At 34.6% G+C, this 72089-nt stretch overlaps 1 protein-coding gene across 1 annotated transcript; it reads right to left on the reverse strand.

Annotated features, from left to right (window-relative positions):
* Positions 1-6735: 6735 nt before the first annotated feature.
* Positions 6736-55427, reverse strand: LOC142337926 (ephrin type-A receptor 4-like). Its single transcript, XM_075387564.1, has 18 exons — positions 54869-55427; positions 48675-48757; positions 46920-47044; positions 43786-44023; positions 42822-42974; positions 41963-42173; positions 36511-36685; positions 35304-35593; positions 24031-24264; positions 23350-23496; positions 22903-23157; positions 22347-22517; positions 18831-19063; positions 16613-16759; positions 10256-10585; positions 9755-10021; positions 9248-9402; positions 6736-7594 (listed from the first exon to the last, which is right to left on the reverse strand). Exons 1-18 carry the CDS (start codon positions 54978-54980, stop codon positions 7177-7179), a joined length of 3744 nt encoding a protein of 1247 aa, XP_075243679.1. The 5' UTR covers positions 54981-55427; the 3' UTR covers positions 6736-7176.
* Positions 55428-72089: the final 16662 nt, after the last annotated feature.

Genomic DNA, 72089 nt, shown 5'->3' on the forward strand with positions numbered 1-72089 from the left:
CGAAAAAACAGGCAAAAAATCATAAAATTATGTCTAAAAGTCAGCAAAAAATGATCAAAAACCTCCAAATTACGATAAAATTCAAATTAACTGGTTGACACCTTCAATTCCTGGCAAAACAAGCCTGAAACTAAAACAATATCATAATCAGACCTCATAACCATCAAAAATTGCAAAAAAAACTGCTTTTGAAAGGCCGCACGTTAAGAAATTAATTTCGCTCGCTTAGAGAAAATTTTTTCATACATCAATTTCTCGCTCTCTCAAAAACAGCGGTATGAACAAAGCCCACTCAATTTTTGCGCCGCCCTTAACTTTTGTTCAGCCCCAAAATCACTCCAAATTTTTTCACACGTTTCGTTTCCCGCTTCAAAAATCACTACAATAAAATTGATTAAAAAGACATAGCTGGAAGAATTCTGGAAATGACTCGAAGGAGAAAATTGCTCATAATTAAGACTAATCAATTAGATAACAATTGTGAACCGTGACCCTCCACAAATGCCATAAAAGATTTAAGGAAGAACAGAAACGGCATTCAAAAATAGATTGAACAAAAAAACTAGAAAAATTTAAGATTTTTCAGTTGGAGTTTTTTTAATAGTGCAAGGAAACAAAATTCTTTCGTAATTAGAGCACTGATCAGCTCGCAAAACAATGGGCAAGTCATGATAGGCTAAGAAAATTGTCTAAGATTAAAAAAAGAAACCTGCAAAAAAATATGAAAAATGGTTTAAAATTTCTCAAATTTTCTGTCAAGTTATGTTAAAAAATGATTTATAGAAAGAAAGCTTTAGTCAATTGGTATCTGAGTACTCCATAAGCAACAAGCCTCTAATCAAATCCGACTTAAGGCAGTAAAACGAAAAAACAGGCAAAAAATCATGAAATTTTGTCTAAAAATCTGCAAAAACTGATCAAAAACCTCCAAATTAACATCAGACTCAAAATAAATGGTTGACACCTTCAATTCCTATCAAAACAAGCCTAAAACTAATGCAATATCATAATCAGACCTCATAACCATCAAAAGTTGCAAAAAAACTGCTTTTAAAAAGCCGCACGTGAACAAAATTTTCGCTCTTTTAGAGAAAACCTTTTTCAGACATCAATTTCTCGCTCTCTCAGAAACAGCGGTATGAAAAAAACCCTCTATTTTCCTTCACCCATAACTTTTGTTCAGCCCCAAAATCAGTCCAAGTTTTTCCACGCGTTTCATTTCCGGCTTCAAAAATCACTCCAATAAAATTGATTAAAAAAACATAGCCGGAAGAATTCTGGAAACGACTCGAAGGAGGAAATTGCCCATAAATAAGACTAAACAATTAGATCAACGATTGTGAACCCTGACCCTCGACAAATGTCATAAAACATTTAAGGAAGAACAGAAACGGCATTCAAAAACAGATTGAACAAAAAACTAGAAAAACTTAGGATTTTTTTAATTTGAGTTTTTTTTTATAGTGCAAGGAAACAAAATTCCTTCGCAATTAGAGCAATGAAAAGCTCGCAAAACAATGGGCAAGTCATAATAGGCTAAGAAACTTGTCTAAATTTAAAAAAAGAAATCTGCAAAAATTATATGAAAAAAATGGTTTAAAATTTCTCAAATTTTCTGTCAATTTTTCTGAGAAAAAAGTTATTTATACCAAGAAAGCTTTAGTCAATTGGTATCTGAGTACTCCATAAGCAACAAGCCTCTAATCAAATCCGACTTAAGGCAGTAAAACGAAAAAACAGGCAAAAAATCATGAAATTTTGTTTAAAAATCTGCAAAAACTGATCAAAAAACTCCAAATTAACATCAAACTCAAAATAAATGGTTGGCACCTTCAATTCCTATCCAAAGAAGCCTAAAACTAATGCAATATCATAATCAGACCTCATAACCATCAAAAGTTGCAAAAAACAACTGCTTTTAGAAAGCCGCACGTGAACAAAAAAGTTTCGCTAGTTTAGAGAAAATTTTTTCATACATCAATTTCTCGCTCTCTCAAAATCAGCGGTATGATCAAAAACCACTCTCTTTTTGCTCCGCTTTTCACTTTTGTTCAGCACCAAAATCACTTCAAATTTTTTTACGCGTTTCATTTCCCGCTTCATGATTCACTCTAATAAAATTGATTTAAAAAAAGGACTTCTCCAATACTCCTCTTCGAGTCGTAAAAAAAGACAGCGCCTCAATACAATTCAATATCTTTGATATGTAATAAGATTTCAACCGAAACTTACACTTCTATTAGCTTACAGAAAAAGCTAGAATTGATCAACAATGTAATCCTCGGATTAACTTGTAGCTAATTTAGAAAACACGGTTGATACAAGAAGATATATGGCGGACAATTTTAGTCCGCTGGTACTTCTCGGCGAAAACTTAACTGTCATAAGAAAACTTTGGCCTTGGATAGGGAATGAAATCGAACAATGAACCTATTACAATTCCACGATCCAAACCAATCAATTTATAAGCAATCGAAAAGAACACAAAATCGAGAACCAATCAGGTAATAAAGGTAGTCTCGGAATCAATTATTGTCTATTTTGTTCAGCCTTTGATACTACATGAGCTAATCAAGCGTACCTCGTCTATTACGAGCACAAACTCTTGTTTGAATGGCTTCACTATTAATTCGCCCAAACGAGCGCAGTGCCCTTTACTCTGCGAAACAATGCTCGTGCAGATCTCCAGATTACTATCGTTGTTGTCAGAATTGAGGGAGCTTACTGATGGTTTTTCCTAGCCTCTAAGCACTAATTTTACCTCGAGCAATTAATAATAAACAATATTTTACTCGGAAGTCCAATTTGTCTCCAATGAACTTATTACTTCGAGTCCACGCCAACTGCATGGATTAATCGTGAGACCCTACGAGTATTGGAGCCTTTGAAGAATGTCTAATCGCAATGTACGGGAGGTACGAAAATTACGCGAGTGTAACATAAGACTCCGAACATTTGATGGCACTCGTCTTGGGAGTACAAGGACAGATTTTTGCAACCTAGATGTCTAAATAAATTCTCTTAATTCAAGCTAACCAAGAAATTTAGCCATTATGAATATTAAGAATTAAAAAAAAACAAGGTGAATATTTTACGTTGTCCCGTTAAAAATGCTACGTTGAAAACCTGAGTTGGTGGCAAAATAACTAGCTTCTATCAGTTTAAAAACATAACAGGAGGCTCAGTAATGTTACATAAAGTTACGACACCGCTCATTCACAATTTTGGCATAAGTGTCTACCAAATGAGGAACAGATAGAAAACCAAATATTCAAATATTTTTCAAAAAATGGTGTATAAACAAAAAGATTACCTCTAAAGCAAATTTAGAGAAGTAAATTTAACGCACTAGATAAATGAGCATAGATATGGGACCAGTCCATACTAAAGCTCGGTAAAAATTAGACACAAATAACGAAAACAGTAAAGTTAAGAAATTCTCTTTCATTTTTTGAAAACAATTAATTTCAAAGTAATGAAAACCAAAGAAATAAAATGAAAATATCCCACAGACTTAATATTACCTATGCCTCCATGGCAAGGCATTAGGAACTGTCGTTATTCAATTAATGTGGTTACAAAAAGAATAAAAAATAGACAACAAACAAAAATAGCCGTAAGGCCAGATTTTGCCACTCAAATTATGTTCCATTGCGCCTTCTTCGAACACCAATAAGGTGGTGTGTAACCTTTCATTATTGAAACTAGGTAACAAATAGACAAAAAAAAAGAAAAAAAGGAGCAAAATCAGGTAAATCTTTTGTATTTTTCGACAAAAAATTATTTCCAAAGTCTTGAAAGCCATTAATTACACAATGATAAAATTAAAGAAGTTTGTTTATTTGTCTAAAAGAAGCCATTGAGACTTGCAATTGTCCATAAAAAATCTCACGTCTACAACAAAAACGTCAAATATGACAACAATCAAAAATTTGTTTAATTTATTTTTGTGAAAAACCCGTGTCGAAGCCAGTAAAGTTATAACGAATTCTGTGAAAACATACTACATTTTGTGACCTTCCTGTGACACAAAAAATCTCATATACGATATGTAATTAACGAGACTAGGCAACAAATAGACAAAAAAACAAAATTGCGAAGTTAAAGAGTTTTCAAAAACAATTGTTTTCAAAGTCATGAAAGCCATCAGCTATCTAACATTATCAAGAGATAGGCTCATCCTTTTTTCTACAAAAAAGGCAGGGAGAACTCTCTTTTTACTGGAAATTTCATATGACTAAAAACTCAAAGTAAAAAGACGTTTAAAGAAAAAACTTAAAAATTTTAACTAAATTCTTCAAGAAAGTGGTGTTGAAGCCGTTAAAACCATAGTCTATTTCTTTTAAAAATTTTGATGTGTTCAATTGTTCAGAATAAAAAAGATCATTTTTTAAAGACCGACTGATTACAATCCGAAGTCCAAAGTTGGTCCAAAAGAAGCCCTGCTAATGCTTTTTGGCCATTAGGAACACTTAATTTTTTTTTAATGTTTTGAATTGTTTGAATGTATAGATAATGTGTTGGTCAAAAAATCAAAAGCAAATGCTGTGTTTTCGATATTCAACGAGCAAAGTTAGCAAAAAATGGCAAAACTTTAATTAGGAAGCACTCTCAAAGTAAGTTGAAGTCGGAATAGCCTCTTTTTAGCCAAAATTTTAGCCAAGTATTTAGCCAAAATTTTTGCCAAAAAAATAAAGTAGTCATCAATTCTTTTTGTCTTCAAAAATAAAATCAACGAAACTATTTTTAAAAATTTTGTTCAAATTTTAGCAAAATTGACAAAGTTTTAGGCGAAAATTCCGGAAAATGTGAATAAAAATAACGCGAATCGGTATGATATTCACAAAAATTTAAACATCGATAATTCGTGAAAATCTTTTCAATTTCATATTCTACGCTGTACGGGCTTTTTAATGATACCACTCAAAACACTGAACGTTGAAAATATCGATCGGTTAGAATTGACTGAACAAAAAAATCCATTTGAGTATCGAAACAACTCAAGAAGTCGGAACCCCCTCAAGAGGTCGGAACAATAATCTGAAAACACTACCAAGAAACTAGAAATTTTTGACACAAAAAATCTACACTCAATTTACTCAGAATTGTTATCACTATTTTCTACAACCCCCGCCCCCAGTTCGTTGCACAAACACACCAAGCGGGTGAACCAGCTCTTAATTGAGAACAGCCGTAAGGCCAGATTTTGCCACTCAAATTATGTTCCATTGCGCCTTCTTCGAACACCAATAAGGTGGTGTGTAACCTTTCATTATTGAAACTAGGTAACAAATAGACAAAAAAAAAGAAAAAAAGGAGCAAAAATCAGGTAAATCTTTTGTATTTTTCGACAAAAAATTATTTCCAAAATCTTGAAAGCCATTAATTACACAATGAAAAAATTAAAGAAGTTTGTTTATTTGTCTAAAAGAAGCCATTGAGACTTGCAATTGTCCATAAAAAATCTCACGTCTACAACAAAAACGTCAAATATGACAACAATCAAAAATTTGTTTAATTTATTTTTGTGAAAAACCCGTGTCGAAGACAGCAAAGTTATAACGAATTCTGTGAAAACATACTACATTTTGTGACCTTCCTGTGACACCAAAAATCTCATATACGATATGTAATTAACGAGACTAGGCAACAAATAGACAAAAAAACAAAATTGCGAAGTTAAAGAGTTTTCAAAAACAATTGTTTTCAAAGTCATGAAAGCCATCAGCTATCTAACATTATCAAGAGATAGGCTCATCCTTTTTTCTACAAAAAAGGCAGGGAGAACTCTCTTTTTACTGGAAATTTCATATGACTAAAAACTCAAAGTAAAAAGACGTTTAAAAAAAAACTTAAAAATTTTAACTAAATTCAAGAAAGTGGTGTTGAAGCCGTTAAAACCATAGTCTATTTCTTTTAAAAATTTTGATGTGTTCAATTGTTCAGAATAAAAAAGATCATTTTTTAAAGACCGACTGATTACAATCCGAAGTCCAAAGTTGGTCCAAAACTAGCCCTGCTAATGCTTTTTGGCCATTAGGAACACTTAATTTTTTTTAATGTTTTGAATTGTTTGAATGTATAGATAATGTGTTGCTCAAAAAATCAAAAGTAAATGCTGTGTTTTCGATATTCAACGAGTAGAGTTAGCAAGAAATGGCAAAACTTTAATTAGGAAGCACTCTCAAAGTAAGTTGAAGTCGGAATAGCCTCTTTTTAGCCAAGTATTTAGCCAAAATTTTTGCCAAAAAAATAAGGTAGTCATCAATTCTTTTTGTCTTCAAAAATAAAATCAACGAAACTATTGTTAAAAATTTTGTTCAAATATTAGCAAAATTGACAAAGTTTTAGGCGAAAATTCCGGAAAGTGTGAATAAAAATAACGCAAATCGGTATGATATTCACAAAAATTTAAACATCGATAATTCGTGAAAATCTTTTCAATTCCATATTCTACGCTGGACGGGCTTTTTAATGATACTACTCACAACACTGAACGTTGAAAATATCGATCGGTTAAAATTGACTGAACAAAAAAATCCATTTGAGTATCGAAACAACACAAGAAGTCGGAACAATAATCTGAAAACACTACCAAGAAACTAGAAATTTTTGACACAAAAAATCTACACTCGACTTACTCAGAATTGTTATCACTATTTTCTACAACCCCCGCCCCCAGTTCGTTGCACAAACACACCAAGCGGGTGAACCAGCTCTTAATTGAGAACAAGATTTGCATCGATTCAGTTTTATTGTAAACAAAAAGCACATAAGTTAATTCGAGAAAAGCTAACGAATGAAAGAAGAGAGAAATAGTCACTGATTGGTTTGTTGGTCGATGGACTGATTGATATAGAAAGAAACTAAAACAAAACAGTAACAGAACAGAAATCTGCTGGCCAAATGAATCTATACGACAAACAACTGCACAGTAATAGTCATAGTAACAATCGGAATCAAATACGAAATGGTTCTATTCGAAATTAAACATAAATCTATTTTTATGAGGCTGATTAAGTTATCTAACCATACCTGCATTATAACAACCAAAATCAATTGATTTGTATCAGTTTTAGTAGCATTTGGTCGGATGTCACGCTTAAACGTGAACAAACATGAGTTTTATGATTTCAGTTTTTTTATAAGTTTTTTTTTCTAAATCAAGTTTTGCTATCAGATTATAATATGAACTGTACTTTGTTTCTTTTTGTTGGCCGAGTTTGTGGCGTTGACCATCGCGTTCAAACTGCTGACCATTCGCTTTCTGTGTTTCAAAGAAGACACTCCCAGAAGTTCTAAAGAATCGTTTGTGGAACCGAAAAGGTCTTTCACTAAGAACAAATTCCGCGAGTAAAACAGATTTGTATACTGTCCCATTTTGAGATAGACGAGCCAATCTTCTATCGTTGAGTTTGGGTCTTTATGGGCGGATTTTTTCCCTGCTTTCTGAGTCATAAAAGGGGAGCCCGGCTGCTGCTGTTTCAAGGTCATTTGAGGGTCAAACCCAGCGGGGTAGTATCCCTCCAATGGTAAGTACTGGCCATTCGGATGATCTCGAATAACCGAAGCTGAGTTAGTTCCGTAATTGAGTCTGAAACAACAGATTCTAAAGATTAAAACATGAATGTATCTATTTTATCACAAAATCTTATGAGTAACTGAAAATAAATAATTACAATCTATATATTAATAAATAAATTAAAAATAGTAAAAATTTCCATCTGACATATCACACTGTTAAGCATAAATTTATAAGGGAAGCATTTAGCATATAATTCAAGAACATGTATCGCATAAAAATGCAAATCTTTTTCTGAAATCATTATACTAAAACTTTATCGACTTTAATTTTTTTTCAATATGATTATGTGTTTACGAGCAGTTCCATGAACTCTAATCGCAAGCTTGAAGTTCAATGACTTCAAAAACTTCAAAACATATTTTGATAATTTGATATTAATTTTTGATAACTCAATCAAAAAATTAAAACTTGAATTTGTCATTTTTTACTTCCCGTGGCGAAAAACTTTTCATGCTCTCCGATGCAAATAATCGCCTTATTCGCGCAAACCGCGTGAACTAATTGCATGGCTGTTGTTTCCAGCACGTGATAACTTGACAACTTGATCAAAACTTCAGGTCTTTGTGAAAACCATTGTGAAAAAAGTGGTCACGCAACGCATGCATAGCCAAAGTTAGCCTTTGTGAAGACGTTTGAATTGCCAATCAAAACAGTTTTAGACTAGCTTTTAATTAACTAAAATTGGTTAGTTAAAGTTAATCATAAGTTGTTATGTGGCTAGGACGGCTAGTTTGTCTACAAGATTTTGACAATTTCAAGTAGATTTTTGCTTGTAGGAATGTCTTTTTTCAACTTAAAGTCTTTGTATAGTTACAAAAAGGCACAGTAGGTGTTCGATCGCATCTTAGCTTGTTCAAGCGCCAATCGCAGGTAATAATTTGTGACTTAATTGACGTTGTTGTTTTTACTACAAATTCAAATCATAATTTGTCTTGTTCGCGTGTCACTTGTATGTAAAAGACACAAAAGAATGTTGATTAAAAAGAGCATTCTAATTTGTCAAAGTCTTTTCTAATCTATAATTTTCCTCTTTTCATTTGGAATAAATGCATGCTTGCTGTGTGTATGATAATGAAAGCCAAAATATGTTCTCGCTTGACATTTAGTGGTTTAAGACGACAGTTTGGGTCAACAGCCCTTAGATGTCTAAGTGGGCGCAAGAGCCTTCACCGAACACGATCTTGACGCGTTCGATGACATTAAACGTCCAAAAAACTTCTTTTGTTTTGGGAGACAACTCTGGTTCTTTCGAAAGTGGAGGGGGGGGGGGCTCAGCGAAAACTGACGACTGCAGTAATTATCAATCACTAACATGCGAGAAAGAAATCAAACTAACTATCCAACTTGGTTTAAAATTCTAATTTTTTCATTAATATCCTAAATTGGTAATAAACAGGCATGTAAAAATTTTGCTATTTTCCGGACAAAAAAGAGGGAAGGAGATAAGTTTAATATTCGCACCCATTTTACTTGTTTTTAAAAAATTTGATCAGTTTTCTAAATTACTGACTAATCGTCAACGCACAAAGGAGGTCGTTTCAACACATCAAACTTTAGGGGAAAGGTGCGCGACTAGACTTGTCTTTGCCAAGAAACAAAAAAGAAACACCAAAGAGAAATTTGAAATGTCTAAAACTTGAATTTATTGAAATGTGTGCTTACTGTTGATTTGCAATGGAAGCAGTATAGACCCCACTACCACCGCCCCCCGTAGTAGTATTGTTGGTACCTCCACTTGCATTGCTGCTTGTTGTGTTGTTTGTAAGAGAGGCCCCGCTGTTACTGCTCAACAATAACACGTTAGAGTTGCGCACAACCTGAAAAGAGCAAAACATCTCTATTTGTGAAACAGATTTTAAGTTTATCAGTCAGAACAAAAATGGAACCATTAACATCTACCATTATATTAATCTTGAGCGTTAATAGCGTGACTGCTTGTTTTCATAATCAACTAGCTCCATCTTTTTTGGAGAAGTGTTATTTTTTTTAAAAAAAAGCATTTTTCTTCTGCCACACTCGTTAAGTATAAGTTAAGTGCTCAACATTTGTAAATTGACTTATGCAGAGTTACATAACTTTGCTTTAAACCCAAATTTTCAAATTTTAAGACATTTTAACTTTTAAAATCATGAAATTAAAATTTTTCGAATAAAAAATGATCTTCCAAACCTTTTCTAAAGTTTCCCTCAAGTATCCAAAAGACGGTCGACCGGCACTGTCCTGGCACAAACAATGGCTAATCACATCCAGCAGGAATTGAGGAACTACAGCTACTGTCGATGTTGTCCCTGTGGCCGATTGGGACTGAGAGAGGTTGTTTTGAGTGTTGGATGAAATGAGGGAGGGTGAGGGAGGAGGCAAGTCAGCCGGGAGTCCCTGGAGCATCTGGTGCTGTTGGGTTCCCGGACTTGCTTTGCTCAATGGGTTTGTAAGATCCTAATTCAAAACAGCATATTTTACGATATATTTTCTAAAATAATATTGACCAATCTGAAGAACGAAAGCGTGAAAAAGTCACTTGAAAAGTCAAAGAATGTTCTAGAAGAAAAGCGCAAACACGGTCAACTGAAAAATTTGCATAAAAAGACCAACACGTTTACAATAATTCCTACGAACTTCGTTCAAGAGCAATTAAAAATGAATTGGTAGCTAGTTGTGAAAATCACTTACCTCGCTACAAGTCATTTTCCCACCATCCGGATGTCCTCCAATCTGATAATGCTGCTGGACATAACCACCGGTCGTATTAGCCGCACTGTTAGTCGCAGTTGCCAGTGCATGTAACACTTCGTACATCAAAACTCCGAAACTGTAGACATCACTTTGGGTAGAGTAGGAATAGCTGGCAATCACTTCTGGGGCCATCCAGGGGAGGAGGAGAGAAAAGAGACGAGGCTTGGATCCTGTTGCTTCTTCCTGGTCCAGGGCAGTTCGCATGTCGAAGCCAGAGATTTTGGGAACTCCAGTTCCAGTCAGAAGAACGTTGCCAGAGGTCAACACCTGAAAAAATATATCTATCAATAAAATTTGAATAAAATTGTTTAATTGACAATTAATTTGGTTAACATAACGGTGGTTATCAGTAAAACAGATAATCAGATTATGAATCGTTTTTTATTTTTCCACATGTAAAATGTTTGTCTTTATTCTCCCCACTGTGGTCAGGTAAGAATAAAAAAGTAAAAAAAAAGTAGAACTGCACATTAATAAGCCCCCCCCCGTTTTGTGCAAGCGTTTTGGCGGCTCATCATACAAGGACCAATCAGGACTCTTCTTATTCTGAACTCGTAAAAAAATAATAATTAGCTTACTGTTCACAAACATCCGTCAAAAATATCAACTAAAAAAAGTGACCTGGTTTAAATTTCAGATGACTTTAGAGCGCTATGCATGTATTGATTCAATGCTCTTGATGTTTTTCTAAGTTCCCGATGTTCTTTTTTTTGTATTGCCATGCCCTCACAATACACACGTATTCAGAAAAAAATTACAGCAAAAAAATGAGATAAATGAAAAATCAATGAAAACAAACAACCCATTTGCCCCTTCAAGTGGCAAAATTTACTTTCAGTTTTATTTACTCCATTTTCCTCAATTTCTTCATCAGATCATTAAGTTACGTTATTATGATACCTCAATCATAAGTTTCTAAATAACCCTAGAAATATAGTCCCTAGTAATAAATATACTCCTCAATCGTCCCATATCACAGAGGACATTAATACCTTTTAATCATTACGACATCACCGTAATCTAAAAATACATTCAGCTGATATTTATTACATCGATAGAGGGCAGCCGATCAAATAATCAAAAATCATTAAAAACAAATCTGGAAGCCTCGAAATTAATTTCGGTCGACTAACAGTAAAAGGTCAACACTAACTGTTCCTATATAATATTATGTGTAGTTTTCACGCTTCAAATCAAATGCAATTAATTAATTTTGATTTAATTCCTCATATCAGATGAAGAAACCTGCCTCCCCAACTTAGATTAATCCTTTGTAATGATCTAATCAATTCAAATTTAATCCAAGGTCAAAATTATTCTTAAAATAATCTTTTTATATAAGTATTCAGTATAAATTACATAGTAAAATTGCATGAGCTCTATGACTAAGCTAAATTAGACTTTCTGAAATATTTTAAATTTTTTGCGAGAAATTTTGCGTATAAAAATTTCAAGTTGTCATCAATACTGTTACACGAGTCTGACAAGATTTCTCAACTTTTTTGCATGAGAAAAATGCCTGAGCTTGAGTTGAAAAATGTTTTCGCATTTTAAACTGCTGCTGTTTGTTTTTGTTTAGGTTTTGATCATTTATTCTCTAGCTGGGACAATAGCCACACTAATGACACTAATAAACTTCACCCACCCACGCATACGCACACGCATAATAACCCACAGTTTAATGCGATCAATGCCTTTAATCATACAGTCACTGAGATAATCAGACCGGCAAAAATATAACAAAAGGAACCCTAAAGTGGTATTTTTTTCAAAATCATCGATATTTAGATACTAAAACGTCACAACTGACTCAGGTTTTTAACAACCCCTTATACATATATTATATACAATAGGGAACCGCAGCAGTTCACAGCAACAGCTGATTTAAAAAAAAATTCCGATCTTTTCCGTTTGTGCCCCCCTTTTAAATATAGCACGTAAAAATATGGCACGTGCGTCTGGGGGTTGCAAATAGTATGCACCCAATAAACTGGGGGGGGGGGGCACAAACGGAAAAGATCCAAAAATTCAATGCAACTAAATTACCAATATCAAAATATCTTTGTTTCTTCATTTCACTAAAACAAAGTCTCAAATTTCTTATGCCCGTTATATGTTTACATTGTTGATTCGTATCATAGATTTTTTGAAAATCTGTGTTTTAACATACGTAAAGACTGAGTAGGAGGGGGGGGGGGGAGTTAACTGATATAGATACTGCTATTGAGAACCAATACTCGCCACTAAACGGGTAAAATCTTGCTACAGGGTTAAAGTGTACCCCGTCTAATCCTCTTCCTCTCTACTTGGCTATCTTGTCAAATTATGTCACTTGATCCTAATTTCCAATATTGAACTTATCTCTACAGAACGCGCATTAATAAATTATGTCAGCATTTTAAAAAATGACAAAAATGTCTGTTGTCTGCGCACAATTGTCAATACTAGTACAAAAGTTTAATTTCACAAATTGATCACTTAATGAAAAAGAGAAAGACAAGGAAAGAGAGAAAAATGGGGTATTAATATTTTAAGTAATGCCAAGAAATAATAAATTTTTCAACAAAAGAACTCCAAACAAACAACACCTGGGGTGCTGGTAATAGCAAAAACCTTTCACTGAAGCTCCTTCATATAAAATGAAGTTTCTAAATCAGACACTACCCAATATTTTCGAAGAAAAAAATGTCTTTAAATCTGTATCGTTCCATTAAAAATTCACAACCTTCCCAAATTGAAAACGGCGTTGTTCGTAAATTTCAGCAAAATTTTCAACACGAGACGACAATAAAAAAGGCTCTTCATAACCTTTATACTTCTTATTTACCACGACATTTGTTGAAACCTTTTCGTCTCATTAAAGTTTGATTCCTCCGTCTGATCTCCGTCATAAAAAAAGCTTTAAAAATTAAAAATTTTAGAAAAATGCCAAAAAACAGGTACATGTATTAAGTTTACATTCGATATTTTATCACACTTTTACTCCGCCATTTTTAGCATTTAGCAATTTTTCTGCTTTTTTGGATTAAATGCATCACAATATTAGACGCATTTCTGGGCAACTTAAAATAAGGGGATTAGACACGGGTCACAAAGGCCGTCACTTTTATGCCCCTTTTAGAGCCCTTTTGGGTACTATTTACTGCGGAGGGGGGCAGGCATGTGAATTGTTTTTGGGCGGGGCGGAGGGCGAGCACTTGTGACTACAGCCCACGCGAGAGTTGAAGTGTGAAACAAAAATAAAAGCGAATGAAAGGTGAACGGACGCTCTTATATAAAAGGGGGTAGGACCATTTTAATTTAGAACGGGCAATAAGTGTTAAATTCTGTAACCCAATTTGATAAAGTCAAGTACTCTAGATTTCTCAAGAGCCCGTCTATCCTACTTAAGTATTTTAAAAGGCTTCTGTTAAATGCAATTTAGGACGTTTTACGATTTCAAGACTTTAATGCGAGAGGTCGGAGAAATTTTGAGGAGGCGGGTGTTTTTTTAAGTTGGGTTTGAAAAGTGGGCTGAATTTGTGACGTTTTAACAAAATTGATACCGCCGCTCAAAGAAACTGTCACGCTTCATGAAGTGCCACAAACGCGTTTGCAAGGAATGGGACGGTTTTGTTGATGAGTCACGTGACTGCCTTTATTCATAAGAAAGATCTAGGAAAATAAAAAAGGTCACAAGTTAAAAACTGTGTTTTAAATTTATGAAGCTTGGTTAATTCTAGGAAAATTATATGGGTTAATTTCTCGTTGGATCAAACACAATCATTAACAATTCACAGTATAAAATTGAAAACCATTGATATTTTTTGACGAACACTTCATCATGATTAAATGCTACGTTTTTATATGAACATCGAAGCCATGTTAATGATTGAAGAATACATTGACAACTTCATTTTGAAAAAAAACTGAGAAACAAGTTGTCTGTTTGATCACCACTAAATTGAGTAGGTTCCAGATACAGACAATGCTTACCAAAATGAGGCAGCGGATGCGGGGGGGGGGTTACATGTAACTCTAAATTCAATTTTCTTCAAGATTTAATTTTTTTAAATAACTGACAAAAAATTTTCACTAGCATCAAACTGGTTAAGTTATTTTCCATTGCAATAATAACCAACAATTATCCAACACACAGCAAGGAAAATTGTAGCAACCGACTTCAGTAAAAACTGACAAAATGGTGCATGACAACCCTGGTGACTGAGGGGTATTTACATATACACACTGTCTAATTATTAACAATTTTCACAAAAAATTGGCCATTTGTTTAAAATTCTCAATATACCACAAATTCCAAGTTAGTTGCATCTATCGGTGTTTTAACAATTCAAAGAATTTGAATTGTATTGGGGCGCTGTTTTTTTTAAGATGTGTTCACACATTTTTCAATGACTTGATCTTTCAAAACGGGATAAACAGGTAAAGCCCAGCGGGCATTAAATTTCATTAGAGTCCCAAAGTGAGCTTTAGTATTCCTTCAAGTGCTTAGAGTGGTGCAGCTGATGGGATGGCCTTAATTTAAGGTTAAAAGGTCATTTTTAGTTTTTGGGCTCAAAATGGTGCAATTTTTCATGTTTTTTGTGACTTTTTTGAGTTTTCAGTTTAATTAGTCTTTGGTTGAAGTTTCTAAAAGTTGATGAAGGCCTTTTTTGAGACAAAATTAATTGTTATGACGATTTTATGAGCTATATGTTCTGGTACTACAGACGCAAACACGCAAAATGATACTAATTTTTGCAATTTTTTCATGTTTTTTTGAAAATTTTTGTCATTTTTTGAGTTTTTCCATTATCAGAGGCCAGGGAATCTCCTTTAAGTTTTGATAATAGGGCACTGCATGGTTTCTAGTAACAATGGATTGTTTTTCAAAATTTTAGTTTCTCAAATTTAAGCATTTTTTGATAAAATCTGCAATTTTTTTCATGGTTTCCTAAAGTTTTTGTCAATTTGATATTTCTCTGTTCTCAAGTGTCAGAAAACCTTTTCTACGGTCTGATTAAAAGTTACTGAATGGTTGCTAATTTCAATGGATTTATTTTTAACAATTTAACCTTTCGAATTTCAAATATTTTTAAAAATTCGCACTTTTTTTCAAGTTTTTTCAAAACATTTGTCTTTTATTCAGTTTTTCTTGCCTCATTAGCCAGGTAGCCTCATTCAGGGTTTCATAGTATGATATGTTATTAAATAGTTGCTAGGGGGCAAATGAATTTCCTATCGATCTTTGAGCCAATGAATTTTTTAAGGCTTGGAATTGGTTTAGTGGATAGCCTCTAGATACACAGGACACAGAAATGGTTCTGAAGATATTAATTCCACAATATTCGGCAACATTTCATTAAATTTTGCAATTGATTTCGTTTTTTTAAAGTTTTCCGGTCATTTTCGAGTTAATCGATCTTCAAGGGTCAATTAATTTTTTCCAGGTCTTGCAGATTTAACACTGGACCGCTTTCCAAAACAAAAATTCCTTTTGAACATTTTTTTTTGGAATACGTATATTTAAAGGGCTCAAATTTTGCCTTAGGGATGAAAGTTAAGATTTTTAGCAATGAGTATATTTTTGTCTGGTTTGTTTGATTGCTTGTTTCTCTATTTTTTTGAGATGGTTGTGATTTTGTTTTGGCTGGCATTGCTCAATTGATCAGCTGGTCAGGTAAAGTTTTCTATGTTTTTCATTCAATTCTTTGCTTTGTTTTTCAGGACTTGTCCTGCTATGTTTTTTTTTAAGATCTGTTCACACATATTCATGATTTTTGAAGTCAAATTGGAGTAGTGAGATTTTGGTCACGCCGAAACAGGAAGTGGAGCGAAAAAGTGAGTGCTTTTGAGGCGTGAAATTTTTTCGCTCTAAATTCAAAGTAGAGTGAGAAAACGGTGTTTGAACAAAAATTCGCTTTCTCGCTAGTGGTTTTTTTGTTCACATGCGGCAATTTCACTTTGATTTTTACTGTTTTTTCGATTTTTTGGATAGGATTTTTTCTAAATGGTTTTCCCAATCCATTCATCGTCCGTTCAAGGTCTAGTTTTGTTTAGTCAATGAAAATTCTTTGAATTGTACGTCAGGACTTGTCCTGCTATGTTTTTTATTTGTGATTTTAGTTAAATTGGTCGATAATTTAGACATATAGTGTGTATATCAAAATTTCTCAGTAGCCAGGGTATCTCTTAATAGTCTCTTAAACATCTCTTAATAGTAGTGAAAATGGGGTGGTCTACCGCTTGGGTGTCTATGAATTCTTCAAGAAAATTTAGAACATTTTTTAAAAAAATTGTTCATTTATCACTTACCTTGTGAACATAAGCGAGTTCTGACAAGTACTGCATTCCACATGTGATGCCTCTGAGGATGTGAATGAGCTGCATAAGTGTGAACTGGAGTGGGTCATCCCTCATCAACAAGTCCAACTGGCCCTGAGAAGCCCACTCTACGCACACCTGTACAACCAAAATATTCATTGATAACACAAGTTGGGAAAACATTTAATAATTTTAATAATTTTGGTTCATGCGTAATCTCAGCGGAACAGCATTAGGCGACTTCGGCCTGTTCTCAGCTGCCCTTTTTCTTATTATTCCCCACATTTCAGACTGTTCTTCTTTTGAGCAGCATTGCTCTTTTTTGGTGACTATGGTCACTTTTTTGCGTCTGAAACTTATATGTGGTACGATAATTGCAGCCAACATTGGTCAGGGTATGGTCAACCCGCAGCTATGGTTAAGTAAGAGCTCATCCTCACACAGACATGTGGGAAAACGTCTCACTTCGACCGGTATTTTTTTTTAATCTTCAACATTCATAAGAGGTCGCTTTCTAGCCATAGCAGAAAGGAAAGCAAAACGAGCGTGCAACAATCAAAAAATTGTTTAAGATCGCCTGAAACCTTTTCGCGAAAAAAGATGTCTTACAAAACTTTAAGGCTGCTTGAACTGACATGCTATTTTCAGATACAATTAAATTCCTCATATTTTAAACTTTGCGCCAAATATGTCTATCAAAATGGCAGGTTAGGTTTTCTCACATTAAATCCCATTAAACAAAATGAGATTAATCACAAGAAATAGACGATGAAATCGATCTGAAAAAAAATTAAATGCCTCGGTTTGACGTCTCTTTGAACTGTTTTGGATAATCGGCAAGTTTTCATCAGTTCAAAACATAAACCGATTAACTTCGGATGAATTACACTCGAACGACTGTAGGTAAAAATTTAGAAGGGTGCATAAGCTTCAGAAACTTTAATGGCGCAAACAGTTCTGACTACGGAGGGGATCGAACGGGCGACATCTCGGATGAGGGTCAAGAAATTGGCCACTTTGTTACACGGGCTATGTACGCTCATTACTCAAAATCGCTATTATTTGAGCAACAAACTTAATTTCTGAATGCGCGCAACTCAAATCCCTCAAAAAAGCGGAAGCCAAGCGTGAAAAGTCACTCGAGAAGTGAAATAGAAAAAATGTTCTAGAAGAGAACGGTCAAGCAAAAATTTGCGAAATTTTGCATAAAAAAGAGGCACACTGGTTTACAATAAGTGCTTCAAACTGCGTTCGAGAGCAATCGAACATGAAATCAGTTCAAATCATCACTTGAGACACATTGTGGTGAACGTGCAAACCCACACAAATTGGGTTTTCAATGCCAGCTACATCCAAAAAGTTAAAAACATACCCGCCAGATTGCAGGAAAATAGCCGCCGTCGATTCCCATAATCAAGATTGGGATTGAAAGAAAAGAAGAAACTAATGAAAAAAATGATTTTTGTACATTAACAATTTCAAAGTGCAAACTATTTTGATGTCCTTTTGGAGCTGAATATACTCCTGTTTCGTTGTGAGACGACACAGGGGCTATTAATGATACCAACGAGCATTAGAGATGGTAACTAAGAACAAAATTATAGCAGCGGGAATCTAAAATTGGGCTTTATAGGTTTATCCCGTTTCAATTTCTGATTTCGTTTTTTGATACTGGCTCTGCACATTTTGAATTACTTTGCTGAGCAACTGCTGTCGAAAAACACTTTTAGCAGAATGAGAAGCAGAGTTAAACTACCCTGGAGAAGTCACAGATTTTACGCAAAATGTTGAATAAAATGTAAACTAAGGTAATGCGAAAAAAATTTAGTAAGACGAAGTAAAAAAAATTTAAAATAGAAATAAAAAATCGCTATAATAGCCGGCTGAGAAGCAGAGGCGGCTATTCAACAACAGTTAACATAAACCGACGAACACTGGATGAATTGCTTTTAAAAAAATTCCCTCACAGGGGTTCAAACCCGGGACCTAGAGGATGTCAATCTGACATCTTAAACACTACGCTAAAACCGCTTTGATTCTCTATCGCTCACACTAGCGCGCACACAGACACATAAGAAATCAAAGAATGTTCCAGAACAAAAGCGCTAACGTTCAAACAAAAATTTAGCATAAAAAAGACGAATGCATTTACAATAATTGCTCCAGCTCCGTTCGCGAACAATTACTAACTCCAAAGATTTCAACTTACCACGACCTGTGACATTTGCAACATGGTTCCATGCAACATTTGAACATTGGGGTGGTTAAACTGTGCTTGAGTAGCCGCTTCTACTAAAAACAGTCTCATGCACTCCAAATCAGCCACACCGCAATCAGATACTGACTTCACAACCACCCCACAAGACTGGTTTTCAAGGGTATTCAGGGTCGCTTTTTGCAGGAGGATGTTCGGGTTCAGAGCAGAGAAACAACCAGTCAAACCTAAAATAAAAAATTCAATTTTAACTTCACCTCATACCAACATCTTTTTCTGCCTTAAAATTAAAGTGAAAAATGCCAAGAAACTTTCAAAATTTTACTTTGTTCACGAGTGCTCCCACAGTTAATACAGTACAAATCAATAGTTTTGTACTTTTAGAGTAACTTTGCCCAGATAGACAATGGACGTGATCATTAAATCTGACCTCAACATTTTTATTGTAATCACAGGATTGATTTCAACACCACCTTTTAGTATCATTTTTGTTGATTAGAGTCGCTACTGAAAAAGTACACAATGCAGCTTGTATTAATTAATGCTTGTCTCAATACTTTGTAACATTCTGAATTTTGAACTGATGACATGACGATAAAAATAGGCCAGTACAAATGTTCAATTTTGATACGGTTAGATCATGAAAATGCATTAGTTCTGCATTTCGAAAGACAATCAATTAATTTATGTGTGAACGGGTGCCCCCAACTCCGGCAAGGGGAGAGGGACCTATTTGTAAAAAAAGTTCTACTATTAGCGGTTTTCATTTACTAGTTTGCACTTTCCGAAGGACCCCCCCCCCCCCCCCCCCTCCTTCATGAAAGTGGCCACCCGTTCACCATTACTGAATTCATCCCCAGTAAATGAAAAACAATTTTTCAACAAAAACCAAAATTGAAAATACGTCTAAAACCTCATTTTTCTGCAAAAATTTGTTTAACGGGTAAAAAACATGTTCTCGTTTTCTCCGATCATGAAAAATCGCATATATAAACGATCACAAATTACGAATCCTTGCTAATAAAGCAGGCCTCTATGTGATGTTTTTAGAGTCCTTAACACCATAAAAGCTCCTCAATTATTCAATTGAAGCATAACATGAGCTATAAAGTAGCCAAACCTCCTCACTTTTTATTCCCCCTCTGCTAAAATTCAGACCCTTTTCCAGACTTAACTGGTTAGCCGTTGAATAGTAAATTCAACCCATAATTTGTTCCCAGGTTAATAAATTATGCAAATTGCCGGTCAAAACTCTTCTTTAGTTCATTACGTTTCAAAATTAATTTATGGATAAAATTTTCGGGTAAATAAGAAAACAGTTGGATATACACAAATATCCAGAAATCAAACAGTTTAATGACCTGAACCCATCAAATTCTAGATAATTTCCTTTTTTGAAGACAATTTACATTTTTTTCTTCAGCACTACTTGCATGGAAAAAGCTTAGTTCATGTGAACCAAAATGTACACATATACACACGTGAAAAAAAGTTCATTTCCCAAATTTTTCTCTGTCGTTTGTTTTTACTTTTCAGGCGTTGCTATATTTAACTGCCGCTTAACGATTAGACTAACTTGACTTTATAACCATTTGTTTTTTGTTAAAGAGAAAATTTTAATAAAATTGACTTGAAAATGTCTGAGCGTCTGCTTAATTTCCAATTATTAGAGGACTTTTCTTTTTCTAATTCTTGTATATACACATATGTCACACAATTCTTGTATATGCCACACAATTCAATTAGTGTGTATATACATATAGTATGTCACACTATTACTTGTTAATTGACCAAAGCTTAGCTCATTATGGCTTGGTCAACTTTTCTTTTAAAAACAAATGAATAAAAAAGTCTAATTGTGACGCAACCTGAAATTTTCCATGGATTGAAAAAATTCTGACAAAAATTGCTAATTTTGCAGCAAAACATCACAAATTATCCCGAAAAGATCCGTGTAACTCAATTAAGGATAACATCTTTGAAATTATTCTATCTGATAATCTGATTTGAGTTGAATAGGTTGTATGACCTCCACTGTACTATCAAATTACTTGCCTATCGAGGCGGAAAACTTATGTATCGAATTTGTATACTAAATGGAGCTATAATGATCAGCTATGAAAGTACGAGGAAGGGGTTCGGGGGGGGGGGGGGTATTAAAATACATAATTATACACTCAATATTGCAATATTTGGACGGCACAAATTTCATGGGGCTTAAATGTGGTATTATAAGCGAAAGAATTACAACCCAATGATGGTCCTCTTTGCGAATGGAGGCACATTTTAGGCTAACGGCTACCCTGCTTTTTCAACGTAATGTTTTTAAAATCCATTTGAAATACAAAAATTATTTTTAGTCAATTATTTTTTTCGGCTAAGCTTTTTTCAAATAATTACTGATTCAATTTTTTTTTCACAAATCTCTGAACTAAACAGAAAATTTTTGATACCTAAATTTTTAAATAGGAACTGAGCTAGAACTATACGTGGCCTGCATAAATATACAACCCAATTATCATAGTCAAAAGAAAGCCATAAAACTTATCAAAAAATCAGTTTCTATCGCGTTTTTGATCCTTGTTCGTGTTCAGAGTGAATTTCATGTGATATATTGACGTCAGACTTGAAAAAATTCTTGAGATGGGAATTAAATTTGGTTGTCTTCAGTATTTTGATGCGGTTAATTCAATTAAGATAACAAAAAATAACAAGATTGTTTGTTGCGCGGACACTGCTAATAGTGTACGCAAACAACATACATGAGGGAGCAAACTCAATTATAAAATCCGAATCAGTGATCGGAAGAAGACATTATCAGCACTTTATCTCTCTTGGGGGTTAGTACTAGTTAGTTAACTAGCTACCTTTACTGTTACTACTACTGCTGCTATTACTACTATTATTACTGCTAGCAGTAGTTAGTAGTAGTGACTATAGCTGTTTAGCCCCCTGCCCTTGGGACTATTTTTGCCCCGTGTTTTTCTTTGTTGCCCGTGGATTTCGAGTCATTCAGTGACTACTGATTAGCTTTCCTTGTAATACAATATCTGCCCTTTGTCTGGCACATGTTAAAACAAGCCAAGAGTATAAGTTACTGAGCCAACTTCTGGCTAAGAAAGGTCAAATTTTAAGTTGAATATAGCTGAATATTTGAAAAGCTGAGCCTATAGATGATTCATGATTAGATTTCGGAAATGGAATTTTTTCACCCATCAAGTCGCATATCAGTGATAAAAATTTCAACCATTTTAAGAATCAGTTTTGCCCATCAGTGAATTTCATAACATTTCACAATTATAACGAAGATAACTAACTTTTATTAGTATACTCATCATTAAATTGGGTTTCCTTTTCAGGGCCCATAACGTTGACGAAAACTCAGGGCTGGGGAGGGGGAGGGGTGGGCAGTTTCTGTGTGCTATGGGGTATTAAATTGAAAAAAAATGGAATGCTTTTATTCGGGTTCCATATTCAATTTAGAAAAAAAATACGTCTGTTTTCTCCTACCTGAATTCAGATCCAGAGCCCCGTCACATTTCCCAGCACCCTGTGTCTGGTCGGTGTGGAACTGGATCTGCTCGGGGAATATCTCTCTGGAGAACTCAAACAACAACTTCTCTGGCTCATCACACACTCCTGGCTCCATGAAAGTCTGGCCTCCGTAGGCTAACCGACCCACTAAAACATATCTTTACATGAACATTTCGATTTTCAAATTAGAAAAGAAAATTAAAGAAGTGAAAAAATCAGGGAGGGGGGGGGTAAAAATATCAGAGGTGAAAAAATTGAAAAGGTGAAAAAATTTACTCATTTATCGAAAAAGTCATGACATTTAGGTGAACCTAAAATTTTCTTGTGTTAGCGGCGCAAGATCAAAAATTTTGAAAGAAAGCTCAATTTCAAAGAATGAACAATTGTTTACCTCTGTACTTATCTAATTATGAGCCTAATCAGATTAAGACTTAAAACATAACAATAATGCAATTTTTCGTCAGTGCAAGAATTTGGTTTGTATTGCCAGATGATAGGTTAAAATTGAAGAGAGCAAGCTGTCCACACTCACATTCATTGACACTTGTCATCAACTTCCAGTCATGTCCACCAATATTAGCCCCGTGTCCAAAAGTGTTCATAAGTTGACCTCCAAAACCATATGTACCCTGGCAATAACTACCCCCTACACCTCCCGTAGCCTGAGCGTGTCTTCTGTAGAACCATATGGACATCAGCATCACCATCAAAATCAGAAGAATGGCTCCCATGAGTAAAGCACCGCCCAGTACAATGCTGCGGGGTTCTGCTAGAGAATTGTACGTTTCTGAAACAAAAAAATCACGCTAAAAAGGTGCCCTTTCTGAAGCAACTTTCAAAATATTTCGACATTTTTTTTTCATTTAGATATTCTGTTTCCTGCATTATTACAACGCATATTTTCCCTCAGAACACTGATAAAAATTCAGACCTGACGGTATCCAGTTCAAATCAGTTACAAAATTGTCAAATAACGAACCTTCGATAGTCAGGGGGTACTGTTCACTGCAAATGACATCACCATTATCTACTCCATTTTCATCAAGATTATCATTGTGATCCCCACTATTTCTATTGCCACTGTTGTCCAGACACACCTTCAGCTGATAGGACCCACTTTGCATCACTGAAAAAGATCACAAACTGCCCTGTCAGATCAATTCTTTCTGAAACTTCGGTGTTTAATTTGTAACTGATGGCTACAGATTTTTAGTTTTCAATCAAAGTAAAAATATTTTGCAAAACATGTGCTTTTTGTTTAAACCTACAAGAAGTTGTCACAATTTCGTTTAATCGTCAAAGACAAAGTTCTTTTAACAACAGAGGCTATGTTATATACACAAGATCGCAATCTTTACAACTTTGTCATAAGATTCATAACGAATAATTAGGATAAAATTCAAACACCAGAAAAAATCTTCAACTTATATTAGGGCCTTAATTTGTAAGCTCAGATTTGTTTCAAATTTCCAAAAAGCCAAAAATTTACTTTTTTTAAGTTGTCACTTCACAAAAAGATACAAAGCAACTTTTCCGTTAGTGCCATATCTTTACTTAATGATTTACTATGTAATGATACCTGCTCTGTAACTTGGGGGGGGGGGGGGGCATAACGTACTGGGGGCACAATCGGGAAAGATCTGAGACAAATATAACTCACGTGAAAGTTCATAATAGGTTGTAATACAGGTATAAATCAAGAGCAGGTCTCCATTTCGGTGAACGTGGATGTTGAATCTAACAGCTCCTTCTTCAGATCCAGAACGAACTGAGGGTCCATTGTGAGAACGGAAAGAGGAAGCCGGCTCTCCATTGATCGGGGGATCCAGCACCCAACTTAGGGCTATCTTCTGACTGTGGGGTAGTTGGTGAACTTGAAGTTGGTTAATTGATGCTAAAACAAAATATATCAATAATCTTTAAAAAAAAATTAGAAATGCGAACTTATTTAACTGTTTCATGGTTTTCATCAATAAATTTTAGATTTTGACGAATTTGAAATTGTTGGAGAAGAAATATTGCCCAAAATTTATCTCAACTTGTTTAATTGTCCATCTTTCTTAATCGGAACGATGATCACGGTTAGTTTATTATCTCCGATCATTCATTGCTAAACTTAGCCAGCCAATTCATTTCGACAATTAAAAATTTACTCAATTAAAATAACTTGTCCAATCACGTGACATACCGAAGACGCGGGGATAGAATCTCGAAAAAAAATTCAAAACTTTGCGAATTAGAATATACTTTTCAACACACTTGAAAAATTCATGCCCTGTTGTGAAAAAATAATGCACGCTTTACATAGACTAGGCAAGTACGTACGAGACCAAAAAATGTCAGTCATTCTGCATTTAAGCGTAAATAAATTGACGTGACCTCGAGGTATAGATTTTTTGAAATCAATAGCACATCTATGATAAGATATTGTTCAACTTCATCAAAGGTTTTTGCCGTTCTCAAAGATTTTTGTTTGCCTTTTGAGGAGGTAGCTAAATAGCTTAAAGCGACTAACTTCAACACAAGACAGAATTAGAAAGCATGAAACAGTTATAAGTTTTGATGTAACTAGCCGTTTGTTTAAATGAACACGAATTGATTAAAAACAAGAACCGATCAATTCTCTCCAAGTCATAATTGAGCTATTGATCATGCTTTATTAAACAGTTTCAATTGCTTTTCTTTAATCTCTCAGATAATCACAAAATTATTGTACCATCATCTCTTTCAATTTCACTCACTAAGATCGCTTAAGGGCTCAATTTTACGCATTGCTAAGTCTTTTTTGTAGATTCTTGACTTTTGAAAAGGCAACACACTTAAACGTATCACGTTTTTGTCAGCCAGAATATTTGGTTTGTTTTGGCCGCGACAATTATTCTGAGCAAATTATAAATTGATACTTTGTTAATAAGTTAATAAGAGGGCTGAAAAAATCAGTCTAGCGCTGATAAGTTCCAAAAAAGACAGATTTGAGCTTAAAAACCACAGATTGAAACTCAGCACTAACTTGTAATCACTAAATAAATGGGATTGGCTACAAATCTACCTAAATGACTTAGAATATATACGTCAGACAAAATAGCCCCGGGCAGTAATCTGAAAAATATTGGTGACAACCGTGAAACACTTAACATGATTTAGTTGACGTTTGAGAGAAAATAACCATTGCAAAAAAATATTTGTTATCGCTTGAAAAATAGTAATAAAGAAACTGAAAAACCGAAGGTCGCCAAAGAGCAGTAATTTTAGTAACATTGAACACTGAAACATTTCTGCTGTGAACTGATAATTTGGCAATCCGATAACTGACAAATCGTGAAAAGGATTTTAAAAAATAAAATTAAAAGCAAATATCATTCTATCTGGATTTTATTCAAAAAGCTAATTGAAATCAGTTGCTTTGAAACACAAAGATTGATTTTTGTCAACCCTAGGTAAAAAAATATCAAGCATTCACCAAAAAGTTTGACAAGTTGTCAAGCTGGCCTGAAAAAAGTATAAACTGAACCGAATATTGCCACCTAGTATTGGAATGCATAGTCAAATTTACAAGCCGAAGCACAATTTAGCTCTTAAGATCTTCCGCGAATTTTGCAAAAGAAAGCCTACAAGTCTTGCCTATACACGCTTACTTAGCGTAAAAATCCTAAAATCAACACAAAATCTTTAAGAATTTTCTCACACAAAAGTGCTTAGTCTGGAAAAATCTTTTAAGATGAAACGCGCAAGTTCACGTTGGACAATAAAAAAACTTTCCATATACCGTAGGAAAGAAAATTTTTTCATCGAAAAATGTGTGTCATGGCTTAATTTTTACGCACGTTTCCCAAAAAAATTATTTCCCGAATTCACTACAATCTAAACTCGATCAAACGAAATTAAAGCGCATAATCGATTCAATTTCAGAACACAATCTTTCCTTTCCTAATTAAACAAAACCATTCAGCGATCAAAATCTAATCGTTGATTTTAATTCAAATCTTACGAAGTATAGGCTGTATTAACTTTGCTAATGAATACCAGAAAAGTAGACAACCTGTATTAACAAAAAAAACCTCACCCATTTTGGAAAAATTTTGCATATCAGCGCATATCATTTACATTGTAAGATTATCATATCACCTCTTATCTCGTAAGATCTTGCAAGGTTCCTCTAATGTAATACTTACCAGTATGGCCCTTTTTCAAGATTTTTAAAGATAGGCGGGTTAAGTCACACTAAGAATGCTGAATTATAGAAAATTTAAAATGGAAGTTCAACAACTCAATACAGCACTCAAGATACACGCGGATCAGAAGTCAAAACAACAACGAAGACAACTTATTGCCAAAGGCAAAAGACATGTGGTCTTGGTGCGCTTCGTGACTATAATCTTGAATATTATTTGCTCACCTGGTCTTGAAGCATTCCATTAGCTGATAATTTTATTGCGTGAAATGAAAAGTGCACAAAAATTGAAAGAAAAACGTAGAAGCAACTCACATAGAAGCCTTTAATTAACGGGAGAACCATTTGCTTTAAAAAGTAAGAAACAACGTTTACCGAACAGCTCAAACTTCGATTTTATCCCATTTTACAATACCACTTTTAACAGTACTTCAGTGAAAAATTAAAGCGATTATCACATCGCATGGAATCAACCGATTAATTGTACTGTTAATATTAAGATAATAATGAGACTCTGGTAATGTAAAATTGGATAAAATCGAAAGTTAAAATGTTCAGTATAATTTTTTCTAACTTAGCATTTATTGCAATTTGTTCACCATTAATTAAAGACTTCTGCAAGGGCTACTTCTAGATTCTTTCTTCTAGATTTCGTGTCGCAAGAAATGCAATTAAATTATCAGCTAAGGAGATGGTTCATGATCAGCTGAGGAAATAACGTTCAAGATCATAGTCACCTATCGCACCAACAGCACATGTAGCTTAACCTCAACGAAAAAGTTGTTTTATTGCAACTAAGAAAAAATTTTAATTTGCAAGGGCTGATTCTAGATTTTGCCTATAATTTCTTAGAGTTTCCCCATTTTGCAATATTTCTGTGTATTCGCTTTTATTCACACCTCTTCTCAAAGTTTTATTTAAAAAATTTCTCTAAAAGAGTAGTTGACCCAAAAACTTTTCAGCATAGTCAAATATTGTAAAAATCTTTCATTAACACCTCAATCTTTTCAGTTTAAGGTGAACAAACAATGTTAACCATAATATCACATGTTGTTCTTGTTTACAATTGACAGCGACTCAATATCCTCTCTAAATCGCTCTACTAGCACACACAAGCAACTAGTTTATAATTAATTTAATTAATTCAAATCATTTTCATTTACGACCACTGCTTTTTAAACCACAGGTTATGTATTCAGGCGTCATGTACCATCAAATCAGCCGCTTAGAATCTAAATGTGAATTACACGTGTCCTGAACGCTTCTTTAATCTTTGTTACTCAGAGGCGATCACTCGTAGACAATTGCCGTAATAAAATGCTAAAGGCGCCCTCCACACTATAACATGGCCGGCCTCTAAGCAATAAAGGTGCTTACTACATTCAATTTTGATACATTAGTTTACAACTTTTGAGAAAATAGCCACTTTTGGTTATGGTTCTCAAAGTTGTAAAAACTGTTCTAAAGAGTTGCGTTTGCTCCGCCACAAATTAACACGCATCATAATTTGGATAGTAATTTCTGATAAGATATGCTTCTAATGTTGTAAAAAGTCTGTCTTCTGCGAACGCCAAAAGTTCGCGAAACAGAGACAAACGGACAGTTTATAATTTTTCTTTTGAGTCATTAATCGGTTCCTTTGAAAACACTGTACTCCACAAAACAAAGAAAACGAGTCTCCAAACGTGTACTATAAAAAAACGAAAAATTTTAAACGCCATTAAAAATCTCTTGTAAATCGCGCGAAGTTGAAGTAAATCCGATTTTTTTCCCTACCGTACTAAGAGCAAGATCGAATCTAATTTTTGTAAGTATATATATATATATATATATATAATATATATATATATATATATATATATATATATATATATATAGAATATATATATATATATTGAATGAACTTATAATTACAGCAACATGGTAATCAAAACAAAGGTCAGAGAAAGAAATACGTTTAATAAAAACGCTCCGGTTAAAAAGTTCACAAAAAATTTTAACGTTGCATCTAATTTACATCGATTCTTGTATCCGGCGCACAATAAAAATGATTCTTATTTTTTGCATTCGTTTCCAGGCAACGTAGATGAATCACCTAAATGGTTTCATATTTTCCGTGCCTTTTAGTGAGAAAATGATCGAACCCGTTATATAATCCCCTATAATTGGGTCACAGCTTCTCAACAACCAGTAATCACAACGTTAGTTTTCAAAGAAAGATTTTTACAGTTTTTCCAAAATCTTTGCACTAATCACGAAATTTTTCAGAAAAAAAAGAAGACTAATTAGAGCTCCTTAGCTTAAAATGCTTATTGATGCTCTGTCTAAAATACTAGGCACATGTAGAATGCAACAGTTTGCTGAATCAACAGACATTATTTGAGCTAGGTAGCAGTTATTTGCCTTTTGTCGGTAAAAACAGCTATAGGCTGTCCCACAAAAACAAAAACTGGTAATCAAGGTGGTCATTTTGATGCCAACGTTTTCCCTTTATCTCCATTTCATCTTTTTTTTTTATCAATTTGGAGCAAAAAAAACGCTGAACACGCGGAGATTCGAACCATGGACTTCCCAATCACTCACCAGAAGCACTGCCTACTCGGTTAACAGGCCCCGCTTGTTGCTATGCTGCAGTTGTTTTATTTTAGCAACAAGCTTTACTTCGGAGTGAAAACATAAGAGATCGCACACAAATGAAAAAGTCACGTAAGAAATCAAAGAATGTTCTAGAAGAAAGCAAAAACGGTCAAGCAAAAAATTTGCATAAAAAAGACCAACACGTTTACAATAATTGCTACGAACTTTGTTCGAGAGCAATTAATAAAATAAATTTTATACAATTAATATTTATTTTGCTAATTGTTTATCTTCATGTTAAAAAATGCCATTAGGTCGGTTTCCATGTGCATAAATCAATATCATGTTTTTAAGAACTGGTAGAGACAAAACAATTGAGATAGAAAAGTAGGCTCATGCAGTGTTTTCTTAATTATTACTTAATTCGAAACTCAATTGACCCCGAGGGTCAAACAAAACATGACAATTTAATTTCTTCAAACCACTTCATGGTTTCAACCACCAAAAACTAATTTTGGAGCAAAAACGACAAATTGAGGCTAATTTTACAAAAAATACAAATGCGGTTCGTTGTGACAAATTTTTCAGTATTTTTAGGTATTCCCAGGGACGGGTAATTAAAACTTGGTCATTAGTAACAAACTGAGACCAAAAAAGTCAGAATTTTTACGATGAAAGATGCATCTAAGTTATCAACGAATAATCGAATTCAATCATTGACAATTTTTACACACCTTCTGATAGCCAATTTGACCATACATACAAACATACATAAAGCATCAATTCACAACACCATGAACAACCGAGAACATGGCTTTCATTGTTTGAAAAACACGTATTACATCGTTTTGATGGTACAAATTGTGTGTAATAGAAGCCGTAATTTGTCTATAATTTGACATGGATTGACTAATTGATAGATAATGTATCTCGAACAAGTCTAGTTGACCAAAAGTGGGGGGCCGTGTGTTTTTTGTGTGACAGGATAATTGTTCACAAATAATTTGCAATTTTTCACATCAGATCATGACAGATTGCTACCATGTAAAACATGCTCATGACTTTCTGAAGTAAAACCACACTAAAAACACCACTGTTTGCTTGATTAGGTGGCAATATTAAATTTTTAAACTGATTTTGTTCACTCGTATATCACCTTAACGCAGCGAACAATGTTCGATGATCTGATAACAAGAGAGACAATGTTTCTCTGACTTCACAAAGTTCACTCATCGCCGAAAATGCCCGAGAGCGATTTTTGTCGTAATTAAGACATTGAGCAGCGTGTTATAGTTTGAATATAATATTGTTAAATAATAAATGAATCGCCTCGAGATATATTTGTTTTTACAAGCGGCACTGCGAACATTACAGTATAGTCTAATTCCTCGGTTTAAGTTAAACAGTGATGTCAAATTCGGCTGTCAAATTTCTCAAAAATGAATTTGAGAAGAATTTGAAGTAGAGAAAAATTTCTTACGAAACACTACATTAAGAACTACATAAAAAAATTTCTTAAAATTCAAATATAGCCAAACTATACTATACACCTTTCACTTGTATAAAACTTAGCATGTATTAACTTCATCACTTTTCATTTCTGTAAAAAAAACAACCATTCTCTCTCCAGCGAGTTTCAGAAGTGCTTATAGCTTGGAAATTATCAAAATATATTGCTTCTACTTCATTATTATCGATAAAAAACAATATTTTTTAAATTTTTTACATCATTTTGTCTACTTTTTCTAAATAGAACACCATCGACATGTTTCAACTAACAACTCTACAAACAATTTCGGATTGGGATAAACTACGATAGTTGGGATAACGTTATCAAAACCAGGTTAATCCCAAACCAGGCTGAACATAATTGTGAATTAAATACAGTTTTCTACTGCCGAAATTTTAATCGTCCCTTTTCGGATGTTACTTTATACAAATTTATACATTGAAAACCAAGACTCGAATTCAATTATTAGCATAAAAAACTGTTTTTTAACCTTAGAACAGGAATTTGTACCGGTTATTGCTACATAAAGCGGATATCTTTCGCCCTATTTTCTTTTTATCTTGATCTGATAGCTTCTTTTTATAATTCTACATCTTACAAATTAACATATGTTACATGCAGAATAACTTCCTTGTAATTGGTTGTGACCCAACACAACCAATCATGGTGAACAAATTGAAACTGAGAAAACATGAAAACAAAAAGATGAAAAAGAAATGAAAGGATTTTGTTGCAATTTGCAGCCGGATGTTTAGACGGAAACAATCGACTCTCAATAGAACACTAACATATACTTTTATATACTTTATTTTCATTACAAGCTAACTAACTTCAATACATAGATTAAAGTGGACCCATTAAACTGGGAAAAGGGGCTTGTTCAGCCCGGAATTGTATCGAACAAAATCGAATTCCAATTTTTGCCGTCCCCTTTTAGTTAAACAAATAATTTCGTCTCTTTCACGAAATCACAGCTAGAATATACATGTAATTTATACAAAAATCATTATTATTGCTAAAATTTTGTTGTAAATATACGGAAGATAATAAATTTTGCAAATTATGTCGGTCAAAATTCATTGAACCCTATATTTTGGGTCAAAGAGATGTTTATATGTCTATTTTATGTTTAAGGTCTAAATTAACTTCATTTTGTCATGATAGACTCTCTTATGATAATGTGTCAGTTTATACATTTTAATTTGTGTCCATAATAAAAGGGGAAAAATAAGTTTAGGTATACGCGAGAAACAATGACACGCTTTGTTATTAAAAGGTATAAGACTTTAAATCGAAAAACTGAAGAGCAATGATTTATTTTCTGTATTTTAAACACAGTAGCAATGAATAAGTTCTAAATTAAAATAGAACAGCTTCTTCAGTGCGCACTATTTTGTACTTATTTGCAAAAAAAATTTTCAAAATCCAATTTTTGTTGCAAAATTTTTAATATTAAAAATCCTCTAATGTTCATTTTAAGAGTTCATAACTACAAAAAAATTATACCAAGTTCGGTCATATTTCAATTTAAATTAGAATTTAAGTTATGAAACAATTTTCCATCATGTTAGCATTTCCGTTATTTTTAGTACAAAAACAAGCGAAATACAGATCGGTTGCAAAAAAAATATATTTTGAAAAATGGGCAAATAAACTGTTATAATCTTCAAATATTTAACTTTCGAGGCCTTGACAAGAATTTTCCACCATTTCCCAAATAAAAGGACTTCAAAAGTTCAGCTGAACAAACTAATAAAGTTTGCTATCAACAGCCGCGAGATCAAAAAGTTGAAAAAATTCAACTGACTAAATAAATTTGCAAAATGAAACATGTATTTTTGTCATCTGACAAATATAGTCTTGTTAAAAGCATCTGTTAGATACATGAAAAACAAACAATTTATGAAAAAAGCATCCGATTAAAACCTAGATTTTGGGGATAAATTTATCACGTACAACATGCGTCCATTAGCATACATTAAAAATTCCTGTTTTCCTTTCAATAATAAACAACCCAAATATGAAAATTGAATTATTTCAATAAATTAAAACGATTACGCATCACTGTTTATTTGTTTACAGCTATCCTTTAAGTTGAATTGAATCGTAAGGAAACCACACCCCAAAATACAATTAGAATTCCTCACTTTTTGTCCTGTGAAAATTGCTTTAGGGGATTTACTATATTACATTGTCCGAGGAAAGGGAGAGCTCTATACTTCATAGTTGGCTTCATATAATTAAGGCAGTGCCCTTATAAGAACACATCCGATGTGTGTACAGGGTTAAAACACCTCTACCAAAAAATAAAGTATGAACGGGAAAAATGGATCCAGTTATGGGATTATTTTTGTTCAATTCCAAACTCCTGATTTTCAACAAAACTGAAAAAACAAACAAACAGTGATTGTAGAACATTCTCAAAATCAGTTTTCACTTGAAATTATCTTGAAAAAACAAAAAATATTAGACAGCAAATATTTCCAATTTTGAAAAGCATTCAAGCGCACATGCAAACAATTTACTTATACTAATTGCGCGCTCGATAACTAAAGTATTTTTCTGAACAAAACATCAAAACGATGTTTATTTTTATTCCTAAGTTACTTTTTCTCCTTAGTCAGTTATTGATTTTCATGATTTCCGTTGCATGTAATTATAAACCCTGGTTGTATGCAATTTACATGTAATTATGGTGAAACTGCAAGCTGACTGAAAGAATTTTTAGCAATTTATCAAACTGAAGATTCTTTTATCAAATTCTATTAGACTCTTTCTCGGGGAAAAGTTATACCCATTTTAAGCGCACACTGTGAACCTGCAGTATTTCTCAATAGGTACTGAAAAATGAGTTTTGTCCGAAAGTGCTCTGAATCAGTACTGAAATATCTAATACAGTACTGGAAATCGAGCTGTTTGTGGTATTGAGTGAATGTGTATTACCATAATGACATTTATCCAAGAATTGAAACTTAGTTTTGAGGCAAGAATTGAAATATAGTTTTGAGGCAAAAATTAAAACATAGTTTTGATGCAGGAATTGAATCTTAGTTTTGATGCAGGAATTGAATCTTAGTTTTGATGCAGGAATTGAATCTTAGTTTTGAGGCAAAAATTAAAACATAGTTTTGATGCAGGAATTGAATCTTAGTTTTGATGCAGGAATTGAAATTTAAGCTTTGAGGCAAGAATTGAAACTTAAGTTTTTGAGGCAAGAATTGAAACTTAGTTTAACTCTAGACAAAAATTGGGGACCCCACACAAGCGAAATTAGAAATTAGTGTAGCCATCAATTCTGTTGAATCATAAGTTTCCTACAAGAATGACCTCGAATAAGTTAAGTGCCTTGAATATTCTAATAGGGTTGATTGATCTATATAGTTACAGAAGTTACCATTTAACACCTTTTCTATTAAGACACGAAGCACTTTTCATTGCCCCATATTCAAACTAAATCACACGCTTAAACTCTTTTGAACTCTTTCAGACATTACAATGTAAACATAAATAATAATATCCATAAATTTATTTATAAGCAATCTGATTAATATCTGATTATAACTAGATAAATACTGAAATGCAATTTTAAAAGCTGAGGTAAATTAATGAATAAAGTGAGAAGTATTCTACGCATTAAGATCTTTTGTTCTTAGGATTGGTTTCTCTTTGATTTGTTAAGTTTGCCTGACCCAATTTCTGGCTTTAGAGCTGAACAGTTTTAGGTCTCTAAGAGCGGGTCTTGAGCGATAGCTAGTTAACCTATTTCTAATACCTTTGAAATCGCCCATATTTAGAAAAACAAAAAGATCAATAGCCTAAAAATCTTGAGGCTAAATTCTAGTTTGAAGAGTTAATTTATTACGTTTCAACGAACTGACAATAAAAATGTGATAAACTAAGAGAACCATCAATTAGATTTTGCACTAAAATTGGTCAAATGAAAAAAAAATCTTTCAATAGGCTGATGATTATTAAAAATACTTTTATAAACCCACTCGAAGTGACGGCGCATTTTAAAATTCCACAAAAATATTCAAAACAAATAAGGCCAGGATTTGACCTTTGCGTCATGGCTTCAAACTTCAAGTTGTGAACAAATTTCTAGAACTTCATCTCAAGCGCCAACCCCAACCACCCCCCCCCCCCCCCCCCCCCCGTATTTTCTATGAATCAGTTGATAATAAAAGTAAATTGAGAGCTCAAACTCTGCAAAGTTTAAACTATGTTTGCAAGTTTGTTTGAATTGCAATCAGTGTTATAAATGAGAAGGTGTGATAGTTTGCGAATGAAACTTTTGTTATCGATTCTGAGCAGACGAATTCCCTTCTTAATCAAGGTCAACAAACAGACAATCAAGTCAATTAATTAATCAGCTACCGGCCAGTAACTGCCGCATTTCTGGCAGGAATAAACTGTTTGATATCGTTGGTTGATTTGCCAAAAAGAGTTCCAAAAATTTGTAAAACCATATTCTAAATCACTTTGTCCAACTTAAAAGTTTAATACGTCTTGTTCAGATAATGCTAAAACCAATTAAACAAAATCAGGTACACTTTTTTTATAGATTCCTGAATTATGACACAAACCGGATCTTTCCCATTAGAGCCCCTCAATCATGATGAACACACCATAATAGGGGGCTATTATTTCGTGGGAACGACCCCAAAAAACTTACGTTGTTTTCCTGTCGTAAACTGCGTGTCAATGAATTTCGCAATTCTTCGTTGTCCTCTCGTCAAGTAGTTTTCAGAGTATATAACCACTGTGTGTCTGGTGAATGGCCTCAGATTTCGAAGGGTGACCTGATTCTGTGCCCGACCATAACCAGCTCCAGCGAGGGGCATGACCTTTCGGTACCTCTCCCATTTGCATAAATCACACTGGACTGTGAAATATTCAACCAGGCCATCTGGCTGTTCCCACTTTATAGTCACATCTGTGTTGTCAACATGAGGAGCGCCATATCTAAATTGAAAAAAATGGGATCTATTCTGTTTTGCCCCCGCCCCCAGCTTAGTCGGCTTATATCTTTTACGCCCCCAGGCGCACGTGCTATTTTTTTACATAGTAGCGTGCTATAAAACAACATGCAATTTGTAAGGAGGGGGGAGGGGGAGGGGGAACTTGGGGGGGGGGGGGGGGCAAAACAGAATAGATCCAAAAAATGAAGCGAAAAACTTTGGCACCAAAATAATAGGGGTTTCAGCTTAAAATTGCAAGGAGAGATTGTTTTTTTGCGTGTTTCAAGTTGTGATTTTGTCAAACTATTAGGTGATCTTGATTCATTACGATTTTTAAACGATTTACAATGTATAATGGCACGTGCTCTGTAACTGAGTACCCGTACCTAACAGTCAATGACAATCAGTACTGATTCAGAACCATTTCAGAGAATTTTCAAGTTTCAGTAATGATTCAGAAGGATTTCAGAACCAACTGTGATATGATTTCTGAAATACTCTGATTCAGGGTGAAATTCAGAGAAAATATTCAGCACTCTTCTGAAACAGAAGATAATTCAGAATGAATCACTGAGTTAGCTCTGAATCAGACAAATTCAGCGCAAAATGAGACCTGAATTAGACTCTGACTCAGTACTGAATATGCCTTAGAGATGTGTACGGGTGGTACATGAAGTACTGGGGGAGCATAACGGAAAAATCCCACAAATGGTATTAGAACGCTCCAAGTACGAATTTATGGGAACCAATTTCGGGTCTTTCCCATTACAGCCCCCCCCCCCCCCCAGCTTAGTGGTCAGATAACCTATAGCCCCCCATCATGGTAAATATACCATAATGGGGGGCTATATTTTCATGGGGGGGGGGGGGCTATAATGGGAAAGACCCCCAATTTCTCCCCCACAACTTATTCCAACTAACATTACGGGTGCTCTCGGGGGTTTGTCACAAATAGCCTTTGCAGACGCGTTGACTGCTCTGTAGTATCCTTTATTACAGTTGCAAATAGCACTTCCCTCTTCCGATTTAGAGTTCATTGGACATTTCTCACACTGCGAGTTATCGTGTGTCGATTTGAAGTGGTCCGGTTTGCATGCTAAAACAAAAAAAACATTGCAACAGGGATTTAAAAAAAATATACCATTGAAGTATTTCATTTGTTAGTGGATTGGATCTGTTTTTCATTCTTCGTAGAATCTTTTTTTGCAACCGGGTGTGAATAAACTGACGCTCGTTGATGCATTCATCACGGTTTCAGGTGGACTAGAGGTGAGACCAACCAATAAAACTTTAATATACTATTGTAAATAGTTATAGTCCCTGGTTAAAAAGCCCAGATAATTTTCTATGGTTGCACCCCTCAACCCCTATTGAAAACCGGCTGAGACCCTTGTGTTACATAATATTTCAATTTGGCGATGGGCTTAATTTCTGAATAAGAGCAACTTAGGTCAACGAAAAATCAGAAAGTCAAGCTTGAAAAACTCACAGGAGACGTGAAATCGAAAGAATGTTCTAGAAGAAAACGGTCAACAAAAAATTAGCATAAAAAGACACACTTTTACGATAATTGCTTCCAAATTCCTCCGAGAGCAATTAAAAATGGATGACTATACATTAACCACCTCTGGTTCTTAAAATCTAACTTGTTTACATATCTGATCACACCCTCTGAAATCTTGTTTATCTCTAATGTTGACTTACTGATTCAACAAACTTGGATATTCTCGTTTAATTTGCTCTTCGAAATTGACAGTCTACATAGAATTCATGACTTGAAACTTATTGAGTCATTTTGAGATCATGAAAACAGTTATAATATTCTTCTAATTTATCATTAAAGAACAACAAAAGTCATTACCGAAATTAAATTTGCAGAAACTTAAAGTTCATTAGATCTAGTTCAAACTTTCTGAGGTCAACTTTGGGCAAATTTGTTTGAGAAAACAATCGGGTGAATTGACATTGATACTGGTGTAGACATAATCGCATAATTTACGCTCCAATTGGTATGTCTGAGTAGGTTGTGTACTGTGGTGACAATTGACAGTGAGAGTTAGGGTTCTGTTTATTGTACCATGGCTAATTTACTGCAAAATTTACCAAAGATTATCTCACTCTGCTCAAAGCAAGCAAAATATTGGCTGGATTCGCCACTACCTACATGCTTTGCTCCTTTGAGTCCAAAGACACTCTAAGCAGATGCTGGAAAATGCCGAAAACGGACATTTCTCGCAAAGAAAAAACCGATGTTCTTCAATTTTTATTGATGTCTCAATTTTTTGCCAACCATTGAACATCAATATTTCAGCTCACTAAAGATATGAATTTATATGGTCAATTTTGACCTATAAACAAGTTTTCTTGTTTTGATTCTAGGCGATAGCTGTCTTTTGCTATCGACCTTGACTCTTAGTCCCTACAGCGAAAGTAACCCCGATTAACCGTCAATTCATCGCGGCTATGATCTAAATAAACCCGTCCCAGGGCGCTCCCGCATCAAGGCCATAAGCTACAATAATAACCCAGCCCAGGGCAAACTTAAAGAACCTAAAAAGATAGGTTATGTTTTAAATCTTAATATTTTTGTTTTCGGCAACTTTATACGTCTGACGTGTATTCATGTATAATAACCTGGAAGCGATACATATTTAGAATATCTTTAATTGTAGATAGATGTATTTGATAAATTCTGTGCCCACAGGCACATCTCATTCAGACAAAATTACCCCTAAGCCATCAACTTCTAATTTTACCCTAACACATTTAAACTCCCCCGCCCCTTTTTGCATTAATCATTAAAATACCCCCACCCACCCATTTTTGAAACTCTGCTGTTGGTATATCAGCTAGATACTTGAAGACATATAATATACGAAGAATCGAAGACGAAGAATCCTAAGAAATATTTGGGTCGAGAACAAATATTTGTCAAATTTGATTGACTATTAATTTCGCAAATGATAGCAGCAACAATAACAAGAACCGTGTCTTGGTAGTTTATCTAGCAGGCAATAAAATCTGGGCAAAAATATAAAGGACAAACACGCGAACTGGGGCAAAGCTAAGAGAAACTTGAAGATAGGTTGACTTTAGGAGGAGAGATTTGAAATATGAGAGATATCTCCGGCCATAAAAGGTAGTTTAACTTTCTTAGGGTCGTAAAACTGTCATATTTTGCTAATTTAGAGACCCGATCATAGTTCGACTTGTCTACAAAATAACAAGCCAAAACCTGTACAAAACATTGAATAAGTCACGTTTACGTTTGCCCGGAGAAGTCGAAACCTAACCAAGCAATGGTTAACCAAAAAGATCAATTAGAACTAGATTATGACATTGCACAGAACTTTGACCACGTCAACAATGTGAAAACTACCTTTCACCGTTAGAATTCTAGTTTCAAAAAATAGGTGATAGTTTTCGCAAAATTGCAGCAGAACCAAATCTTGCTGCCATTTTCATGATAAAACGTGATAAATAAGCACATCAAAAACAAACAAATCATAGAACAAACGTTCATAAGAAAGTCTCCAGCTCAGAAAATCATTGAAGATGTTCTACAAAAATTACTTGCAAGCTGAAACCCCACAAAAAGCCCAAATTGCCAATTTTTCATCCGAGCTTCGCAAATATTTGCAAAAGATCTCATTATCATAACAGGTAATTTCAGTGAATGAATTCGAAAGCCAACATTTCTGAATGCCAGTTACATTTAAGATTTCCATTAAATTATCATTAATTCCTACTCAATATTCTAACAACTCTTATAATTGACAAGTTAACTCTTTCACTCAATTCAACTTAAATCTTTTCTAATCTTTTCTGAGCTTGTAAGATTGAATTGAGAGGATCAGCTTATTGAAATTGGCCACTAGCCTGACCAGAATATTGATAACTAGATTAATAGTTAGATAGTGATAAAAAGCACATTGCTAAAAGCAAATTTCCATTCAAAAAGTGCGAAGATATTTGCATATCTCGCTTTAGACATGAGTAGCTAGCTCTACGGCGAAGTTGTGATAACATATATCCAAGAAAATTGAATGCAAATTGTGGAAAATATAACAAGGATAGGGAAAATGGGAATGGAATAGGATGGAAAAGGCATGCAGGGATTACTTTGGGTAAAGTGGGCTAAAGAGACATTAGAATAAGGGTGGTGGGCTGGGGAGGGTAGTAGTGGAGAGAAATTCTTATCAATCAATTAACACTTTCCTCTGTCACTTCTACCCCGTCACTCAAAGCGATAGAGAGAGATAGAAAGACCCGCTAAAGTGGGTATGTAACAAGGTAGCTTATCATCCCATTCCATGCGTAAATTGTCTGTCATTTTCCCTTTTTTCTGCATGTTTTGTCACTTTTAACCCAAAACGATTCATTTTTAGACCAAAGAAACTTGCAAATATTTTTTATTTCCACTTTTACTTTATACCCTGTCAAAAATTCAAAAAAAAAACATTTTTCAAATACTGATTATTTGAAATGATTTGTGAAAAACAAAATCGTTTTTAAAAACCTTTGAAAAAATACTTGACATCATAAAATAACTTTTTGAAATCAAATTTCCTCGAAAGAGACAAAGCATGCATGCTTCAAAACGAGAATTTAAATACTTAAAACATTTTCTTAAAATGTTTTGAACACGTGAACGTCTTTTCTATCAACATCAAATCCTGACAATTCAGAATTGAACGGGGAGTGAAATCTAATCCTCTCAGAAGAGAAAGAAGTTTGCTTAGCTGACAATCGTTAATTGAAGTGGGGAAGTGAATGAGAAACAATTCACACAGAATCTAATCACAAGTCTGTGAATAAATTACGAGCTCAGGTGTGTTTCGAGTTACTATGACAAAATACACAATCTTTCTCGCTTTGGAAAATTTTGCCTTTTAATAAAGCGTCAAAATTGATCATATTTTAGCAAAATTAGCAAAATCTATTTTATAATCCGCTTTTTGAAGTCGAAAAGATTCAAATACAAATCATTTTTGTGGATTTTTAAACTCTTACGGACATTTTAATGGCTGCTTGACTTGGAAAATGCGATAAAAATAACAAAATTACTTGCGCAAAAAAATTTTACCTCTCAGATTTGCAAACACTAAGGCCAAAAATTTAATTTACTTGTTTTCAAGGAAGTTGATCGGACTTAAGTTTGATCAAATTATACTCAACAAATCCTCTTCAAACACAAGAGATGTATTCACAGTTCGATCTTTTCAATTAATTTGGGCAAAAAGTAGGCTCAACCGGGGAAACAGAAGAATAAAAAGATGTACAAAGTGGGGAGGGTTATTGAACCGTAATGATATATAGATTGATAGATAAGTATAGTCAACTATAGAACATAGAAAAGTAATCAGCTGCAGTACTAGCAGCAACTAGGAATGGAATTTCATACTTTGTGTGTCAATTAATTTGTGGGAAAAGAAAACAAAGACAGGCTTGTTCCCACTTCTAATCAAATCAACTCCGCTCTACTCTTGCGTATTATTCCTTTTCTCTTTTCCATTGAGAGAAAGATGCAATTTTAATAGAATGCCACTTCCATTTTAATTTGCCAGTCGCCCCCTTTCTTCCTTCAACCTCCTGTCTTTTCCTGTTTGGGCAATTAATCTAAGTCTTGTCTTACAATGAGAGCACACAGCTTGCCAACACGCTTTGGTCCGATCGCGTCAAATTGAAAATCGAAGAAACAACAACGCTAGCAGAGTCAAACCAGCTGATTGCGTTCTTATATTTGGATGGTTTTGTCTCGATTTGATTGATTAGAAAATCCAATATTAGGTCTGGAAATTCAAAATCTCAGCTAGCATCACCTTTGAAGTAACTCTAAGGAGACCGAGAACCCAAAAAAAACCAAGGAAAGTTTTGAAAATACACGTGCATTTTTTTTAAAAAAAAGAATAGAAAGGTAGCCACATTATGCGAAATTAGACCAGATAATCAAAATCAAATTTGAAAAAAAAACTTTTTATAGCAAACGCAGCTGTATCAGAAATAGATTTGTCGAGTGATATTTCTTGCTAGATATTGAGAGATAAAAACGAAGAGGGGGAGAGAAAAAATGAGATTACAAGAGTCTTGGGGGGGGAGGGGATTGCTGCTGCTCCAATCAGTTTTAGTACTGCTTTAATGCTTCTAAGAAAAACGGGATCTTTTCCGTTTGTGCCCCCCCCCTCCAGTACACTATGCGCCCCTAGTTACAGAGCACGTGTCAGTGCATAGTAAATCATGTAAAAATATTGCACGTGCGTCTGGGGGGTGCAAATAATATGCGCCCACTAAGCTTGGGGGGAGGGGGCACAAACGGAAAAGATCCGAAAAACGTACTTAACAGAAATCCTCACTTCGTAAAATCTTGACATACCTTCACAATTCTGGTCCGCGTCGGCTTCTCTGCCCACTGGGTCGTATTTGTTGGAAATTAGTGGTTCGTAACCAGGGTTGCACTGGCAGCTATCTGGGTTAAAATGGTTTTTGATCCAGCCTCCATTTCTGTCGCATATCATTATTGGTCTCTTTTTCCCCTCAACCACACTCGCGCCCGCAACACACCGGGTCGCCTCAACTCGCGTGTCCTGTTAATTTTGAATTCTAGATGTATCCAAAAACCCCAAAATTGATACCACCAAGATTTAATTTTCTTTAATTTTTAATTTTTATTTAATTTCAAAATTTTTTTACTCAACTCACAACTTGTAAACAAATCTCTGAAGATCGGAACATCCAATATGTCCAGCTTTTTCATCAGAATTTTACTGTTTCTCCATTTTTCAAAAAATCTAAGTTTTTTTACAATGGAAAAACAGCTGAACATATGTTCCAATGTTTCAAAGATTGATTCGAAAAAAGCTGAAAACTTTGAGCGTTCATATCTTCAGAGGCTCATCTAACTGTATTATTTCAAAAAAGTGAGTTAAATTTCAGAAAAGAAAGTTTTGAGATGGACTTAGAAGTGCTCTATTTGCCCTCCCTTGATGTTTTCCCAAATGGTTTTGGTAGGAATTCAAGTTCGATCTTTTTATATGAATAATTAAGTGGTGTTTATTGGGGGCATCGAATGTCGATAGAGAAAATCTCTCATTGTGATACAAAATCAGACTGTATGACCTTATTGTACTCACTCAGATTTGAAGCTCAGGACTCAATGATTATTATATATTTTTTAAAAACCAAATTAGTTGAACCAATCTGAAAACGAATATATTATTAGTCCGGATAGTGACCTTGAGTCCGAAACTGGCAGGATAGTGTGCATGTGAACTGACAACTTCAGGACAGACCAGTTTCTTCACTTGCATTGAGTATAAAGTAGTGCACGATCCACTGTCCTCAAATCCCAAATAGACTCCACTGCTGTTACCCACACCCAGTTCAATCTAAATTGTACAAGAATGATTGATTATACACTATAGTACCAAAAAGCTACATACAGCACAATTTGTGCGCTTTAAGCGTTACTTTTGCTCAAACGGAGAGAAAATTAGGAAAAATTGGAATAAAAATGGTCATAACCTTGACTCATGTCCTTATTAATTTGTCTGAAAACTTAATTAACTGTCGACCATATATTAGAAAACTAAGACCCTTAACTTCGCGTTATTAGAGAACTAATTTGAACTCAAAATTTTGTATTAATTGATGTTTGTGGTGTTTGCTTTTTAAAAATTTTCTTGGTGTACGTAGCTTTTTGGTACTATAGTGCATTAACTGACCATGTTCATATTAATTTGCTATGTTTACAAAATTAAGAAATACTGTGACAATAACCACACCAAATACTGTCTATGTCTATGGCAATCAAATTTCGCTGCAAAAACAATAATTTAAATGACAAAAAATTTGAGAACAGAAAAAATTATTTTTCCGAATACTAAAACTTTTTTATGTGATGTGCGATCGCACGAGTCTTTTTATTTTAGTGACGCTCAAAATTTACAATTCTTTGGGTAATAATCGCAATTTTTGTTTTCATCTGAATATTTCTTTTACGAAACCATATAATTATATTTGAAACAATTTTGCACAATCAATATCAACAGCAGCAAACTAGGTTCATTGTAACAATTATTAAAGGAATTAAAAGCGGGGTGAAATAAATACTCCACGTTAAATGAATGATAGAGGGTGGAGCTGATAGGGGTGAAAAAACGGGTCACCCAAAAATAGTTGAGCCAAAATAGTTATTACCTTCTGGTACCACCATTGAGTGTCTAAATCCCATTGAGTAGCGTACTCATCATATTCCTCCTTCTTCAGTATTTGGAGCGTCTTTTCAAACTTGAATGGGTCAACTTTCTCTCTCCTGTACACGGGCACATTATTCTCCACCAGTTTGTACTTCAGTTTCAAGTCATTTGAACAGGGTTGTCGGTTGCCCCCCTTGTTGTTCAGACGGTTCACAGCTGAACAGTCTTGTTGCAGGTAACTGAAAACATACAAATTCTACATAAACATCAAGACTAACGATGAAAATGGTTTTCAGTCCTTCCCCGAGTCCCAAAAGTGGAAGTTAAATCTCAAAATACTTGACAGAATAAATTTGTTTAGTGCATCTTCTTAAGCTCTTACTCAAACGTTTTCACAGTCCGTCCGTACGTAGACGGGAATCCAAACTTTTTTTGATAAAAAATTGCAGCTTGCAGAATTTGCAGCCATCTTTTGAGAAACTTTTAATTTGTAAATGTTAACACAGAGTGAACTAATTTTTGCAAAAAGGTATCTGATGGTCAAATGATAGAAATTATTATTCTAGATGGCATTGCATCCTTGAAATTATTGAAAAACTGCTGTTATTTCGACATTTTTCTTCGATTCATCTCACACAAATGCAAAATTAACATATTCTACAAAATTATTTCAGTTCTCATAAAATATAAATTCTTTCATTAGAAAAAAAGTTTTGGTCTAAAGATAACACCTCTCATTTCCACATAAAAAAATCTGATATTATCGATTACACTCAAAGGTCAACAGCCTCATATATCTAATATTACTATTTCAACCTGAAGTTATTCAGCGGGTATCCATTTTTTACACAACAGATCAACTTTGTATAAAACTTGTATAAAATTGCATTTCCACCTCACTAACTGTCAAAATTGCTAATCATTTCACGCACTTATTAACACAGGACATTCTAAAAACAAAGTGGGGTTAAATCCCGAAAAGCTGATCAAACTATTTGGGTAATTACTGAAAATCACTCCTCCCCTGTCTATATTTTTGTATTCCCTTCCCATATGAGAAACTGCATTAATATGACTCATATTTAGTTACAACGTCATTTAAAAAGCAAATCAGTTGAAATTACGGTATGTATTTTGGGCAAAATTGGTTATTATTAATCTGGTGATCAATTTAACTAGTGATATTTATTACTTTTTTAAACTATTCCCCATTCCTAATTTAAACTGATGTCTGTATATCCATTCATTTGTCATCAAAATTTCACTGCGGTGAAAAAGACAACCTGACAAAATGTCAGAAAGATTGATTACGTCATAAAAGTGACATAATTCCTGCGAACAAAAAGCCACGTGAAAAAAAGCGTGAAAACTATTTAAACGTGATGTTTAAACGTAATCAGAATGATGAGTTATTAAAATAACAATATGAACAGAAACGTCAAAATGACAATTCCGATTGAAAATTTTTCAAAAATAAATCCAAAAAATTTTATCTTGAGATAAAACACAACAAAGCAAAGGTAAAGCTTTAAAATTGTCGAACTAATTTCAAGTAAAAATTTTTCAGCCTTCACTAAAAAAAATTTTTAACAGGTGTTCGTGAGGTCATTACTAAGACAAAAAACAGTTCGTAGAGATTTATCATGTTTAACTATTGTTCCGTTTCAATTAAACTTTTCTTTAAAAACTCAATCCGAATTCTTTTATCTTGAAACTTTTGCTTTGTTGAGGTGTGAAATAAAGCATGAAGTAAATTTAATATTAATCAGCTCCAGCTATTTCTATTATTCGAGAGATTTCAAGAAGACAATGAAAACAAAAGGAAATTCTGCGCGACACTTTAATAGTTAACAAAGCTGCCTTTCTTGAAGTAAAGATTGCAAAAAGAAAGAAAACTGGTCATTTTTTGTTTATCTTTTTTATCTTCGAGTGTTCTGATGAATAAATTAAACCCACAGAAAAAAACAGCCTTCTTTTATACGAAAGTTTACACTGGACGGAACGGAATGGAAAACTTTTAACACTTTCATTCGATTGTTTGATTACGTAGAAATTTCACCTGCTTTTAAAATTAAACTTTTCTGTCAGATCCCGAGCTGTATGGGGGAAAAATTGGTGACAGTTGTGCGGGTGAATAGATTATGAATTTTAAACTAGTTAGTAAATAGTGAATGATTAAAGTTCGGCTCAGATCAGCTGCTTCGATTTATTCAGTTTCAATTGCGGAGATACAAAGACAGCTTTGAAGCTAAATTGAGGCGGATCAGATGAAAATGATGAAAGAAAAAGAGGAATTACCGAGAGAAAATCGAGAAAAAACTTCGAAAATATGACAAACCGTAATAACGATGATTTCATGCGAATCAACCGGTAATAATTAATCATTTATCTTTGATCTCAAAAAAGCAATATCCCGACCTTTTTACATTCTTAAAAAAACACTACGCATGAAAATAAAGTTTGCTGTGAGTCAGAAATGTGAACAATTTAGCTCTTAAGAAATAATTCAAGATATTTCAAAATAAATCGGTAGGCTGTAATTTATTGTCTTTCGGAATTACGCTTGTTCAAAAATCCCCCATCCCTTAAAAAATAACATTCCAAATTGATAGTGTTATGTTATACTTTCGAAGCAATTACGAAATCCATAAATATTCGGGAAATTTAATTCAGTTCTTATATAGCAAAGATTTGATCACAAAAACGGTTGTTCACGTTTTTTTTATATTGAAAACTGATCCTTAAAAAAAACCACAAAATTATAGACCGTTGAATACAAAAAACAACACTCAATTAGCAAGTTGGGATAGTGAGTCAGATTAAGGAGTAAGTGAGTAAGCAATTCATGGAAAAATGATCATACAAGAAAAGCTTTTTTCTGCAACAAGTAAATTAAAATTATAACCATATGGTTGGTTAAATATACTGGAAACAAAAAAATACTTAAAATCATTCAAACAAAATAATAAACATCAATCAATTTTCTTAAAGAATCACATTATAAAATTTTCTTCAGACTGTTTTCTTCCTAAAAATAAAAACAACTTTTAAAAGCTCCTACGCTACTATTCAAAGGAATTTTTTCATGTTGTGAGAGCAAGAAATCATTCAAAGTTTTGAACGAGTGCAACTAACAAAATGGCGATTTCGATGACAGCTGTCTGTGATACGTCAATGTATGGACTAGTAAGAGCATTTTTCGCATCCTCCACTTCTGTGTCACACACTCTGTAGGCCTTCTCTTTAGACTCAAAGTACCACTGAAAACACAAACAACAACTCAATCGGTTAATTTAAAAATGATGATAAGTTATCAATGGAAAAAAGGATCCTTGGATCTTTTCCGTTTGTGCCCACCAGCTTATTATTATTTGCACCCTGCACCCCCAGACGCATGTGACTTATTTTAACAATGATTCACTCTATAATGGCACGTGCCGTGTAACGGGGCGGGGGGGGGTTGAAAACGTACTGAGGGCGCATAAACGAGAAAGATCCATAAATGCAATTAAACTTAAACTTAGACTTCAGCATAAGAACATTCCGTTTGTGCCGCCTCCCCCCCCCCCCGACTTGTTGCGTTCATAAGTTTATGTTAATTGTGACTCTCAAGTGCAGGTGCTATAAAACACAAAATCAATTGTGTAATGGTATATATTCTTTATCTGGGGTGGTCATGAGGTTCTAAGAGGGGTAGGGGGAAATAACGGAAAAGATCTTAAATTTTAAGCATAATTACGCATTGTAATGGCATGTTTTCCGTTCTTAAAATATTTTTTTTTCAAGATCAACTAACGTTTTTATCTATTATACAAAAATTCTAGGCAACTTCTACTACCCATTCGGTGCCTCAATTTTATCAGGACAATTTACAAAAACAGATTTAGGCCTTATTAAACCATTTTATGTCCTTTTTCGGCGCTTTTTTGTTTGAAATCAGCGCCCGGTTTTTAAAAACACCTTTTTACGATCTCTTTTTACAACCTGCATTCGCACATTAAGGAGAGAGAGCCACAGACATTTTTTAATCTCAATCGATTATTCCTCTGCTAAACAAGTTATAAGTCTCTAAACTAGAGATAAATTGTTACGCTTACACGCTTTATATGGACATGCAATTGTAATTAGCAGGTGATTTAATCATGTATGTATTATGACTGCAGTAGATAAGGAGAGATAGATAAATGCAAAATGGGAATCACAGGGAACAAGCGTAAAACACCCGGTTGCAGGGGGGGGGGGGTAAAAACCCGCTTTCCTTTCTGCCTCTAAACAAATCAAATCACTGAATAGCAAAGACAACAAAAATGTTGTTGTTTGTTATTTTTTAACCAGGTGAAATAACATTCTATAAGCATTTAAGACAGTGTTGTTGTTTGATTGAAGATAATTTTTTGTAGCAAAACAGTTATAAATTTATGAACACTAAATCTGCTATCTATAAAAAGACACACTTCAAAGTCTTAGACTGATTGAAAATAAATAAACAGCGTTTTATAATCCTAAAAAGACAATAAATGAGTCAACTTCGTTTTTTTTTGGGGGGGGGGGGGGAACAATGATTATGACGAAATACCGTAAAATGCTTGTAGCTATAGGACTACACGATCACAGAGAACTATCGAAATTTTTGCGAAACAACAAAAACTCGATAAAATTGTTCAAAATGAGCTCAACTAGAGCTCAAGACCCATAAAAGATCAGTTATGGTTAAATCATTATAAGACTGTCAAATTTGTTAGCTTAATCTAAAATTATTACTAAGAATCATATTTTTTTTCTTTTTCAGAAGCCTTTAACCTCTATGATCTTGGTACGGTTACTAAAATTCTTCAATGGGTTCATTCCTGGTACTTATTAATTAGAAGGGTTGTCATGTTGTCAACTCACCCCGTCACGTGTCTTTCCCGGCACCCGATGAGTTTTGAACCCCCACTCCTCCAATTTGGTTTCTCTTGTGTCCAGCACAACAACTGAAACAAACCAGGCATTATTCACACACACTCAAAACACTTACTTCATGTTTTTTTTTCAAAAAAAAAATCTGAGTAATTAGTTTGGAACCCATCAAGTTTCTTGGAGCTAATAGCAAAAACATTGAAATCAGAGCCGAAAGGAATTAAACTTAAAAAATTTTACGATCAACTTGAAGTGGGCACTGCCGAACTAACAAGCATTGAAAGATGAAAGAATGGTGAGGTGTGATTTTGCATAAATCAATACCATAAAAAGTTGACTCATTGTGAAAATTGACATACATTTAACTTGCACTTGTGACTGTATTATTTGAAAAACCCATAATTCAAAAATTCATGAACACGAAAACTCAAATCCCGTTAAGTACGTGTAAATTCAACCACTATAACAGTTTCTCACAGAGAAGGGATGGCCATTAAAGCTGCCAAAAACAGTATATTTTCAAGATTTTGCGGCCAAAAAACAATCCACTGCAAAACCATTAAGAACAAAAATTATAAAAGCCATAAATTTGATGTCAAGCTAGAACTTTCAATTAAAGCTGAGCATTGCTTTTTAGCTCTAGACGCCAATACTATTACTCTTTCGGCCAGTTTTAATAAAACTTTGTTTGCTTTAAGAAGTCTTGAAACTTAAGAAAGTCCTTGAGCATTTAATATACGCACTGTCAAATCGCAACTTTGCCAGTTTAATGTCTGCAGTTAATAAAAATCTAAATTATTAAAAACCGGCTCATACATTTGAAAAATTCCTAAAAGGAACAAAAGAAATTTTATTAGTCATTGTTAGTCATTGCTCAACAAATTCCATTTATACCAAAACCAATTTTCAATTTTTGTCAATGGAACAAAAAATTAAGAACAGGTCATTACGCAAAGTTTTCCACACCTAAGTTGTCAATTAACAGTGAAAACAATTCATGCGCAACTGTGGGTGACTGAAGTGCTCTTGAAATTGTCACAACTCCTTTTTGTTCACCTTAAACTGTCACTTGAATTTTCCACTACAGGAGAGGGTGGGTTTTATTTTACACACTTTCTTTTCTGTTTAATTTTGCCCGCCGCAAGTTCAATTGCGCCCTTGCCTTGGCATAAACTAGACACTTTTCAAAAGGAAAGCGTAAGTGGGGGGAAGGCAGCCACAATTCAAAGCATTAATTTAAAACTGACAGGAAAAGCGTTCAGTTGTTTCCATTTTTCTGGCTACGATGTTAACCGTTACAAGCATTTAAGGCCGTCTGGCTAATTAGAATATGCAAATGCATTGTGGCGGCAAAAAGAGCAAATCACGTCAAGTAGTTGGCTGCTTCAGCTGTCAATCAAATCAGTTCACTCCTGTTCCTTCATTCACACCTTTTAATTTTCACACTTCCATTTGCGCTTTTTGCGGATTTCTCTCGTTCACACTTTTCGTTTTTTGTTCATGCTTTTAACGAAAAATTAAGCTTTGTAAAATAAGATCACTTTTTCCACCTTTTTCCACAACACACAAATATTTTCTGAACCATTTGAAAAATATTTTTTCAAGCTATTTTTTATGCTATTTTTAAGCTATTGTGATTCAGCTAAATGAATGAGTTTTCAGCATAATGAATGCTCAATAAAAATCGTTCTCAGCTATTTTTTTAGAAACAAATATTCCAAAAAACTAACTGCGTAAGAATATTGCAATCTAATAATGAAGTTTAGATACAACAAAGAGAGAGAAAACATGCAAATTTATTCAAAGCAATAGTATCATAACCAAATATCTGTCAATTTCCTCAAATTGGATGACACATTTACCTATTTGTCTGAGAGAAACTAGAAAGTCCTTTTTAACGTCAAAAAAGTAATTGGGCCTTCTTTAAGAAGAAAACGCTCTGATCATATTTGCTTATTCTTTCAATTACAACTGAAAATTGTGTACTTTGTCAATGCACAGTACCGTTTGATTCTTTTGATTGCCAACAATTTTCGATCTTTTTCAACATTCTGCAAAGCCATGTAGATCAATTTCAGACCTCAAAACATAAAAGAATAGTCTCGCTGCCAACAAACAAAACAAAATCACTAAAAACAGGAAGAACTATTATTGTTATTATTATGATTGCGTATTTCCCCTTTTGTAGCTCTAACCAAAGCTAATCCCAGTTTAATTCTCATTCGCTAAATAGTCATTCTGCCAAATCGCCTTAACAAACAAAAGACACGACAACCACTCTCAATGGCGTAACTCACTCAATAATACACACTTCCCTTCTAAAATTTCAAACAAATTGGTGGGCAGAACCGTCTGCAATTAGAATGGAAGATCAGACATTTTTTCCATAATTTTATAGGGGACTGAAAATTCTGTTGCCGACTTTACGGCGCCGTTGGGATAACGGGATGATCAAAAAATGCCTCCCCAAAATCCCCCGCTTGGAAAGTAGGTGGCCTAATTAACTACGAGTCAGTAACCATGTTTTCCATCATGACATCGGCAGAACATTTTAAACGCTAAAAGTGTCACATTTATTGCAAAAATAAATTGAATTTTATTGAGTTGAGCTAAATAAACAAGGAACTAGGATGCATCATTTCGCGCCGAACTAATAAGAAAAAATTGTCACCAAGATTGAATATTTTCCATAGCAAAATTCATCGTTCCTTTCTACTTACTCAGATATTAAATATTAATGTCAACGCTTTAACTTGAAGCACTGTAAGAACTTTATGAGGACGCGTATTTGCCATTAAGCATTTTAAAAAGCTTTCGTCATTTCGGTGATGAAACTCTTTTGAAAACACAATGTTTATACAAAGAGCAACGTTAAACAAACCACTAATGTTTATAAGATGCTCGAATTGTTTTTAGGAAAAGGTAAATATTTATCAACGCGGTTACTTGTCAACAATTCTGGGGAAATATACTTCCTTTAAATCGAAACTCTCAATATCGATTCGAATGATAGTTTACTGACATAGAATTAAATTGAATAGGGGCGTGAATATTTTGTTTGCCTAATCAATTTTTATCAGAAATGTTGATTGAAAAGGTGTTTTTGACAATTTCTTGAAGTTTTATTCATTTAGAATTGTTCTTATTTTAGTTGTGGTTTTTTGAATTTCTTTCACACAAAAAATAATTGGTCAGCGTGTGAAGTACTTCTGTTTGAAGAGACGTGAAAAGGTTTTGAAATTACGATTACAATGCTCACACGTCAGTTGAAAATGTGGTGAACAAGTCATGAACAGACAGTGAAGTCTTGAATTGCTAATGAATGTATTGTATAAGTTGATGAGTTGTTTAGTTGAGAAGAAAAGCGGCCTTGCCCCTTCTCAAAACAAAACGCATTGTTCGCCAAATTCAAGAGCTATTTTGAATTTCAAAATTGTGACATTTTCGATTGTTGCTTTGTTTGGCTGTAAAAAATACTTACAAAATCAGCTCTCCTTTCCAACTAAAATTCAACAAACAAGTTTTCAGCAGGTCAATAGCTCACCCCTTATTGGGACTTGAGATGACTCTAAACACGTATTTTTTAACCAGTTTCCAATCAAGTGGTAACTTTCGACCGATACAATTGAACAAGTGAGTCACTGAAGGAATTATGAAAAATAGCATTATTTTAATGGCCCTATATGTTTTACTTTAAATTCAAGTCGACATCAATCTCAGATAATTGTCATCTTAACTTTATCATAATATAAGCTAGAAACTCGTGATAAAAAAATCGCCACAACTACACCCGACAGCAATTAGCAAAAATTTCTATCTCCAGAACACAGAACAGAAGTCTAGTAACCTTTACACCATAGGACCATTATTTTGGTAATTCTGTTTGTCTTATAAACCAACTTTTGGTTTCAACATTATCCGTCTCGGGAATGGTACCACACAACTCAAACACCAACACCGATCAAATCTTATAAATCACACTGTAAAGAAAAATCCTATTAAACTTCTGGAAAAATTTTTTAAGGCAAATATAATCTCGTTGTATCAGACCGAACAGCCCGACGTTCAGTTCTTTAAAAAACTAAGAACAACATATTGCCAAGCAAAGAGACTAGCCTAGTCGAGAATGGATGGTTATCTTGTAGGAATCTCAATAAGTAAATCTCAACTCTACGTGAAATATGAGCAGAAAAAAATTTGGAAAATTAGCTCAGTAAACCATCACATCAAGCAACTGTTTGTCAAGCACCTTTAGATATTTTTTCAAAATTTTTCGTGCTCTCATAGGATCGACAATACAACTGTACTGGAAACAATTTTGAGAAAATTTGAGCAGATTAGATATTATTAACGAATTGAAATGCAGCTCAACCGCAACGAACTCTTTCTCTTTTATCAAAATCTTGCAAGATAACCAATTTTCTGCCAGAATCTTGCAAGATAGCCGTTCTTGTGGCAGACTCTGCCAGATAGACCGTTTTCTGGCAGAATTCTGCAAGATTATCATTTTTATGCCAGGTTTTTACGTAACCACCTAAGAACTCCACGTCTGACTAAGATCAGTCAAAAAACTTGACGTAAAAATTTTGTCAAAATCAAAAGATGAATTTTTCTCCAGAACAAAAAAAGTCATCTACGTATCTCATTAGTCGTCAATTTACCCATTATGAGCCATTCAAAATGCCATTAAATTTTACATTGCCTCACGAGGTGATTATTTAGGAACAATTTTTGAATTTTAAATGAAATTTGCTCTCGTCGTTATGCATGATTCTCAGTTCAAATAACTGTTTTTTTAAATAAACTTATTTCCTCAGTCAGCATTTCGAGCCAAGGGTTTTGTTACATCCTACGTCACCTATGAAAAACCAAAAAACAACCAAGAATAAGTCACGCTTCAAAACGAACGATATGAAATTCTTAAATCCAATTTTTCAAAGATGCGAATTTAATAGAAGTTGTAGTCAAAAAAATTTCATATGATACGTTTTTGAAAAGTGAAAATTGAAAATTCAATATTGCCGAGTTAACTGGATAACCTCTTATAAGATTGCGACTGTGGCAACGAAAGAACTATCTGTTATTTTCTTTTCAATTCTGGAGCTTCCAGGATTATTTTAGATGTTGTATTTTGAATATAGAGCCGGAATTTTTTGGCTGCAAGCAGAAGGTAGTTGCTCGTTTTTTGCGCTTTGTAAAGCTCAAGATGTCTCACGCAGAAACCAAGACACATTAAATACCTCCAGTGTTTTGTTTATGGACGATTAGTTATCATAGAACTTGCATATAATAAAAAGTTTGTAGTCATACGATTTTTATTTCTGACAAAATTTAGTTCTACCAATATTTTGACTGCTTTGTTTATGAATACTCGATAATATGAAAGTCTTATGAAGAAAACTTTTTGCCAACTCGGGTCAGCGCTCAAGAAAAAAATATGATTAAAACTGCCCAGTGACTCATGAAAAGTGTTGTCCAACTTCAACCCTATCTCTTGTTTAATTGCGACAGTATCGTCACTAAGCTTCGGCTTTTTGGATAAATTCTAGATATTTGCTCCTTGAAATGAAACTTATAATGTTTATAGGGAGGATATATAAAAAGTTCTTGATGACATATCTTGATATGTACATGATTTCTGATAGCCTAGCCTTCGTCCTGAAAAGCGGAGTCGACATAACATTTGACCTCATTAGATCTGACCTCAATTTTACTACATATTGACCTCTAATTGACCTCAATTGAAACCGAATATATCATTTAGTAAAGATAAAGCTATGATACTATTTGTCGCCGTACATCATACTTTTGATTTTAGTTCAAATTAGAACCAAAATTACAAGTTACAAGAAACGAAAAGTTGCTTAAAAACATCGCTATTTCTTTGTGACAGGATATAACTAATTTAGCTATTTACAATTATCTTTCAGGGCTGTTACGACACAATAAAGTTATTTTTGGCCAGTAAAATGTATTTAAGGAAACTTTATCTCGACACCCACGACTATTTACTTGTTACAAAAGCTTATTTAAAATAACAATTACTCCAAAAACAGCTTGGAAACTGAGCAGAATTAGCTTCTCATTTCAAAATACTTAAAACATAATTTTATGAAATTTCTGAGCGATTATCATAAACGTGAAGCCATAAATTGATTGAAACAAGAATTCAAAATAATATTTACCTTTTTCGGAGTGCACAATATTTAGCACCATTGTCAGGAATAAAAGATCGGCAACAAAAAACAACTGTTTTCTGGTCATGGAGTTAAAATAAAAGCTAAATCGAGAACTCATATTTAAAGTTTACGCGATTAAAATAAGCATTTAATGAATTAAATGCTGCAAATAGACGCTACAGAAATAACTTTGGATAAACTAAACACTGGCGCAAAATGTTCAAATTAATTTTCCCGAAATTTTTTCCAGGTGAATCAAATAAGTCAGTATATTATTAACCTTACTTAAACTTAAACAAATAACGAGTAAGATAAATTATAAAGGTCTAGTGTGATCAACTCAAAATAATATTACTATGATAATAATCGACTTCATCAAAGCTATAGGCCTGTTTATTTCTGAGGGTAAATTCTGTTTTCTTGTATTTATTTCAAGAAGTTGTTTTTATTTTTTCTGTTCACAATTTTTTAACTGAAAAGAGCAGCAGATTTTCGTTTTCTAGTTCTCAATTTTTCACGCATTTCTCAGCTGTCAATCACACAACTTTCTCTCAGTCACAAATGCTGCAATCTGATTGGCTGAAAAAGGAGACAAACAACACATAAGAAATGCGTGCTGCGAATATAATCTTTTCTCTTTACACACTTATTACTAAGCAGCATAATTTAGTACACGATATTAATCGCCAGAATTGTATTTTGGGCAATTTATAAACTGAAAGGGGTAATTATAGCTGAGCCATGCCCAATTAATCAATACAACAGAGAAAACTCTTCAGTTTAAACTAAGACAAGAGTTGGGGATGAACTTTAAAGAGACAATGACGCTAACAAAAGCAGCAGTTTTGTTTATTGACCGAATTTGGTTTAGAACGGCTTGGCAATTTTTTTTGTAATGGACTTTTTTCATAAATACCTCTGTCTAAGATTGACAACTGAATAAAATTTGAAAATGGTTAATTGTTATGGTTACACACACTTGAAGAAATGTTCAATTTAGGAACAATTGACGTTATGCGTTTCGACTATACGAATATGCAGGCACCTGACCCAACCTCCTTCAACTGCCCCTCCCCCGTTTTATTCGACGTGACTGCTCTGTCGGTCTTTCGCAACATATTTCCTCTGTGATATCAAACCCAAGACAGTTGCTAGCATCTCTTGAATCTGTCAATTGTAAACGTATGGTAGTCGGATATACTTGTTGCTTACTAAATATTTAAAAACCTCCGATGCAAATTTTTAGACTTGTTACATAGGCTGGTTTTAGGAACCCTTTCAAATTGATTTTGATTATTTTAATTAATACGGGTTACAAAGGTTTATGGGGGGCGTTCAAATGGACGACATTGGTAGTTTTCAATGGAGGACACGTACATGCTCAGTCTTTGTTATTGCTCTTTTTATTTCTCCAATTGTGTATTTTCATTCTTGCCCAAAAACAGGTTTGATCTGTTTTGTGTAGTTGTATTGAACACAATTGGAGAACCAATTGATTCCAGCTGGTTAGGTCATCAGCGCAATATTCGAAAAGACGTCTGCAAAGACAAGGTTGTAGCGTACCACCATGTCGTTTCCTCGCTTATGGTGATGTTCTTGTCCTCTCTATTCTAAAAGTTTTGCAATTTTCTGGAAATAACTTGCTGCAGAAATTTCTCCCTGATCTGTTTGAAAGCAGTGAAGTGTTTCAAATTCTCAACCATCGCTCCGGCAACTTAATCTGCAGTATTTTTTTCTAATGGAATCCAAACTGCGTACTTCACTTAGTAGTTCGTTCTTACAAGGATATATTTTGTAACGCTTGTTTTTTCTCCTCCAACAGGTTGTGCGATGTTGGCTGCCACTTCGCTGTATTGAAAAATCAATATTGATTGTCTCCAGAGGTGCTTTCCTTTTTCAAGCAGTCCGTCGTGTTTGGCACAGAGTGCTTTTCTGGCCTTCCATTTTAGCGTTTTCCTCATTCTCGGCCAACAAAACCTCTGCCCTGCCCAATCTGGTGTGTTTTGGAAAGCAAAAAGGCATCAATAAAAGCATTCTGGCTGCCACTTCTAAACAAGGGCAAGAACCATCAGATACCAAAAAATAACTTTCGAAACTGAAACAACTTGGAATTTAAGAAAACTCAAAAATGATCGAACACTGAAAATTTTAACAAGTTGGAATACCATAGTAGTTATCAGCCCCTCGATTTTGGGAAGAGAAACCGGAAACGACCAAAGGGTATAGATGGTCATTATCCCTTTATTCGGCTAACCAATAAAAATCGAGAAACAACGATTTCATAACTGATATTTTACTACTTGTTTTTCTTGATCAATTTCTTCGAATAGTGCCATGGTTTTTTGCATTTAGAACCATATGAAACTGTTACAAAGGGCAGTTGGACCTCAGTTTTGACTAAAACTTGGTTGTTAATCAACTTTAGTCTTTTCTTGTAAAATTTTTCTAGAGCGTAGCATCGGGAAAGTTTCTGAGTTAGTTGAGCTTTTTTACAAGAAGTCAGGAATATAACTATTAATGATTGAAATCCTACAAACCTGAGTACTACACAATATAGTGAAAACTGCACATAGTTTATCACTCAGGATATTCTCTACTTCAATCAGATATAAAATTGCAGAATTTTAAACGTTCGGTCGACTAATATTTTTGACGAGATTTTCAGTCAATTGGGTTCGAGGGATTAGGCCAGCTTAAAATTTTAGAACCGGGCTGTTAAAGTTGGCAAAAAAAACTAACAGCAACGGTTCTTCAATTAAACGTGCAGCAGAACAAAAGCAACTTGACCCGGAAAATAGCAACACGTTTGGGACATCAACAGCATCGCGAACAGAAACGAAGCTGCAATTAATATTGGTGGACTATTCTGGTCACCTGAATTTATGACGTAACGCCAAGATGTTCAGGCTATTTCTCCAGTGAAATGGCCTGGAACATAAAGTGTCAGCAATTGGCCGTACAACAGAAGAGCAGCGTGAACCTCAATGAAGCATTGTGACCACAAACATACAGTCGACTTTTTTATTCGACACAGGATCGGAAGAAAAGTCGAAAAAGAAACCAATCGAACCACTGTAGACTTCAATTCAGCGAAATCTACTTTGGAGTGGACCATCTGGCAGATGGTCCAGTTGTTCTTTCAGCAAAAGAAGAGATTTAAAAACTCTTAAGTGGGACTCAGCCTTGAATACAAATCAACACGAGATTGCCTCAACCGACAAACACAAAAAAGACTCTAACCTAATAGGCGAAAAACGGCAGAAAATGGACAGAGTATTTAAGAAACCTGAAGAGTCATAGAGATAAATACTGGAGCTTTCCAATATTATTTGTCATAAGGGGGAGCAGTATGAATCATAAAAGATTATTTTGTCAACTGCATCACAGCTGGAAACAAATATTATAAAATCTGCTCCAAACGGTTCAATGGGTTATAGAACTGGCCCTGGATATCCTGTACGAGCAAAAAAAAGACGAATACAGAGAACTGAAGTGATAAAAAAAATCTCGAACTCCATAGTTCCAATTGATATTCTTGGACTTGTAGAAGAACATTGTTGAACAACAAATACAGAAGCTAGCGAGAATTTTTTAACAGAATGGGAGTGCAGTGAACACGCTATTTGTTTTGATGCCGAGCGTTTGTCATTTTACAAAACAATTCAATCTACTATTAACCCAAGCACTTCGGAAAACACAAAACGTTCATAGAGTTCAGAAAGTTTAGAAACTGCCTCTATGAGGACGGAGCTGCAGAAGCTGCAGAATCAATCAAGTTCTGCCACAGGCAGAAACAAGTTCTTACAATTGAACTGAAACTAAATATATTTTACCAAACCAGACAGAATGCTCTTTAAAGGGAACAAAAAACTGCCGCAGACTCTCATCGAATCAGTTGAAGAGATCAATGAACACATGGATTGTTTTCCGGGACAAGTTTATTCTATACAAAATATAGCTCATTCGACAGAGAATGTAATTGAATCAGTAGAGGAGCTGTTTTCCTGTTAGCTTGTCCCTGTAATTGTGGAAGAACGCAAATTTGTGCATGAGATTTTTTGGGTTGAGGAACCACGTCATCTGAAACGTGTTCAGAAACGGACAAAGCAGCCAGAGTCAAAAAGGTATAAGGCAGTCTTTTTCTCTCTTCGGAGACATTAAGAATCAGAATAAGCATAGGGAGGACTCGAAACGGTGCAAGCATTTGCAAGCAAGGAAAACAAAAAAAAATAATTGAGTGTGTCAAAGCAACACGATAAGGCTCGAGAGCAACAGACTTGAATGAGAATGCAGCTTAAAACCACAAAAAGGGCTGTGATAATTCCACCGACAATAGACGACATGAATACAATGAGCTCAAATTAGTGAATTGGAAACATAGTCAACCCGAATTTAGCTAAAGTAGAAAGAGCCATTGCACAACTTGTTTACCTAAAAACTACAGTCAGTGACAAGGAAACAACATTTGTTGCAGCAGCCAACGAGTTGAAAAAATTCATAGATGATTGGGTTAAAGCCAGGATTCAAAATGACCTAAATCAGAAAAAGGTTGTTTGGAAAAGCAACTCAACTAGAGCACCACACTTTGGTGGAGTCTGGGAAAGAATGGTTAACATTTCGAAGAAAGTCATCATTGCAATCTTCGACAACTGAAGCCTCCTCGACGAAGTACTCAGTACAACAACGTGTCTTGTATTGCCTTTGTACAGCCCTCAAAGCTAGACCCCTGCCAGCAGTAAGTGACGTTTGTGAAGATCTGACAGCCCTTATGCCCTATAATCTCTTTTAAGAACAAAAAGTGCAAATGCATCATATTGTAATCAAGCGAGTGATACCATGATCTAAAAAATTTATGCAAAATGGCTCAAACATATGCCGAGATTATCGGGAGGAAATAGACTCGCAAATATCTTCCGCAATGGAACCAGAGATCGAAGGTCAAAAGTACATGCAAGAAATCTGAACAAAGGGGATTTAATTTGCTAAATGGCTGACGGTGCGAAAAGCTGTGAGAACTAATGGTAATCGTCACAGGCACCGATGGTGTACGATGATAAGCAGGAGTGGAAATGGCACATGTAGTGCTTAACAGGCTGGTTGCGATGTTGGTGCCACTCTTCTATGATGGTGTTTCCGGGTTTCATATTTTAGTAGGTCCATAACTTGTTAATTTTAGTTGTTTGTTTATGGTATTCAAGGTATTCATTTCTAAGTATGTACCATACATTGCAATTTCAACAAAAACAAACAGTGAATTAACTTGACACTTACTAAGTTAATATTGACCTAAATCACTTTTTTCGGTTAGTCAAACAAAAATGAGTAGCTAAGATGTTCAAAAAGATATTTTACTGGGTGTATGTCTGAACCAGTTTGTTCATAGTACCAATAGTGCAACTGTTTTGTATTTGAAACCATAAAGAACTGTCACAATTGGACTCTCCGCTTTTACTATAATGATCCTATTTTTGATTCCTAATCAACTTTAGTCTTTTGTTATTAATTTTGCAAGGTCCTAGAATTAGCACAGTTTCTAATTTAGTTGATTCTTCGTACAGGAAGTTAGCAACATTAATATTGTTGACCGAAGTCCTACAAACCTGAGTACGAGATTGAACAAAATTTATCAGTTGGGATATTTGTATCTTCAATCAAACATCAAGTTAGTCTTTTACACGTCCTAGCGACCACTAGTTCCCACTAGATTTTTAGTCAATTACATTTATTGAGAAACCTGGCTGGCGAAAAAACCTGAGAACTAGGCTATGAAGATTGGTTTTTGCTTAGCTTTTTTGAACAGCCGCAACAAGCACTCTATTACTGAGTTTTTGAAACAAGAAGTTTTCCAATGCAATGGTTCGAAGTCCTTGAGGTGTGAATTGTTTTTGTTTTTCTTGCTTTCATTCCACTTGGTTTCACTCCGTTTCGCTACTGCATCTCGGAATCGTGCGTTTTTTCTTTGAATCAGAAAACTCTTTATGGTGTTTGGTTCAGAACTTTTCGGCATTTTCCCTCTCCAATATAACACGTAGATTTGGATCATTCATTTTGTTTCAGAGACAAAGAGTTTGAATCTTCTTAGAGATAGATAATCGTTGTTTAGGCCGCAGTTTTACAATTACTCATTTAATTCATTCATCCAATGAATTCTTTCGAATTGTTAGCTGGAGTGCAGTTACCTAAATTATCAACTCTACAGGCTTAAACCAACTCTGGTATGATGAAGCGCCGTCTGAGCAGTCCGTCTTATCTCGTGGTCTATGTACTGCTGAAAATGGATTTTTTGTAGTCATTGGATTGTTCAGAAGGTCTTTCCACCAATATTTTGACAGTTAGAGGTACATGATCTTTTCTGATACAAATTTATGTCTCCGGCTGTAAATATTGAACCGCTTTGTAGCCTGGATGACTGCTAAAACTTTTTTGTTGGTGAGTAGGAACCTTCTGATTCAGTCAGAAATGAGCATTCAAATAATTTTAGGTATTCAACTCCGTCGAGCTTTATTGAGAGTACTGCTGGTGCTGCGTGGACGCTATTGCTTACATCGTTGTCCTCAATAAAATGTTATTAGTCTGGATGTTTGAGTGCTGATTAGCCAATTAAAGATACTTTTGTCTTCTTAAACCGTTATGTCAGTCTGAGTTCCCCGTGAATTGAATACTCTACTGCGTGAATTGGTGAAGAGGTAAGCAATACCGGCAATTTTTTCGATGAAAGGTCTGTAATATTGGCAAAGTGCGATACGAGGCCCAACTTCGCTAAAGTTTTTAATTTACTTCCGGTGACTTACTGTTTCGAGTTTTTTGTTGTCTGGAGCAATTTGATCTGGTCTTAGGTTATTTCTCACTTATGTTACTGAGTCTTGGGAAAAAGCGGAAAGTTTTGGACTTGAGTTTAAAGTTGGCATCCCAATGATCCTGAGCTGCTAGTCACATATGCTTCTGGTGCTTTATTTATTCTCGTTGAACAAAAATGATGTTGGTTAAAATGCTTGTCATGAGTTGCTGAAAAGCTTCTGAGCCAATGCAAAGTACAAATGGGAGTGTGAGATACCCTTAATAACAAACATCAGAGCTGACGAATTCAGTTTTGGGATAGCGCTATAGACCAACGGAACCGTACAGAACGCAGAAGACCAGGTTGGAGAAGACTGTAGCTCCATGCAGCAGACCTAAAATCTAGTTGATCCTTGGTAGTGGGAAAACGTCTTTTTTGGTCGTTTTGTTCAGTCGTCTGAATTATTTACCCCTACGGTCACTTCCTTTCCTTTTATTTACGAGAACGTGTGGTGAACTCTAGGAGCCATTTAATGATCATACAGTGTCTCGAGCAAGCATGTCCTCAATTTATTTTTTCGCTACTGTTTTTTTAAGGTGCAAGCTTGATAGATGCGGTACCGTCAGAGTCATTTTCATATAGCACCAGGTGTGTTTGACCAAGTCCTCCAAGTACTTCGAAAGATCTTTTGTTGCCGAAGAAACTTATAATCTGAAAATCCCTAAATTAGAACTGGTCACACTGAAAATAGGTGTTAAACGATGAAATAATAACGTTGCTTTCAGTGTAAACTAATGTAAACTAACGCTAATAATTTTTGTCTGTCAAGGTCCACCTTTGCGCAGACAGTAATTCAAAGACTTTGTCCACTTGCATTTGTTTAACATTGCTCATCTGGCCCTGCTTCGCTTGTTGTAGAATCCTTGAGACGATTGATTGACGATATGTGCCTGATTTTGCAAAAGATCCGGCTGCAATGTTCCCTGTGGGAACTTGATTGGACAGATGACTGTACTCCCTCTAAATGTAACACTGCGGTGCTGATGTTTTGGGCTACGAAATCTGAACGGAGTTCATTCCAATAGACATCTGGCCAGTGTTTCAATTATTTTCTGCACAACCAGTGTATATAGCTCTTGCTGCTCTGGCTTTTTATTGAAACTGCTACTCTGGAGCACAGTTATTGGAACAAAATCCGTTGACAAACTGATATTAAGTGATCTAAAGTCATCAGTTTTTTGATTTTTTTATTTTTGCTCAACTTATTTCCATCTCACATATACACCCCCGCGTCCTCACAGTCGACTGGAATCGGAAATATTGATGGCATCTAATGCGATAGCATGTCTGATAGCTGCATTAAAGTCTAATAATAGCGTTTTTGATTGCTTCCTGTCGTGTTGGGCCGCCATATTGGCGTTTAGAGAAGAGAATGTCCTTGGTTACTCCTGTTACGACTCTGATTCTATCTCTTGAAAGTTTTGGAATTCATTTGTTTCTCATGTACTCTTGCTTTTTGCAAAGAAACCAATTCGATTGTTAACAACAATCACTGCTCTCCCAATAGTCGGGACAGGCTCAAGTAACATTTGGGAAGATTGTAACACTTGTCTATTGCTTAACGTCTCAAACAATTTTGGAGGACTTCGCATTGACTCTGATCATCTCAATTGTTGGCATTCGACATAGACTCGAAAAGTGAAACCCCTCTTTAAGCACACTGAAAAGCTTAGCTGCGCATAGAGAGGGTATTGGAAGTACTGTTTTGATAATTTTGTTTTGAGTAAAGCACTGTTTTGAGTAAAGCACAGGGAGTACTGTTTTGAGAAAAGAAAAGACGAAATTCTTTATTGAAACTTAACCCTAAGAACAACATCAATTCTCTCAAAAACTAAATTTAAATTTGATATTTTATATTTTTATCCACAATGCCACAATTCTTCCGATAAACACTCCCAAAAAGGGGAATAGTTTTCATAGGTGCCATTGCCAAATATTCAATGTAAAAACAACTGAAATAGTAACTCTATGATAGCGAGCTATATTCGCTACACATTTCAGTCATTTTGTTACAAAATCAACCAATTTACTAAAAAGAATTGAAGATGGAGTGAACAGGTCTGAAGCGTTCACTCCAGCCAGACTAGTATACACCCACTAATCTTAGGGAGTATACTTTGTTCACCCGCCTCTTAAACATGGGTTAAACCAGCTTTCCATGTCTTCTAAAGGTCAGCGTCTTATCCCCAGTGTGGTTTCAATTTTTCGTCTCCTGGATGGAACGCGGCCTGTGATTACTCCAAAGAACTAGTCGTTTCAGGACATCCATTGTCGTCTCTGCTGTCCTTCAGGTTGTTTTCTCTAATTTAACCTACTTATTGACTGATTGATTGTTTTTTTCACAGTCACCTATTTAATTTTTCTATAATTTAACAAATGAATGAGGGTTTACAAAAAAAATAGCGTGTGTTACAAGCATGTAGAGTGAGGTGCCTGTATCCAATAAAAACCTTCACTGTTTCACTATAATTGTACCTGAATTATCCAAGAGTCACCTTGTAATGATCAATACTAATTTACATTTTTTAAGACGGCCACAGAGAGATTCCTTAGCCTAGCAACTAAAAGTTCAGTCTGTTCTTTATAAATATAAATTTAGGCTCTTAGAAGTCGGGAAAAAGTTCTGGAAAAATTTTTCTTCATTTTGATTTTGTTTTTTCCGAATCCCTGATTTGAGCTCTCATCATATTCTGTTTATACGGCCTATATTATCTTTACACTGGTTTGAACTTAGATTTCACTTGGTTCTTTGGCGAAATCCAAGTTTAGTCCAAATTTGGTTCTTCATTCAAAAACGCGTAAGTCTGATTTTCTGTGCCTAGAGAATTCCAACACATGCAATGATAAAAATTGAAAAAAATTAGAATCATAAAATGATGACGTTTTTTGAGTTCCAGGGAAAAGACAAGAACGCTCACACAAAAATATTTTGACTGTTTTCTTGAAATATCAATCTAATCACACGAGTTATTTTGCATAACAGTAGCTTGTAAGCTGAGTGCAGGAAGATAGCTTAAAAACTATAGAAGAATATAATAATTTTTTTTTTGCTTTTTTGCCAGCATTTTGAAGCTTTTCGTTAAATAAAGGATGTCTACGCTCTTTTGAAGCGTTTTCAAGTTTTTTTGGAGGTACCAGACTACTTATTTATTTATTACTTTTACGGTTAACTGAATTGAGCACTAATTAGCATAGACCTTAGATATCAAGCATTGAATGAGGTTTCTTTTGATCAAATCGACTTTTTAATTGGGAAGGGAATTGAAAACTTGTTACAATTGCCCTTAAACTCCTTTTTCTTCCACTTTTTTCAAAATTAGAGTTATTTGTAAACGTTTTATGGTTCACATAAAAAAAGGATGGGCAAACTGTTAGTCACCATTGCAAGAGTTAAGCAATTCCAAGACTTACGAGTCAATAAATTATGTGAGAAACTAGACGAATTTCCCTAATAACGTAGGCAGGCGAATTTTTAGTTTGGCAAAATATTATTCATTTATTTAACTCAATTTGTTATTTGTTCAAATTTCATGCATTCTTTCAACAGAACCTAATTGAATAGTTTAAGATGACTTGGAGTGGTAGGCGGATCTTTTCAACAAAGTTTTCTCAATCGAAGAGCAAATTTGGTGATAATAGACAATCAAGACCCAAAAGCCAATACCGCATGTAACAGCTAAAAAAATAAAAATAAATGTTTCATTAAAGATAAGAACTCAAAGAAAATTTGACCAAGTGCAGTTCTCTCCGCTTGCAGCTCTTTGCATATTTTCAAAAAATTTTTTTATGACAAATTTGTTTTTCTTCTTACGTATCACAAACGATATTTTTTTAATCACTTTTGACCATTTTGAATCTTTAACGGACGCTACGTTAAGGTTTCTACGTAATTTTTCTTGTCACTTCGGATCTTTTTTCTCAATTAGTTTCTTAATACATTCTGTTGCTTCTTTTGATCTCAATCTATAATCCACGGGTCAATTTGACTTGCAGCTCAGTTTTTTATTAGTGTTGGCAAATTTGACGTCGACTTTGTGACGGTTGTTCAAATCGTCTTAATGTTGTTCTGAAATTTTTTCTCACTTTACCAAATAATTTTTCATTGAGCAGATGTAGAATTAAAAAATGGTGTTACATATTTTTTCACAAAGACAATTGTTCAAAAGATTGTTGGTTCTTTACTGATTTTTTGTTTTTTGGTTTTCTCAGTATTCTGTTGACTGTTGTGTTATTTGCTTTAGTGATTCTTCCTGGATCAACAGTGAGTCCATTGGATGGTTTCTGAGATTTTTCTCTAAGAAATCACAACCTGGACAAGTTTTAGCGGGAAACACGTATAACACGTAATATTAGATTTTGGTGGTTTTGTTCTTTCCCCTCTTCCTTGCTTCTTTGTTTTTTTGTTGTTCATTTTTGACTTTTCCTAATTTGTCTTTTTTCAGGTGGACGCTAAAAAAACCTTAATTACATGTTATAACTCGGTAAGAAGATTTTGGAAATCACAATTCGTTGTCAAATTATACAACCAAAAGTGACATTTTCAGTTTCCATCGACTGCATCCGCATTTTGCTCGGTCACTGCATCTGCATTTTTTGACTACCATCTCACATGGCTCTTGAGGTTTTAAATCATTCAAAGCAATCTCAATCGAAATCAATAGCATTCTCCAATGTAAGCTGCTCTCCTGGAGGGCGTTGAACCTCATTTTCTAGTGATCAACTGTGACTAGCTGCCAACTCCTGTTGCGGTCGACGAGCCCTTGGAACACGGTTGTCAGCATTTCTGTTTATTAGGAACTAATTTATTTTTGCCGCTTCTGCCTGCTGATGTGCGTACATCTTTTCTTCTGACGTGAGTTTTCTTCTGTTTTTCTTGCTAAATTCTTGCTTCCTGTGGCGAATAATACATCGATAGTTATGAAGTCCTGTACAACTTCAACAACGCATTTTAAAGTCAAACGCTACTCATGAACCTGTTCAGCAACATCTGTTATATCTTGTAGGATATTTGCACTACATATACGTCCATCATCTGCTGAATTGTTTTTAGTCTCTGACAGGTATCGTTCATTGCTGCATTCTGCTCAAATTGTTGATCAGTGTTACTCGCGAGCGTCATTTTGCAATTTATCTGCTTTTTCAAGTTCCCGCAACAATTGAAAGACCTGATAGATGAGTTGTGCTCCGTTGTTTGCACATCTCCGACAATTCTGTCGAGTTGAGCTCCTCAGCTGCATTCGCGCACACTTTTCGCTCCAACGCAACAGAATCTGCATCCGATCACAGTCGAAACACATTGTAAATCTGTCCGTTCGTGTCCATCGGTTTTTTTCTCTCCGTCTTCGCCGCCGCTCTCGCTTGCCACGTGTTCTGCTCTTGAGCAGAAATCAGACAAATCGCGTTAGTCCAAGCCATTGCTGTCTTCGTTCGCATCCATAATTCTGTAACTGCTTTCGCCTTCCGATGTGTTGTTTGAAGACGGAAGCACACCCAGGATTCTAATGGCAAACCAACCATAAGGTTTTGAGTTTTGATTAGGCATCCTATCACGGGAAAACAATAGCGCCAGATATCAAAGTTCTGGTAAATAGGTTAGGTGGTTCACCTTCTTCTTAACAGTAGAATTCTTGTACCGTGGTCTTCGCTGCCAACAAATTTCAATAGTAAAATTTATTAAGTTAATACAGCAATACACCAGGAACTGGGTACCAGGCGCTGTCAAATTGTGTAAACTAACAACAACATCAACTGAATCAAACTCAAGCACCCGCAAGCTCGGAACAATAACTATTAAAGCAAGTTATTCTCAAATCAACTCCGTGCGTATTACCAATGCCGCTAGCACTCAATTTCGAGTAATTTAACTGGAATTATCCCTCAGCCAAAAGCCAACTGATAAACTGCAATCAAATAAGTACAAAAACGCCAATTTCATATTCAATCATTTAAGCAAACTCTGCCAAAAACCCTAATCATCTATCAAAAATTCAGAAGCGTCTTGCTCTCTTTGCAGTAGCTTAAGGCTCGGAGCTCTGTTTTTACGAAGTGGACTTTAATAATTCGTATCAATTTAGAACTTCTCGCTGGAAATACTATGTTTGATACAGCAACTATTCAGAGCCCCTGGCAAAATTGCTCCAACAAAAGTAATACAAGCCAAAAACGATTTCAAGAGCCCCCTCTCCATAATACAGGCTAATTTTGCCCCAGAACAAGTTATTAAATCGTTCATGGTTAGCAATTTCTGCTCTGCGCTTATAGTGTAAGCCACTTTCTTGAGGAGCCAAGCAAACAACTTGTTTGCTCAAACAAATCAACCGTCATCACGGCACAAGCATTTCAGCCGTCTCTAAAACAAACGGTTAATTGTTTAACTGCGAAGAACACTAATGGCTTTAAATCTTGGCTTGCTGAGTTCAAAAACTTACTTAATAAAGGTCAAGGTGGCCAAAACTCTTGGCTGAACAAATAGTTAACTCGACAAAATGCATATCCGGGGTTTCTGTTTAAATAGGACGGTTTGCGCGTCACGGAGTGTTTTTTGCCTAGTCAGTCTTCAACTCTGGGCCTACATACACACAATGATAAGTGGAGATCAAAAAATTTCAAATGAATAATTTCGAAATTTTCACAAAAAGTTTCCTTTTACCTTGATATGTGTTAATAGTTACCCACTTGATAAAGCTGGGGCTTCCAATTATTTTAGAAATCTCTTAGGCAGCTGGTGTTTCCAGTTTGGTACCAAAATATTGGCTACGCGAAATGGGGGCAATATTTGTAGCACAAACGATTCAATACAGAACTCAATCTCAAATAGATCTCTGTAGAATGCATCGAGGTCTGTGACTCACAATAATTGGTTTAAGAACACAAGTCTCATACAAAAAATTAATCCATCATTCTTGTTGGACATCTTGGGAGATACGGTACTTTTTTTAAACGTTACGTGTGCTAGGAAAATGTGGCTTGATCCCTTTACAGCCACTTTAAAAATAACAAATTTTCCGTGATAACATTTCAATGGTGTCAGTTTCCATGATTCCAGTTTCTATATGATAATGCATATTAAAGCAATGGGCGCCAGGGATTCAATAACTTTCATACAGTGTATGGCAAATCAGTGATATTTAAGAGAATATCCGAGACTTTAAGAGTTCAGAGTAAAACAGTTTTTAACTGAATTTAAGTTCTGGATATCGTTACATGCATCAGTGAGCCTTGTCAGCTCGATTGCTGGTTTTGCTGTCTATAGTTTATTTTGCTTTCGAGAGTTGTCACATCTTCCCAGCTAAAATGATTTTTTCAGTTAGTTTGGCTAATGCTCAATTAGCCTCAAAAAATTACGTCTAAGCAAACAGTCGCTGTGTTTTGAGCTCCTTGGATGCTATTTTGCACGTCCATTATGTTATAGTTACCATGGTTATAGACTATAGTTTATCTGACCGCTAAACTGGGAGGGGGATAAAATGAGAAAGAGCCATATTTTAGCACAACTGATTGGAATTTGAGTCTGTTTTCAATCAGTGTTTTACTTTATTTCCGTTCCTGAAAAATTGGCTGTAAATCACAGAATCTTTATTAGTTTTTCAAACTAACTTTATCCTTTATTTCACGCCACAAAAACTGCAGTAGCAGTTTTGTTGATAAATTTCAGTAAAAACAATATTACTAAAAAAAAGATTTGATAGTGCTTTTGTTTTTGCTCTTAAAGATGAAAAAAGTTTAATGAATTGTTCAAACCCATTCTTTTGGTCTTTGGAAAGCTTTTCATAAAACTTCAAATGGTAATAAAGCATTTCATATAGTCTTTTTCTGCCCACTTTGTCCCATTAGACTAGTAATACAAACAAAAAAAACTGCTGGCACAAATTTCGTCTACCCATAAGGTTTTTTTACCTACAGTTTTCATAGAAAGAAATATGGAACAAACACTTTGATAGCATTTCGCTAGTTTTGATCATATTTTTTTTAAAAAGAACGTCAATTTTTTTCAAAAAATAACTCTTCCAGGCCGCAAATTATATTAGGCAACTATTTGGAACTATATGCCTTTGATAACAGCCGCACAGTAATACCAATGCCAGCTTTGGTCTCATGCTAGATTTTTTCTATGAAAAAGTAGTTGGAGTGTTTTGACCTTGTTTGTTTTTTAAAAGTTATGTCGATTATAGACATGTCTGTTTTCATTTAGAATTCAAAAAACGAAACAATCAGTTTAAATTAAAGAGAGTCCCAATGAACAAATATTATGTTTAAAAAGCTAATATTTGTTAATTGGAACTCTTTTTAATTGAAATTGGACGTGTCATTTCGAACGTTTAAACGAAAACAGACATGTCCTTAATTGGAATGACAGACATGTCGCATGATTTTGTTTCGTCAATGTGTTTTAGTAAACTTTCAGATTCTTGAGTTTTGCCTGAGTTTGTATTTATTGTATTCTAATGACCCGGTGTCATTGATCAATGTACTAATTTACTTTCTAAGTAGGTCTTTGAAGCTATCCAATTATTTATATTCACAACTAATGGCAGTTGTATCTATTGATATAATTTCACAAGTTTTTGATTTTTGCCAGCTTTTGACTTCAACTCTGTCAATTTTAAGCTGAGTATCATTAACGGTCCGTCTTATCTTCTATTGAATGAAGAAGAACTTAATCTAATTGCGGCTTTTTGTTTTCACTAGAGGTTTTTTAATATAGTGAGTTTAAATAAAACTGCTGATTTTTGTTTTAATATCGACATCTTTTCACAATATCATATAAAAATAGGTCCTGTTGATGTTGCAAGGAGTTGCAGTTTAAAAATATCAAAATTTCTTTGAAAAAATTAGGTCTCGACAGCTGCGACACATATCTCGACATTTTCTATAAGTTTCTGATTTTTGGCCGCAGTTGATGTTCTTTCTGTAGTCGACAGGAAAAGATACAATTTATTCAACAATTTGGCTTAATAGAGAATTCAATATCTTCTCGATGGTAAAAAATAAGTAGCTTTTTTATTTAACAATTTTTAGACTTGAGAAGGTTCGGATTTCTTCCTACTATAGTCCCTCCGCCTAGTGGTCAGATAACCTATCAAGCTCATAATCATGGTAATTATACCATAATTGCCGGCAATAATTTCATAGGTGCTATAATGGGAAAGACCTGAAGATTCAACACAACTGGAAAGAAACAACTACTATTAACGAACTATGTTAATACAGATCTTTTTAATTTTTCCTCTTTTTTGTCAGGGTACAAAATATTCTCTTTTAAGAGAGGGCCTATACACTTACTCGTGCAGCAACAATTAATCTCAACTAATTCTGTGCTTCAACAGAGTTGACGCTTTTATCACCTCTATACTGAGTTTTACTTCTGAAAAATATTCGATTTCTTGATGTTGATAGATAAAACAACAGTTGCTGCATTTTCTGATTAATATCACACAATTTTTATTACCATCGAGTTTTAATCAAAGTTCTGGGCGAATAACTGAAAAAAAATTGAGAGAACAATGATAAATATGGGGGTTAATATTCACGTTTTAAGCAATGATAAGTGTTTTTTTAAAGCGGCTTAGAAATTCTTACTTTTGGCTCAAACCAGTAAACAATGCAAAATTCAAGTCACAAAATTCTTGTTTTTAACTTATAGAGATGTCATAGTGGCAACATGATTTTAATTCAGACACTGCATACAGCTTTTATCGCACAATTTACGTCGCTGGATTTTTTTAGGCGCACCAGTCCTTCATAACCATAATTTAAACACTCCCCAAATATGGCTCTCTTAGTATTTAATTTTCGTTACTACATTCCTGATATAACAGGTTATTTGGCTTGTTTACTACAAAATGACAATGAAAACTGAAAAACAAGGGAGCCAAAATGGGGGTGCCTAATTCTTGGCTACATAGGACTGGAGGCGTGAGCTGAACGAGGTTGTGAGCTTGTTTTGCTTTCGCGCTTCATCAATAGCCAGAACTAAGGCACCAAAAAAATTATGGATCCCTTCGTTTTTAAATTACCAGACTAGCTTCCTTGTAAAATAGATCAACAATTATTTTTTACAACTCTTTTTGAGGGAAAAAATTTAGTAGACTCATTAAAATAGCTGTTACTTCAACAAGATGTCCTGAGAAGATTTTGTTTTTTTATATGCCTATTGTATGTGCAGTGCGCTTCTAATACGAACGTTCTAATTGCAAACCTCCGCTGTGCTGCTATTGCATAAAGTATTCTCAGACGTACTCAAAAGTGATATATCACAGGTGTAGTTTACGGTGGGTTACGCTACAAAAATATCCAATTGAATCAACAGTTTGCCTTAGCTGCGAGTTCAATAGCTTGTTGATGTTAGAAAAATGAGCGATTTTATTGTTTACATTTCCATACACATGA

The sequence above is a fragment of the Convolutriloba macropyga genome, chromosome 4 (assembly GCF_964194025.1).
Source record: "Convolutriloba macropyga chromosome 4, txConMacr16.3, whole genome shotgun sequence".
Taxonomy (NCBI): Eukaryota; Metazoa; Xenacoelomorpha; order Acoela; family Convolutidae; genus Convolutriloba; species Convolutriloba macropyga.

Bases quoted from the DNA above. Each gene is read 5' to 3' on its own strand.
- LOC142337926 (XM_075387564.1), bottom strand. From the start codon at position 54,980: ATGAGTTCTCGATTTAGCTTTTATTTTAACTCCATGACCAGAAAACAG. The intron at 48,758-54,868 runs GTAAATATTATT...GGTTTGTTTCAG, and splicing joins TATTGTGCACTCCGAAAAAG to TTGTTGTGCTGGACACAAGA. The intron at 36,686-41,962 runs GTATGTCAAGAT...TTTTTGTTTTAG, and splicing joins CGCGGACCAGAATTGTGAAG to CATGCAAACCGGACCACTTC.